We start from the raw sequence: 63,822 nt of genomic DNA on the forward strand, positions 1-63,822 counted from the left end.
TTATGCAGAACCTTGAGGCTGTGTCCATAAAATGTTTTGTGTAAAAAACAGCAAATCTCCCAAATCAATGCCTGGGGAAAGCCCCAAAGGTGGTTCATAATCTGACCCCACCTTTCCTTCTGACATGGCGCCGAGGTCGGGGGGGGCCTGGCCTCCCCACAGCAGCCACCGCAGGAGCCCCCAGCCCCTGCCCCTCCGCGGGCAGTGTCCTCTCCCCGGCAGGTTCTGCCCCACAGCTGGGGGCGCGGGTGGTGTCCAAGGCCCCCGCACAGCTCAGAGCCGGGCCCCGCGGCCTCGCGACCCACTGCCTCTGGAGCGTGTGTCTGTGGGGGCCCTGCGTGGGGCCCTTCCTAGAGGGGTGTGTGTGATGTGGGTTCCTATGGGTGTGTGTTCCTGTCACGTGTGGCGAGTACACCTGTGTGTCACATGAGGCACCACGGGAGCCTGTGGCTGCGTGTTCCCGAGGGTGTGTGTGCGGGACACTGATTACGTGCTTCAACTTGGCGGGCCTGGGCTGGGGGACCGGATCCACCCCTGGGGAGGGTAGTGGGCACGGGCGACAGCGCCCTCTACAGCCCCCCGGGCCTGGGAAAGTGAGGCTGGAGGCAGGCCCCATTTCCTCACCCAAAATACACCACTGTTAGGGGAGGCTTGCCGGAGGGAACCGCCTTTTCCCCACCCCCTTATCTTGCCCGGACACTCCCCGTTGCCAGTGCAACTCCCATCACCACCAGTGCGCATACATTGTTGCCAGACACCGTTACCGGAGCAACTCTCGCCCCTTTTCAATCAACCTCCGCGCCCTCTCAGAACCAATCCAAGCCTTTAACCTCTACAGCTACCCCGCCCTCTAAACGCCCGATATAAGCTTGTACTCTCCCCTAATAAACTCTCTCTTGGTTTCTTCACCCTAAAAGAACCGTGTCCCGCCTGTTCCTTTCTCGCCGCCCTCCATACTTTGCACGCCTCCCGCCGGGGACCTGGCCAAGTCCCCCGCCTCGCCCTCGCCTCCGGGAAAGAGCCCCCGCCGCCGGTACCCTCGGAGCAATCCTGAGAGCCTAGGATTTAGCAACCGGCCGCCACCCTCCCCCAGACAAGTCAACTGCGACCGCACGTGTGCATGTGCCGGGCCCGGCCTCAGCTTCCCCACGGAGGGCAGCACGGCCTCTCTCCTCTCCTCCCCCACCCTCGCGCCCCCAGGTCCGAGGGCCCGTCCTGGCTGGGCCCGTGGCAGCCCTGCTCCCCAGCACCTTCCTGCCCCCAGAGGGGCAGAGGACACGGTGGGCTTAGGTTCCCCGCCCACCCACTCAACCTGCTTGTCCTTGTTGGTTGTCCTGGCTTAGCCAGCACAGGACGAGGGTGTTTGGGAAGGCCCAAGACATGGCCCCCAACCCAGAAGCAGATGGGTGCTCCCCAGGCCGCCGGGAAGCAGAGGGGTGCTCCCGGGTGGCAGCACTGGGCACTGTGCTTTGCTTGGGGACCGGATGTGCTGAGACCCTGGGGACGGCTGTGCAGGAGCCCATCGTGCTCCGGCCTCCCCCTGATATTCCCAGCTGCCTGGGGTGTTCCCAGCCAACTCCTTTGCATCCTTCCAAACTCAGCTCAGGGCACACACCTGCTGGATGCCGTCCTGAGCACTTGGCACGGTGCATTTAAGGGGGCAGCATGGTTCGATGGTGGGGGTCAGTGTCCTTATCTGTAAAATGGGCTTTAACATTAGCCCCTCCCTCCTCGGGTGGAATCGATGATCACACAAGTCAGCCCCCGGCACACAACAGGTGGAACCCCACAGTAGGTCTCCTCTTTAAGTCAGCTTCCTTCACTTGCAATGAGTATTTGGGGTTCCCTGGGTGTCTTCATGGGGGTCTGCTCCCTTACCCGGCTGGCAGCAGCATCTGCCTTGCCCCCCACCCCAGAGCTCCTGAGGGCCCTGGAGGCCAAGGTTTCCAGGGGTGCAGGGGTGCAGGGTGTGGGTGTGGGTGTGCAGGTGTGTGGGTGTGTTAGAATGCATGTGTGCAGGGATGCAGGTGTGCAGGGTTGCAGGTGTGCAGGTGTGTGGGTATGCAGGGGTTCAGGTGTGCAGAGTTGCAGGTGTGTGGGTGTGGGTGTGCAGGGGTGCATGTGTGCAGGGGTGCAGGTGTGTGGGTGTGCAGGTGTGTGGGTGTGCAGGGGTGCATGTGTGCAGGGGTGCAGGTGTAGAGGGGTGCGGGTGTGCAGGGGTGCAGGTGTGCAGGGGTGCGGGTGTGTGGGTGTGCAGGGGTGCAGGTGTGCAGAGGTGCAGGGGTACAGGTGTGCAGGTGTGTGAGTGTGAGTGTGCAGGGATGCGGGTGTGCAGGTGTGCGGGTGTGCAGGTGTGCAGGTGTGTGGGTGGGCAGGGGTGCAGGGTTGTGTGCAGGGGTGCATGTGTTCAGGGGTGCAGGTGTGTGGGTGTGGGTGTGCAGGGATGCATGTGTGCAGGGGTGCAGGTGTGGGGGTGTGCAGGTGTGTGGGTGTGGGTGTGCAGGTTTGTGGGTGTGCAGGAGTGCATGTGTGCAGGGGTGCAGGTGTAGGGGGTGCGGGTGTGCAGGGGTGCGGGTGTGTGGGTGTGTAGGTGTGTGGGTGTGGGTGTGCAGGTTTGTGGGTGTGCAGGTGTGTGGGTGTGGGTGTGCAGGTGTGCAGGTGTGTGGGTGTGCAGGTGTGTGGGTGTGGGTGTGCAGGGGTGCAGGTGTAGGGGGGTGCAGGTGTGCAGGGGTGCAGGTGTGTGGGTGTGCAGGTTTGTGGGTGTGCAGGTTTGTGGGTGTGCAGGGGTGCATGTGTGCAGGGGTGCAGGTGTAGGGGGGTGCGGGTGTGCAGGGGTGCGGGTGTGTGGGTGTGTAGGTGTGTGGGTGTGGGTGTGCAGGTTTGTGGGTGTGCAGGTGTGTGGGTGTGGGTGTGCAGGTGTGCAGGTGTGTGGGTGTGCAGGTGTGTGGGTGTGCAGGGGTGCAGGTGTAGGGGGGTGCAGGTGTGCAGGGGTGCAGGTGTGTGGGTGTGCAGGTGTGTGGGTGTGCAGGTTTGTGGGTGTGCAGGGGTGCATGTGTGCAGAGGTGCAGGTGTAGGGGGTGCGGGTGTGCAGGGGTGCGGGTGTGTGGGTGTGTAGGTGTGTGGGTGTGGGTGTGCAGGTTTGTGGGTGTGCAGGTGTGTGGGTGTGGGTGTGCAGGTGTGCAGGTGTGTGGGTGTGCAGGTGTGTGGGTGTGGGTGTGCAGGGGTGCAGGTGTAGGGGGGTGCAGGTGTGCAGGGATGCATGTGTGCAGGGGTGCAGGTGTGTGGGTGTGCAGGTTTGTGGGTGTGCAGGGGTGCATGTGTGCAGGGGTGCAGGTGTGCAGCAGTTCAGGTGTACAGGGGTGTGGGTGTGCAGGGGTGGGATGTGCAGGCGTGCAGCAGAGCAGCAGAGTGAGTGCACAGGGGTGCAGGTGTGCATGGGTGCATGTTTGTGGGTGCACATCTTGACCAGGCAGGACACGGAGGCCGGGGCCTGTGGCCCTCTGGGCCCTCACTCTGTGAGGCCAGGTGAAGGGTGACCCCTGCCCCGTGTGCCCTCTGCTCTCTGCGGTGTGTGTGGGGGGCTCTCTCGGGGGAACTGAGCCGGGCTGGGACTGCAGTCAGGGCCCTGAGCGGGTTCCACGTGGCCCTGCCGGCTGGGGTGGATCCGGGGTCACCGGGCCCTCCCACCACACAGCCCCCCTCAGGTCTGACAGGCCTGGGGGCTGAGGCCCGGCCCACCCGTCCCAGCCCAGACCCTCCTATCCCGCCTCCACCCCACCCACCCCTACCTGTGTCTTTCTTGGTTTGTCTTCCAAACAAACTGCATTTCTTAAGAATCTAAGTTTCTCCCAGGTGAAGTCCAACTCGTGTGTCTGATGTGCCTGAAGTAAGGAGGGGCTGTGACATCTGCCCAGAGCTGAGGCCTGAGTGGCAGCTCTGTCTGTCCGTCTGTCTGTGCTGCCCTGGCAGGGTGACGATTATTTTTAAAAAGAGGCTTTACTTTTCAGAGAAGTTTTAGGTTTACAGAAAAGCCCAGTGGATAGAACAGATCCCCCACCCGCCCCCTGTACCCCGTTAGGGTCCCCGAGGAAGCCTGAGCCCGGCAGCTCGGCCGTCACAGTGGGGAGCCCACTCGATACATTGTCACGTGGGAAGCCCCAGCGTCCAGTAGGGTCACCCTGGGCAGCAGTTCTGTGGGGGCAGCCCCTGTTCCAGCCTCATCCGGGGGTCTCACTGCCCTGCAAGTCCCTGCGCCCACCTGCCGCCCTCCTCCCTCCCCGGCAGCCCCTGGCCTTTTTGCTGTCGCTGTAGTTTTGCCTTTTCCAGGATGTTCTAGAGATGGAACCCCACAGTAGTTCGCCTTTTCAGGCCGGCTTCCTGCACTTGCAAACGTGCGTTTGGGGTTCCTCTGGTGTCTTCAGGGGGCACCTGCCTCCCCTCCAGGATTCCAAGTCCCACCTTTCGGGAACACTGGACCCCAGGCTCGGCAGGACGCCGGGAGGAGGCCAGGCAGTAGCTGGGGACCCGGCTCGGGCTTCGCTTCACGGGGTGTTGATGTGGGTGGGGGGATCCCCAAATCCTGCCCAGTGCTGAAACCACTCGCCTCCAGAATGCAAACCCCACAGGGCCCCCAGCTGACCAGGCTCTGGGGGGCCACGGGGTGGGGAACTTTGGTTTCCGGACCTGGGAGGTCCAGGTGCCCAGCAGGTCGGGCCCCTCGGGGTGCCACTTGCCCCGCTGTGTCCAGTTGGGGGGCATCCCCTGAGCCGTGCTCGCGTGGCGGCTGGGCACTGTGCGGCGTGGGTGCTAAAGTGAGTTTCTAACTGATGCAGACCCCTTTCCTCCTTCTGCAGTTAGACCCAAGCACGGAGCGGAGGGGACGGGGGTCTCCGCAGGCCACCGGACGGAAGTGCCCGCCTGGGGGCCTCTCGCCATGGTTCTCTGCGCCCTCGTGGCCAGAGGGGACCGCGGGAGAGCAACCCCCAAGGAGGGGCTCCTCAGGGTGACGCCCCGGCCCCTCCCCACCCACTCGGCCAGTTTGGCCAGGAAGGACTGGACCAGGGGCTGGGGGACTCGGTGGGGGGCAGGGAGGGGCTACAGGTGGGAGGGGCGCGGCCGCAGGGGGCAGGGGCTGGGCGCAGGTGAGAGAGGGCGGAGTCACCTGTGTGAAGGGCTGGGCGCAGGTGAGAGGGGGCGGGGTCACGGTGGGCGGGGTGCGGCCCACGTGGGGGCGGGGCCTCCTGCGGGGGGGGGGGGCGCAGGTGGCGGCTGTTGGGCGGGGCGGCAGGTGAGGCCTCGCAGCTGCTACTTAAGGGGAGCGGCGGCGCTGCCCCGAGGCTCTGTCCCGCGGGCGGGTCCACTTGCAGCTGGGGGAGTGGGGTGCGCCGTGGGGAGCATGGGCGGCGTCTGGCCTTGGGTGCTGGGTCTGCTCTCGCTGCCAGGTAAGGGGCCGCCTCCCGCTCCTCGTTTTGGCTCCAGCCTCGGGAGGGCTCAGGAGGGGCCGGGAGGGCGCGGCTGGGGCCCTGGGGGCGCTGATTGATCTTAAAGGGTCAGAGAGAGGCTCCCAGGGGGTCAGCTCCCGGGGGCGCTGGGAGGGGGTGAATGGGGGCTCCGGAGGCCCGAGGTGTCAGGGGTGGTGCCCGGGACATCCTTGCTCTCTGTTGAGGGGAGCCCAGGGCCAGGGCTTGCCCAGGCTGAGCCCGTTTACCCAGAGCCCTTGAGCAGAGTCCGAGGCCGGCCCTGCACCCCGCGTCAGCATGGGGCCCGTCTCCCTGGGCCCCGCCTTCCTGCCCCCACTCGGGCACTCAGAGCCCCGGGCTGCCTTCCTGAGCCAGGGGTCGGTCCCGCCGGGGTGCCGGGTCTGCAGAGCGGGCGGCCTGGCAGCCTCCGGGACACGGCTGGGCCATGGCTGATGCCCCCTCCCCATCCTGGGCCCCATGTCCTGTGTCCTGTCTCCCCGGGGGATCCATGAGCGTGCACCTGCACCCCGGCCAGGTTGCATCCTGGGGGCACCTGCAGCCTCCAGCTGCCCAGGAGCCTGTGATACCAGCTTCCCGGAAAACCTCACCGCCGAGGGGACCCAGGAGACCTGGGGCCCGGACATCCCCGCCATCAACCAAGGTGAGGCCTGGAGGGTCGGGGAGGGCAGGCGCGAGTGCAGAGAAGTGGGGGAACGGGCCATGCCCGGGGCTCGCGGGGTGTTCTCTGGGCAGCTTCTGAAACCTCTGGCGGATGTTTCCTCTTTAGGAAGGGAGGAGACTCCAGGCTGATGAAAGTGTGGGTCTTTGGGGCTCTCTGAGCCTGGGTGTTGAGCTAAATCACTAGTGGACTTTGAGGAGTTAGCCCTCCCTGCAGGACAGTCTGTGTGTGTGTGTGCGTGCATACGCGTGTGCAAGGCAACATGCCGCCCGGGTGGGTCTGGGCTGCAGAACGAGCGTGTGTGAGCATCCCGGGACGAGGCGGGAGAAGTGGAGACCGGGCTCCCCGGGGCTGAGCGGTTTGGGGAACAGGGTGTGGGCCTGCCCCGGGGGGATCTCCCGGTGGGGTAACCACTGTGCCATCTGCCCGAGAAGCCTTCTCGGCCCCCTTCTCTCTGTGGGCCCCTCCTTTCCAAGCCCCAGCACCCAGCCAGGCAGCACCACCCTCTGGCCACTGCGAACGGTCTGGAGGTCGGCGGGACCAGGCTGGGTTTTCCCTGGGACCGATTTTCAGATCTGTAGAGGAAGCTTGGCTGGGGCGGCCATCTCTGGGCTTACTGCACCGCCTCCCAGCTGCTGACCATCGGCCACGAGGGCCTCCCAGCTGCACCTGCCCTTGACCAGCGGGAGCTGCGTCCTCCAGAGAGCCTGGGGGTTTCCCTCCCACAGCCCCTGCCTCAGGTGGGGCGGCTCTGCGGGGCTCTCTGCTCTGGAGCCCGGGGTGCAGGCCGAGCCGGTGCCCCCACTCTCCCCCACTCCCTCGCTGCCCAGCATCTGCTCCTTCCCTCTCGGGGGCTCCAGGGAACCAGCATGAGGCGCCTCCGGAAATCCCAGCTGAGGAGGAGCCTGGGGAGATGGAAAGCAGGGGTGTGGGGCACTGCTGAAGCCATCTGGGGCACCCCAGGGTGCTGGGGACGCCCAGGGAGAGAAGGAGAGGGAGAGCGAGCGAGGGCTGTGGGAGCCAGCACTTGCCTCCCTCCTGTGGTGGAGTGTGTTGGGATTTCTGTCACTTGCCCCCAGAGTGGCATATTAGGGTCCTAAATAAAACCCAGCTGGGTAGGAATTAGGTGGGGGGCGAGGTGGGCAGGAGAGCCCAGGAGAGCGGCGTGGCCTGGAGCAGAGGCTGAAGGAGGCGGGTGACAGAGAACCCCAGCCGTGGGAGGACGGGGTTGGGGCTCCATGGGGGGGCTCTGGGGGTCGCTGTGAGGGCGCAGGAGAAGGATATGATCTGCTGAGGAGCGTCCTACATGTGGATCAAGGCCCGGGGGGGCTGTGCCACCTGCCTGAGGCCACACAGCCTTGTGCCCAGGGAGGTGCCAGCTCCAGAGCTGGAGGGGCAGGTGCTGCGGGTCGTGGGGCTCCCCGGCCTGCCCTGAGTCCCTCTCCTCCTTCGCAGGGCTCACCCCAGAGGAGACCCCCGAGAGCAGCTTCCTCCTGGAGGGGGACATCATCCGGCCGGTGAGTGCCCGGGTGAGAGTATCCTTACCGGCTTCGAGGAACCCCTCTTTGGCGCTTGTGGCTTGATGGACACCCCCTTTCTAAAAACTCTGGATGTTCTGTTGCCTACAAGAGAAGGGTGGCAGCAGTCAGCCTGGAGGGCTTCCTGAAGGAGGGGGTTTGGACCCTCGAGGCCCGGCATGGTATCCTGCCCGGGTCGGGGAGACCCTCAGAACCACGAAGAGATGCGCACAGCCTGGCGGGGTGGCTGGAGGGGCCGTGGGTGGAGGCGGGTGCCCTGGAGGCCCTGGGAAGGCAGTGCAAGGGGGCTGCAGAGAGACCACCTTGGCTGGGGTGGAGGGGCTGAGTCGGCCAGGGAGAGGCCGGCTGGGAACTGGGGTGACGGGCCGGCAGAGAAGGGGGTATGGACTGTTGGGGGGCAGTGCCACCTTTAAGGCACAGGGGACAGCAGAAGGCTCCAAACAGAACCTCGTGGGAAGCGGGCTGTTCTGCTGGTGTGGACGGCGTGGTCTGGGGGCCAGGCTGGGGCCCTGGGGGGACAGGCAGGGAGCAGACAGGCAGGGGGAGGCCCCTGGTCCAGGTTACCCGGAGAGAGCTCAGGGGCGGCCACGCAACCATGGCAGAACAGAATGAACGAAAGCTCTGGCAGCCAGAGGGGCAGGCGCGGTGGCCGGTGAGGGCTGGAGGCCGAGGGCTCTGGCTGGTGGAAAGACGGAGAAAGGAGCTGTGGTGCGGTCGCAGTTGATTCGTCTGGGGGGGGGGGGGTGGCGGCTGGTTGCTAAATCCTAGGCTCTCAGGATTGCTTGGAGGGTACCGGCGGCGGGGGCTCTTTCCCGGAGGCGAGGGTGAGGCGGGGGACTTGGCTAGGTCCTCGGCGGGGTGGCGTGCAAAGTATGGAGGGCGGCGAGAAAGGAACAGGCGGGACACGTTTCTTTTTAGGGTGAAGAAACCAAGAGAGTTTATTAGGGGAGAGTACAAGCTTATATCGGGCGTTTAGAGGGCGGGGTGGCTGTAGAGGTTAAAGGCTTGGATTGGTTCTGAGAGGGCGCGGAGGTTGATTGAAAAGGGGCGAGAGTTGCTCCCGTAACGGTGTCTGGCAACAATGTATGCGCACTGGTGGTGATGGGAGTTGCACTGGCAACGGGGAGTGTCCGGGCAAGATAAGGGGGTGGGGAAAAGGCGGTTCCTTCCGGCAAGCCTCCCCTAACAGTGTTATTTTGGGTGAGGAAACGGGGCCTGCCTCCGGCCTCACTTTCCCAGGCCCGGGGGGCTGCGGAGGGCGCTGTCGCCCGTGCCCACCACCCTCCCCAGGGGCTGATTAGGTCCCCCAGCCCAGGCCCGCCAAGTTGAAGCACGTAATCAGTGTCCCGCACTGTGGGACCAGGGGTGCTGCATCACCCCAACAGGACCCAGTCACCCTCCTCTTTCCACCTCACGTTCACGAAGGCTCAGGAGCTGCTGGAGCTCAGGGGTGGGGGGCTGGGGCCCCTAGTCCGCCTCTTCAGGGACGGGAATTTCTCAGACTTCTTCTGCTTGATGGAATAAATTGCAAGTCCTGTGCCAAAGAATTGCCTTGTGCATCATACTCTGCACAGCTGGCACCGTCCAGGTCCCCGGCCCTGTCGCGTTTCTAATGCCCACCGCCCCCACCCAGTGCCCGCATCCCACCTCTCGCACCCTCAGAGTCCCTTCCGGCTGTTGTCAGCTGAGAGCAGCAGGTGGCCCAAGACTGGTGACGTTGTCGAGGTCCCCTTCCTGCTCTCCAGCAAGTACGGTGAGTTAGCAGAGTGGGGGGCTTCCTGTGCCCCCACACCTCACGCCCCAGGAGCTGGCAGCACCCCCCACAGCCTCAGCCAGGGGTGCCCCCTCTTCCTGACGCGGCCCTGGCTTCTCTCCAGGTTTCTCTTTTCTGTCCTGCTCTTCATCAACCCCCCATCACCCCCTCCCTGGGTCGGGAGCGTTCGGCCTGCAACCCTGGGGTTCCTTGGCTCACCATGACGTGCTGACGTCCCCTCCTTTCTCCTCCGGGCTCCCACTGGCTTCGGGCTTCAGGCACCCCCGTGGCTTTCTCTCCGCAAGGCCTCCAGGGATCTGGGCCATGGCCACCCCCGTTCACTCGGGCCACACGTGACCTAAAGTGGCATCGTCAAGAGGACCCTTTACAGGGGCTCACACCCCTCACGGCTAAGGACACGTCTCAACTGGGCGGCAGACCTCAGCCCCCAGCCCCAGCCTCCCTCCCCAGCACTCTTCACTGTCCTTTCGTGACCCTCCATTTGGGGGCGTGCGTCTGAAGCTCCGCTTGGCTGGGGGTCTCCTCCCCAGATGAGCACAGCCGGGGGGTCATCCTGGCGGCGTTTGCCGAGTTTGAACACTTCACGTGCGTCAGGTTTGTCCCCTACGGGGGCCAGAGGGACTTCATTTCCATCGTGCCCATGTCGGGGTAGGTGCTCTGTGTGTGCGTGTGCGTGTGCATATGTGTGTGTGTGTGTGTGTGTGTGTGTGAGTTCAGCCCAGGATTATGGGATTAAGCACTGTGTAAAGCCATTTTTGGGGTCCGAGGTCCCCCTGCCCACCCTGAGTGCTTTCCCCCTGTGGGTTGGGCCTGCAAACTCTGGGGGTGGGGGGTGGGGGAGGGGAGGGCGTTGGGCGCTTGTTCACAGACCCCCTTCCCCGGGGGGCTTCCTGGCCCCAAACCCCTGCTCCCAGGGTGCCTGAGCTACATCACTCTGGGCAGGTCCCCTGACTTCTGGGCCTGTTCCCCTTCTTTGTGAGATGGGCTGATGCACCCACTTTGTAGCCTTGACTGGGTGCCCACATGTGGGGGTGCTTGTGCAGGGAGCTGCCTCTTTTTCACGCTGGCCTTGCTTCCTACCTTCTCCCTGCAGCCCAGGCTGGTAACGGGGTTCCATGACACCCATTTCACAGGAGGCCAGGCAGCAAAGGAACCGGTGGGGGAGCTGCACCCGGGGACGGGGCTCCCCACCTGCTCTTCACCATCCCAGGCCCGGGGCTTGGGGCCGGGGCCTGGGGCTGCTCCTCCGCACTCGGGCCGGTGCCCACCCAGCTGTCCCTCCTGCCTGCAGGTGCTTCTCCAGCGTGGGGCGCGGCGGGGGGATGCAGCTGGTGTCCCTGGCGCCCGCCTGCCTCCGGAGGGGCCCGGGCATCGCGCTGCACGAGCTCATGCACGTGCTGGGCTTCTGGCACGAGCACGCCCGCGCCGACCGGGACCGCTACATCCGCATCGACTGGAGAGAGATCCTCCCAGGTCGGTCTGCAGCGGGGCCTGGGGGCCTGGGGGTGCCCCCCGTGGGGGAGGTGGGTTCTAGAAGAGGGCAAGGGCCAGCACTGCTGACGGGGTGCCACGTTTCTCCTCCTGGGCACCCCCAGCTGCCTGGCACTGCTGGGTGGGCTGGGGGGCTGCGCCCCAGCTGGGGGCACTGAGGCCAGCCAGGGCCCTGGAGTGACCAGGCTGCCTGTGCTGAGCCGGCTCGGGGGTGAGCGCTGTGCTGCAGGGCGTGGGGTGCCCGGCACGGGCGGAGGGAGCCCAGGAGAGTGAGGTGGCCACAGGCACCAGTGAGATCGTGGGGTGCCCCGGAGCTGAGCCCGGTAACCGTGCCCCCGGCCTCCTGGGCGCCACAGCCTGAGGGAGATGGAAGGAGGAGGCCGGAGAGGGGTCGCCGGGAGTTTGTTCTGGGGGTGCAGTTGGGGACCTCTTGCAAGCAGAGTCTGGCGGGGGGATGATGGGTGACTCCGAACCCTGAAAATAGAGAAGGCAAGCCGTCCAAGTGCTCAGGAGAGTCTACCTTTCGACTTTGCGGTTCTCCCTATCATATGGCAAGTTTTTGCACTTGCCGTTTGATGACCAGGGAAAACTTCAAAGTCCGAAAAGTAGAATTCATACAAACATTCTGACCAGGATGCAAGGAAAGGAGAAACTGATAACAAATCAAAACCAAAAACAACTTCTATATGCAAGTTAAAAAAAAAAAAAAAAAAAAACACAAACCACAAAAACTTTCTTTTGGCTTCTTGGTTAAAGAAGAAAGACAAATTGAAATTGCAGGAATTCTATAAAAAGAAAACAGCCCATGGAGACACTGTATCTGGTTCACAGCTAAAGCAGTTTTTAGGGAAAATGTGTAGATTAAATACTTCTGTTAATGCAAAGAGATAACAAATAAATTAAGCATTTCAATCCAAGTTAAGAAAAAATAAAAGGAAAGCAGAAGGAGGGAATTAAGGTAAAATCAGAAATAAAGGATTTAGAAAATAAACAGCACTGATAAATAAATTCAAGAGCTGTTTTTAAAATTAGTTTTTAACTAAAAAATAGGTTAGAACACTATTAACCTATTAATAGGGAGAAAAATGGAGGAAAAGGAGAATATGTTTGTGTTTCGTTTAATACGCTCCGAACAAACTGCCAGCCTGGGCTCACTAATGACAGTAATTAAGTGTCGTGGCGGTGGGGAGGCGGGAACCCGGAGGAGGGTGGGTGGGAAACTTGCACTATCTTCCTTTTAATATTTTTTTATTTTGATTTTTAAACCAGCTGAATAGCTGCCTATTCAAAATTATGTTTAATAATATAAGGGTTTTAAAAGGAAGAAATAAGGTCTCTAGGGGCAGAAATTTCAGGGGAGGGTGGAGCGTGGGCGAGTGGCTGGGCCTGGGGAGTCGGTTTGTGGGGATCAAAGGGGGGGGTGCACAGACCCTCAGGAGGTGGGGGTGAGGGTGGGGGTGGGCAGCGGGCGGTGGCCTGGACGCTGCAGGTTCTACAGGGGTGAGTCCCCACAGGGGGACTTGCGAGGAGCGAGAGGTGAGGGCGCCGAGAACTGTGAGGCGGCCCCCGGCTCCCCGCACCCCCAAGGCCACGAGTGGGTGAAGGAGGCGCAAGGAGGGCCCGTGGGTGCTGACCGCTCAGCACAGGTGGCCCTGCTGGAGGTCTCCAGATCAGACCCGCCCCTCACCTCACTTTCCACCTGCCCCCCCCGACTCCCACCTGCCCCCCACTCCCACCTGCCCTCCCCACCTGCCCTTCCCCCCAGCTCCAGGCCGTTTCCCCCCAGGCTTTGAAATCAACTTCATCAAATCTCGAAGCAGCAACATGCTGGTGCCTTACGACTACTCCTCAGTGATGCACTACGGGAGGTGAGGCCCTCCTCTTCCTCTCCCCTGCGCCCCCCACCCCCCGCTCACCCCTACACTCGCACCGTCCCCACCTCCACCCCACCCCCAGTCGCCTCGCCCCGCCCACTCGCCCCGCCCCGTTCTCACTCACCCCGCCCCATCCTCTCTCGCCCCGCCCCACTCGCCTCGCCCCGCCCACTCGCCCCGCCCCATGCTCACTCGCCCGCCCCGCCCACTCGCCTCGCCCCGCCCACTCGCCCCGCCCCCGACCACTCGCCCGCCCCGCCCACTTACCCCGCCCCACCCACTTGCCTCGCCCCCATTCCCCCCGCCCACTCGCCCCGCCCCCATCCTCACTCGCCCGCCCCGCCCACTCCCCGCCCCCCAGCCCACTCTCCCCGCCCCCATCCTCACTCGCCCGCCCCGCCCACTCCCCGCCCCCCGCCCACTCGCCCCGCCCCCCCTCCAGGTTCGCCTTCAGCCGCCGCGGGGCCCCCACCATCGTGCCGCTCTGGGCCCCCCACGTCCACCTCGGGCAGCGGAGGAACCTGAGCGCCTCGGACGTCACCCGCGTCCTCAGGCTCTACGCCTGCGGCCCCCGCGGGGCAGGTGAGCGGCCCGGGGCGGGACCCCCAGCCACAGCCCCCAGTGGGGCTTGCGTCTGATCCGGGGCAGGAGGCTGTCGGGGGCAGCCTTAGCCGGAAGAGGGACCCCAGCCCCTACAGGGACAGATGAGCGACCGCGGCCACACTCGAGGCGCCAGGAAGGTGGGGCCCGCAGCCCCCCGCCACGGAGGCCAGCTTCGGTGGGGGGCCGCCGAGGAAGCCGGAAACAAGAAGTGCCGGGCGTGCTTCAGGGACACGCACACCCGGGGGAAGACGACTCGGGAGTCGGGGGGCGGGAGGCAGGGAGAGCACAGGGCTCCCCGGGCCGGGGTCCGCCCTCCAGTCGTTAGGCTCTGCGGCCTGACAAATGTGCGGACTCTCCTGCACTTAGGCATCTGTGTCTATTTAAAACAGCCTCACTGAGGCCTAATCCACGTACAAGTGCACCTTCCAGCGCGTACAGTTTAATGGTTTTTCGTGTATTCCGAGTTGTGCAGCCATCACCATGCTCCGTTTTAGGACACCGGGCCTGGGGGGGCTCAGCCGGGGTGGGGCGGCTGGGCCCGTCGTGGCCGGTCACCCTCTCCTGCCGGCTGCACCCCAGGCCCCCGGGAACAAGGCTAAGCCTCTCCAAAATCTCCTTTCCTCTGGGGTTCGGGGATGTGACCCCCTCTTTTCCTGCTCCAGGGTCCCAGAGCCCCACCCCAGCCTCCAGGCCGTACCTGCAGAGGCTTCTGTCAGCGATGATGGCAGAATCCAGGACCCCCCACCCCGGTGGCCCCCAGGCTGGAGGCCAGCATGTCACTGCGGGGCCTGGAGAGAGCCCGGCGGGGTGGGGGCCTCCCGCTCCGGGGAAGTTCCATGAAGAGGCCTCGGCCAGGCCGCCCCAGGCCCCGAGATCTAGGCCTGGAGCACGGGCTCCTGGAACTGCTCTGGCCCAAGCCCCCACTGTGCCCCCAGCCCCATCCCTAGAATTAGGAAGCCAGCCAGCACCCGTCTAGGATGCTTTGGGGAGCCCGTGGCTTCTGTCCCCCGTGGGGAGGGTGCCCACCCCTTGGCCCCACTGGGACTCCCTGTCTTCCAGCCCCACTCTGGTCTCCCTCTCTTGGAGGGCAAGGCACCCCCCATCATATGCCCCCTCCCTCAGCTTGCGCCCCCCAAGGCTCCCATCTGTGGTGGGGGGAGGTGCCAGGGGAGGCCTGATGTGCCCAGCCCTGGAGTTTGCTGGAAATGAGGGGTGACATTCTCCAGGGCTCCAGGTTGGGGTCTGGGGAGGCAGAGGGAGCAGGCTCCAGCCCTGACGGCCCCGGAACCCACCTCTGGCTAAGGCTCAGCCCCCCACCCCGCAGTGTGGCCTTGGTGCCGTCCCCCCAACTTCCCCAGGCCTGGACCTCCGGGGAGCCCCGTGGCTGGCCCCTGGGTGCAGCCTCCCGTCCTGTCCCTGAGGTTCTCTGTGGCTCTGCAGTCCCGGCCGCCAGCCCTGCACCCCAGGACGGTCCCCGAGCCCACCCTGCTCCCTGCAGCCACCAGCCCGGTGCTCCTGCCCAGGACCCGCAGCCCCGCGCCCCTCTCCTCCAGCACCTGCCTCCCCCACCCAGTGATGCTCCAGGAGAAAGTCTCCGGGGCGGCCGTGAGCAGGAGCCTGACAGGCTGAGAGGGTCCTGCTTGGGGTGCCAGGGGAGCAGGAGCCTCAGGTGTTTGGGGAGAAGCAGAAATAAAAGGCACTCATGCGCCAAGTGCCTCCTCTCGCTGGGCTGGCCGTGTCACCGTGAGGTCACCTCAGCCCTCGCCGTGGCCCTGGGAGTGGGCAGTGAGGGGCTGCCCCATTTACCAGAGGAGGAAACAGAGTTAGGACTTGTAGGCGGCCGCGGGGCGAGGGCGAGGTCTCTGCCCGCACCCAGTCCCGGGTTTCAGCCTCGGGTTCGGAGCCTGCTCAGGGGCCCAGCCTGGGAAGCCCCGTCCCTCTCACCCGGAGACGTGGGGGCCTGAGCGTGGGCTCTGGGTGGGACGGGGGGGCTGCCTGTGCTCCTGGCAGTTCTCCCCATGGGAGCTTCCCAGGCAGAGACCCCTAAGACCGGGCAGCACACGGGCACCCCCACTCACCCGGCGCCCCTGCCTCTGGGCCGCGGTTCCTCTCTGGCCTTGCTGGGGCGGGGAAGCCTTGGGCTTTAGCTTTTCTCTCTGAATCTGGGTCCTCCAGAAGGCGTGGCAGGGCGGCTTGCGGCTCGGGGGGGTCTATCCTTGTCACGAGGGGCCCCCCAGGAGCCACTGCCGAGGGCCCAGTGGTCCAGTCCTGGTTCAGCCCCTCGAGTTCTGGCGGGGGGTGGGATAAGTGCGGGGTCCCAGGGCCCTGAGGACAGGGTGGCCCACTCCCCCTCTCCCCCACTGTCACGCATCACCTGCCCTTGGCTGAACCTCCGGGGGCACGGCAGGCTCTGCTGCAGGCTCAGGTATCGGGGTGGGTGGGCTGGGGTCCACCCCCGGGAGGTCATATTCAGGGATGGGGGGAGGGGGCACCATTGTGGGTGGGTAGGAGACCATCTGGATGGGGCAGTGACGGGAAGGGGGGATTTAGGCTGCGGTTGGGAAGGGTCCCCCCGAGGCTGGCTCTGCGGACCCCGGATGAGCGGGGGAGCCTGTGACCGTGGGGGAGGCGGTAGGCACAGGTGGGCCAGGCCTGGGGGCCGTGAGAGAGGGGAGACGGGGGGGATGGCAAGCAGCTCTGGGGGGCTCTCGGAGGTGAGCAGCAGGCTTGGCCTTATGAAAAGTCACTTGGGTTACACTGGAAAATGGATGGAAGGTGCCGGGGTGGTGGGGCAGAGGAGGGGGAGACGCTGGGGTGCGTTTCGGAGGCAGAGGCAGCTCCACTGGGGTGGGATGAAGGAGGGGAGGGCATGCAGGGCACGGCACCCTGGTCACCACCCTGGGGATGGTGGGGACGGCAGGTTCCCGGGGAGCTGGCTGTGCTCCAGGGGGCCAGCTGGCTCACGCTGGTGGCTCAGGGGCACATGGGCTGGTGAGCCCGAGTGGGAGAGTTGGGCAGGAGCCCCCAACACCCAGACGGAAGCAGGGGCCAGGTGAGCTCCCGAGACCCTCTCAGATGCAGGGGAGGAGGGTCCCAGGACGGGCCGGGGCCGTCACCACTCAGGCCAGCCTCCTCAGCCTCGGCACTGCTAGCACTTTGTGCTGGAGAATTCCTTGTCCTGTACATGTAGGATGTCTAGCAGCGTCTCTGGTCTCTACCCACTAGAGACCAGGGGCATCCCCCCACCCCAGCCAGGATGACCCCAAAATCTCCAGTCAGTGCCAAATGCCTGTTGGGGGACAAAATTGCCCCCCATGAGAACGACCACTTTAGCAGCTGGAAGGAGGAGGAGCCGGGAAAGGGGGCTGAGGGGAGAAGGACCTGTGGAGCGTTGTGGGGACGCTGGAGTGAGCCGGGCACCTGGGGCCAGGTGGGAAAAGGAGCCGGTGCCCCGGGAAAGGGCCGCCAGGACCCTAGGAGGGCCGAGGAGAGGCGGGAGGGTCCGACATGCCTGGGGCACGGCGTTCAGGAGGGGCCACTGGGGGCCGGCCGCTGCAGGGGACACAGGACGTCCCAGGAGTGGGGACCCCCCCCGAAGAGTGGGAGGCAGCAGGGAGTCAGGTCCAGTCCTTGGCGGGACGAGAGAGGCCGGGATGAGGGCAGTAGCAGGGGCCGTGCCTCTGAGCCGAGCGGAGCTCAGGCCCAGGTGCAAGTGGGCACGGAGGGTGCGGGAGCCCCTGCCTGAAGCCCCCAGTTTCTATCAACAGTGAAGCACAGTCAAAGCCTGGGCTGGGGGGTGGGGGGTGGGGCGGCTGGACAGTTCGAGAATGAGGGGGACCAATTTTGACGAGTGGGAAAGTGAGCGTGCCAGGGGAGTGTGGAGATTGGGGTCAAGCGTTTGAGAGAGGCCAGTGGACGCGGTGTGTGTTTCAGTCCAGAAAAAGCGGCTGCCGGCGCGGGGGCAGGGGCTGGATGCTGATGGAGGCTGGTCCAGCCTCGGGCGAGTCATCACAGAGGGAAGAGGACACCGGCGCATGTTCTAGAAGGGGCCAGGAGGAGGGAGGTTGAGTCACACAGGGTAGTCTGGGGACAAGGGTCTCGGGGGCCTCTGGGGAAAGCTGGGGCGGGAAGCCTGTGGGGTGTCAGTCCCGGCGAGCCCTTGGGCCTGGAGAGGCAGTGGCTGCAGGGCTTCACCAAAGGCCACAGCCAGGGATGGGACAACTGTCACCCCGTTGGGAAGTGATGGCACCATTTCCCTCCCAGGTCACCTTTCCCCTGGCCCGTCTCTCCCGGGACCTCCCTGAGAAGGGCCTCCACCCAGCCCTGCTGCCCCTGCCCCTCGCCGCCTGCCAGCGTGGGCCCGGGGTTGGTGGCTGGGGGGCATGTCCATTGGGGGTGATGCATCAAACCGCCGAGCCCGCCCCATTCAGGGCCCTGGGCGTTCGGTGCCCCTCTGGTCCGGTGCCCGGGAACCTGGAGTGTGGGGGCCTCCTCTGCCCCAAGGGTGGTGACTGGGGAGTGGGCCTCACGGTGCATGTGGGGCACACCTAGCGCAGAAGGAGGGTGAGGAGGGTTTGTGGCACAGTGAACAGCTCCTGCGTTGGGAGGTGGGACCCAGGGTGGCCGCTTCCCACGGGGGTCCTCCAGGCGGCCCTGCCTGAGGCTGGCTGTGGGGCTGGGGGAGGCACTCTTGGATGAGAGGGGACGGGTGACAGTGGAGGTCAGCTCCAGCTTGGGAAGAGCTGGAGGCGCCGGGATTCCTGCCCCTGGCTGATGCCCGGCCAGGTGGAGCAGGCAGTGCCCGGAGGTGCTTGTGGGGGGAAATGGAAAGCCATGGAGGGAGATGGGCATCGAGCCAGCGGCACTCATGCTGCACTCGGCTGGGGTGGGGCAGGAGGGGGCGGTGGCCCTGGGAGGTGACACCAGAGCCCGGGTGGAGGCTGAGCCCAGGGCAGCTCCTGGGTCCCCTGCCCAGAGGACTCTGTCCTAGGGGCCCCACCTGCACCTGAGCTCTAGGGGTGCTGGGCAGGGCCTGGCGCTGGGCAGACCCGGAGTTGCCCCTTTGGGCAGGTGTGTACCCTAGTGGTGACTTGCTGGGTGATGGCCTGTGGCCCCTCTGGCCTCCGTTCCTGACAAGCCTTGGGAGCTGGCCCTTTAAGGAAAAACGGGTCAGAAGACAAAAGGCCTGTGCTGCTTGCGGTGGAGAGCCCAGGGCCGCCCCCCAGTCGAGTGCAGTTAGAGGTGGTGAAAGTGCCTTCCCTTCCAACAGGCAGAAACGAGCCTAAGGGGCTGCTGTTCAGGCTCAAGGCCCCTCTTTTGTCCTTCCGCAGGGAGGGGGCTCCTGGGGCCTCTCCGTCCTTGGCAACATGGGCCCAGGTCCCGTCCAACGAGCAGGAAGGTGGCACCTGTAAGACCTGCCCCTGGAGCAGTCAGCTGCGGCCTGGAGGGGGCAAGGGAGGCTGGCTGCCCGCTCCAACTCGGCCTGAGCAGCACCTAGCCAGGGTCAAGAGGAACCACGAGGCTGGGTGACGCGGGTGGGCAGGGGTGACACAGCCCAAGGGCTCCTGTGAGGGCTGGGTGGGCAGCAGTGAGGGTCCAGGGGGCACGCTGGCATGAGTCCGGGCCCTTGGGGGAGAAAGAGCCCTTGTCTTAGAGGCAAATCGATGCTTATTTCCGTGGGCAGGGCCGGCCACGCAGCGCTCTGGGCTGCAAACCCGAGGCCCAGCGTTAGGGGCTCCGGAGACTGAGGCTGACAGGCTGGCACCAGTGGCCGTGGCCTGGGGTGGGCACAGGGGGAGGGGGCGAGAGACTTGAGGGGCCTAGAAGCTCCTTGAATGTGAAATGGAAGGGGTAGGTTTAGTCTGAAATGTCTTTTTTACCCAACTCCTCTGTCCACTGCCACCCGAGAGAGCTGTGCCGTGCGCCTGTGCGCGCACACGGGCCTGCAGCCGGGAGGGCCTGGAGCAGGGGCTGGGTCAGCCCTGGCCCCAGGGGACGGCAGGGAGGCGCAGGCCTCCGGGAGCTCCTCCCTTTCCTGGCTGCCCTTTAGATTTTTTTTTTCTGAGCTCTGTCCAAAAGAGCCCATCCTTGACCCCTTGATCCCTGCTGGGTCTCCCTGCTCTGTGCCAGGGAGGGGACACCTCTTCCTCCTGGTTAAGAGGCTGGAGTTTGCCACCCCCCCACCCCTCCCACGCACTGTTTCCTCTTACCTCCTGTGTCCTTCCTGGGGGAAACTGAGGCAGCTGCGGAGAAACATGGCAGCGGATCGCAGGCTGCGAGCGCCGCTTCCCCCACCGGGCTGGGAGCCTTTTCAGCTCCCCCAGGACGCGGAGGGGACGCGGAGGGGACGCGGAGCTTGTCGCCCGCCGTGGATGGGCTCGGCGCGGGCGGTGGCCTCAGGGGACACTCCTGCCGGGCTCCGCGCGTCCCCTCGGGCTCCGGGGCCCGATGGGGTCCGGTCGGGGCTGGGAAGGGCTTGGGAAGGGCTTCGCCACAGACCCTCCGCTCCTCACCTGGCTTCTCCACTGCGGAGGCGCCGGGTAGAAGGCGTGAGGTTCCCGGGCTCCCGCGCCCCAACGCACTCACCCACCCTCTCCTGGGAGCTCTTCGCGGCGGGAGGGGAGAGCGGCTGGAGCCAACGGCCCCGGACCCGGGCGCTCGCCCCGGCCAGCAGTCCGCAGGCGAGGGGACTCACCTCAGCGCCCGCGGGAGCCCCGGTCCCGCAGCCCCAGCCCCTCGCGCACCGACGCTTCCACGTCTGCTCGCGCCCGCCGCACAGTCCCGAAGCCCCCAGACGCCGGGGGGCCCCCAGACCTCCGACGGCGCAGCGGCGGCCACCAGGAAGGGTAGGGGCGCCGGGGCGGCGGCCGGGGCCCCCGCCGCCCTCCCTCCGCCCGCCCGCCCGCACCGCCTCCCTCGCTCCCCCCCCCCGCCCCGGCTCCTCCCCGGCGCCGCCTCCGCGCGCTCTGCTCCCCACTCCCCTGCCGCGGCGGGCGCGGCTCCGGGCGCTGGCAAGCGAGCGGAGCAGGCGGCGCTGCCCCTGCCCGGTGCGCCCGGCCCCGCGCCCCACGGTGCGTCCAGCAGCCGCGCGGCCCAGGGCGCTGCGGTCCCCCGGCCCGGCCGGGGCAGGCGCAGCAGTGGGACAACTTGGCAAACTTCGGGGCGGACGGCAGGGACGCCGGGCGCCGCTGCAAGAGGATGTAGGAGGGCGGTGGCCGGAGCCGGGCGTCCCCCGACCTCCGCGGCCCTCAGCCATGGGGCTCCGGCGCCTTCCAGGCCGCCGTGGGGGCCACCCCCCGGTCTAGCCGAAGCCGGGCAGCGCGCTCGCCCCGCCATGGACCACCAGGAGCCCTACTCGGTGCAGGCCACGGCGGCCATTGCGGCGGTCACCACCTTCCTCATCATCTTCACCATCTTCGGCAACGCCCTGGTCATCCTGGCCGTGCTGACCAGCCGCTCTCTGCGCGCGCCGCAGAACCTCTTCCTGGTGTCGCTGGCGGCCGCCGACATCCTGGTGGCCACGCTCATCATCCCCTTCTCGCTGGCCAACGAGCTGCTGGGCTACTGGTACTTCCGGCGCACGTGGTGCGAGGTGTACCTGGCGCTGGACGTGCTCTTCTGCACGTCGTCCATCGTGCACCTCTGCGCCATCAGCCTGGACCGCTACTGGGCCGTGAGCCGCGCGCTCGAGTACAACTCCAAGCGCACGCCGCGCCGCATCAAGCGCACCATCCTGGTCGTGTGGCTCATCGCGGCCGCCATCTCGCTTCCGCCCCTCGTCTACAAGGGGGACCCGGGCCCCCAGCCCCGCGGGCGCCCCCAGTGCAAGCTCAACCAGGAGGCCTGGTACATCCTGGCCTCCAGCGTCGGCTCCTTCTTCGCGCCCTGCCTCATCATGGTCCTCGTCTACCTGCGCATCTACCTGATCGCCAAGCGCAGCCACCGCCGCGGCCCCAGGGCCAAGGGTGCGCCCGGGGAGGCCAGGCAGCCCCGCCCCCTTCCGGAGGGGGCTGCGGCTGCAGCCAAGGGGCCCACCCTGGCCTCTCCTGGGACCACTGGTGTAGAAGCCACTGGCCACTCCCAGGCTACGGAGGAGGACGAGGAGGGGGGCGCCCCGGAAGATCCTGGGGCCCAGGCCTTGCCACCCGGCTGGCCTGCCCTTCCCAGCCCAGGCCAGGGCCCGACGGAGGGCGCCGGCGGGGCCTCTCCGGAACAGGAGGCCGGGGGAGACGGTGAGCCCGAGGTCCCCCCGGCCTCCCCTGCCCCTGCTGGCAGCCCCCCGCTGCCACCACCTCAGGGCTCCCGGGTGCTGGCCACCCTCCGCGGCCAGGTGCTCCTGGGCAGGGGTGCAGGTGCGGTGAGTGGGCAGTGGTGGCGTCGGCGGGCGCAGCTGACGCGGGAGAAGCGCTTCACCTTCGTGCTGGCCGTGGTCATCGGGGTCTTCGTCCTCTGCTGGTTCCCCTTCTTCTTCAGCTACAGCCTGGGCGCCATCTGCCCACAGCACTGCAAGGTGCCCCCCGGCCTCTTCCAGTTCTTCTTCTGGATCGGCTACTGCAACAGCTCGCTCAACCCCGTCATCTACACCATCTTCAACCAGGACTTCCGCCGCGCCTTCCGAAGGATCCTTTGCCGCCGGTGGACCCAGACGGCCTCGTGAGCCCGCCGGCCTGCTGCCTGCCCGGGGTCAGTGCCAGGTGTGCCAGGGCCACCTGTGTCCTGGCCTCCTCGATGTGCCGGCCTCCCTGGGGCTTTCTGGTGCCCACCTTGGTCCTGCGGGCCTCGCCTTGGAGCCCTCCGGGATGGGGGTGCTGGAGTGCCCCTTGCAGCGTCCATCTGAAGCCTCCCCTTGCTGACCGGCCGGGGGCTGGGGGGCTCTTCTCCCAAGTCCACCTGAGCACAGGTGGGTACATGAGGCTCAGACCTCCCTGAATGCAGGTGAGGCCAGGCGAGAAGCGAGGCCTTCCCTTCCAGAACCCCGGCCCCTACAAGCCAACAGACGGACACCCCTTCCTCAAGGACCCCGGTTTCCCTGGCTGGACTCTTGCTTGTGATGCTTTTGCTTGTTTCTCCTCTTCCCCCCAAAGAGCAGGACACCAACCTTCCACTGCCCCTAGGCGAGCCTGTTGCTGAGGAGGGGGCAGAAACAGAGACCCTTCAACCCTCCGGGCACCCGTGGGCCCCTTCAGGCTGGGTGGGGGGTTGGGGGCTGGCATTGTGTCTGGGCCCTTCTCTCCTGCCCCCCTGCTTTTGAACTTTTAGCTCCTTTAAAGCCCAGAACCGTGGACTAGTTTCTGCGCCCGGCATACCTCTGGGAGTCGGGGGCTCGCGGTCATCACGGTGGGGTCTAGAGGCCTGGCCTCTGCCTCGGCGGCAGACCCCCGATCGCTGGCATCTAGCCCCTGCCCACACTAGCGACAGTCACTGGCCGCCTACTTGCCAGGAGATGAAAGGTTTTGCAGAAAGCTTTGAGCTCTGTGGGGGGGATGCTAAAGAACCAGAAAATGTGATTATCCGGTGATATAAAAAAGTCCCCTTTCTGTGTGTTTGCCACCACCCGTCTCCCTATAGACTTTTGTTCTGTGCCTGGGGTGTGTGAATTCCTACCCTGAGCTGGAAGCCGGGAGTGGCAGACAGAATCCCTGCTTAGTTAAAGGATCTCTGAGAATGTGTGCGTGTTCTGCAAACGTTTGCAACATTAGGCCTCATGATGGCTTCTCGACATTTCACCTGCAACACCAAGAGGGGTTTCAGTGGCTTTGGGCCCCAGTGGGAGGCAAACTGTCTCCCCAAGAGAGCTAAAAATACCCATACATGGGACAGTCTGGGATGAGCGGCTGTGGTGGGGGGACGGATCCCACAGGCGGGGTGCTGGGGCCGGAGCAGGTGAGCAGGGTCCCTGTCGACAAGGGCTCCTACCCCGGGTGGGTGTCAGCTGACCAGCTCGCACCTGACTGCATGGCCCCACCCAGCTGGGGGCTCCGGGGACCTCTCCCTGCTGGCTCTCCCCGTCCTCAGACCCTGGCACCTGGAAAGGGGGAGCCCGGCACCTGGACTCAGCAGCTTTGGCTCGTGGGGCTTATGGGGCAGAGCGGGCAGCTGCTGTTGTCACTGCAGGGGCTGGCCGGGACGGGAGGGGAGGCGGTGTCCGGCTGGTTCCCGGGCCCCGGTTGTGGGGCCTTGGCCCGGGGCGGGGCTGGCTGGGCACATCTGCTGGCTGGTCTTGTGTGTGCCCCGTGCGGGACCCCGTGGGACCCCTGGCACTGCTGCCTGTGGCCTGCTTGTCGTAACCTGCAGGTGTTTTTACAAAGTCTGACCTATTTTATCAATAAAGGATATTTTGTAATAAGCAAACTGTGTCCTTGTTGCCCAGGCCACTGGGAGGTGGTGACCCCCTGCTCGTTGCACAGTGGACGCGGCGTGGCCCATGAGCTGGGGCACCGTCCCAGGGCCAGCGCCCCGGCCTCCATCCACCAGCCATCCTGCGTCTCCTGTCCCCATCAGTGGGGGTGACGGTGGAGGCTCCCCGGGGGAGGGGGCCCTGGGGCTGGGGCTGGAGGGATCAGCAGGAGGACACCGAGACCTGGGAGGTGAGCGGCAAGGGGACGGCACCCGTGAAGGCTGTGGCTGGTCAGCTTGTGACACAGAGAGGCAGCCCCCAACTAGCCCTGCGGGGTGGGAGGCAGAGGCCCTGGGGCCAGCGCAGGTGGGGGAGGCACCCGCGGGGGTGGGCAGTGGCAGGGGCGCAGGCGGTGGGGGGTGGCCCCTGCCGAGGGCTTTAAGCTGCTGCCTCCCATGAGGGGTGGGGGAGCGCGCATGGAGCTGGTGTGCCTCGGGCCATCCCCGCTGTGCGAGTCAGTGACAGAAGGATGGAAGGATGTTGGAGTGGGAGCCCCAGTGGGCATCATGCTCCTCAATCTTCTCTGCATCCCCGGGGAGTGGCTGCCAGAGCCACCCCGGGAGCTGATTTAAGACCTGAGTCCCCCCGGCTTCCAGGCCCCCCAGCTGCCTCTCCACGCAGCCTGGTGGGCCCGAGGGCAGGGGAGGCCCGATGGCAGCCTGGTCGCTGGGGACACACAGCAGCGGGCCGTGGGTGGGCTGGCAACAGACCCCAGGGCAGGGGAGGCCGGGGAGGGAGGGCTGGGGTCTGATGGCGGGAGCCCCTGCCCCTGCTGTGACCAGGATCCAGGAGGCCACGGGCCACCTGTGTGCTTTCTGGGGGTCACAGCCTCTTCCAGGAGCAACCAGCAGGGACCCCACAGGACAGAGCCTCACGGAGGCCCCCAGCTCCTCCTGCCAGACAGAGTGCCCACCCCTAATGGTGGGTCGGGGCTGCCCGCTGCTCTGGTTTCCCGGGCGGCGCTCTCCTGGGGCACTGTCAAGGCCTCAGGGTATTACATCGTTTCATCCTTCTCTCTGCCCCAGAAGATTTAGTGTCAGTCCAATGTATTGAAACCGAGGCTCAGAGACGGTGCATGACTTCCCGAGGGCCATCCGGGTCCCGGCTCTCCGTGCTGGACCACGCTGCCTCCCGTGGCCGAGGGGTCTGCGGGGGGCTGGCCCCGGGGTGGGGGGAGAGCGGCAGGAGCTGCCCTGCGGAGCTGGGCCGTTCATGACCCGTTCTCCCCTGTGATCTTCCACCTCGCTGGGTGCGGTCATTTCACAGAAGAGGAAACTGAGGCCCAGGGTGACCCCACTGGGTCTGCAAACCACAACGCCGTGAAATTTGGGTGCAGGGGCAGCTGGCTCCATCTCTGGCACCAGCTCTCATTCAGTGGTGCCGGCCGGGTGGAGATTCTGGGGCTGTGTCTGGCTGGATACAGCAGCGGCAGTGCCGTGGTCGATTGTTGATGTCTGTCCCGGGCACCAGATGGGTGAGTAGAGGTCTGTGTGCCGAATGCTTCCCAGTCCTGACCCCGAATTTCATTACAGGGGAGACCGAGGCCCAGAGGGGGAGGGGGCTTGCCCCAGACCCCACCAGCTCCAGGGTGGCCGAGCCAGGCCTCAAACCCGGGTTTCCCAATCGTGTGCCCACCATGCCACACCTTCCTACCGAAGGAATTGTAACCGAACTCCAGGGATGGCAGGCCCACATCCAGGAAGCCCTTGCCGGCAGCCCACCCTGGGCCAGGGCCTGTGCTCCCTTGTTCAGGTCTCAGATGAGGAAACTGAGGCACGGGGTCACCCAGCTAACAGGTGGTGCAGCTGCGACTGGACCCCAGGGCCCCGGCTCCCAGTCGGGTCCTCTCACCCCCACCCCTCAACCTCCCCGAGCGCACCCGAGGGCTGGAGAGCTGCCGAGGCGGCTGGGAGCAGTGGAGCCAGGGGCTCATCTCCCCCCAGCCCCCCTGGAGTAAACAGCAAACGCAGCGGCACGAGGGGTGGGAAGTGGGCAGGGGGCTCGGCAGCCCACCAGGTGGACCGGGCTTCCCTGGTTGGGTGCAGCTGTCCCCTGGAGACCCCTTTCTTAGGACGCCCCTGAGTGAAGGGCACGGGAGGCTGGCAGGGAGACAGTTAAAGAAGAGGCGAAGGGGTGCGGGGGGCTCAGGACGACCCTGCAGCCCCCTGAGCAGAGGCTGGTCCTGGGCCACGGGGGACGCCCTTGGGAGTGCAGAGACCCAGCCGCCCCCCGGGCCCCGGCCGGGAAGTCCAGGGGAGCGGGAACGTCCTTGGTGCATCCTCGGCTCCCACGTGCACGGAGGGTCCCCGTGGAGGGGTGGGTGGGCTCCTGGTTCTCGGGCCCGGCCCACAGCCCCTGTCCCCAACACGATTCTCCATTCGGGGTGGGTGCTGGGAGGCCTTGCCGAGGGACCCCCAGCCTGCGGGGTTGTGTGGCTGGGGAGGAGGCACCTGCCCCCGGTGCTGGCTCTGCTTCCGCTTCGGTTGTGGGTCCCGGGCAGCAGGGGTGGCGCGGGTGGGGGGCCCGGGCTCCCGTCCTGCTTCTGCCTCCCTCTAGCTGCTCCTGGGCAGGCCCTAGGCTCTCGGTGTCCTGGCTGCCCCCGAGGGGACTGGGCTGTGGTCCCCGAGGCACCTGGCAGGGCCTGGTGCTGGGGGCTCTGGGGGGCTCCTGGGTTGATCGGCTGTGCAGGGCCGGGCCCGGGGTCCGAGCTGGGCAGGGGCAAGAGGAGTGAAAATGGTAGCTCTGATTTCTCAGGGTCTGCACCGGGCTCCGTGCTCAACACGTGTCATCGGAGACAGGGGTGTTTATTACCCCATTTCACAGGCAAGGAAACCGAGGCCGTGGAGGCCACCCAGGGCTGGGGCACAGACCACAGTGGGCTCTCATCTCCCCCTAGCTGGTCGTGATCTGCCTCCCGGTCCCAGGGAGCCTCCCTGTGTGAGCGCAGGGGTCTCCCCTGCGGACCCCCAGGCAGGGCTCCCTGCTGCTAGCACCCGTGGGAGCAGGCCCCAGGCGGGGAGCCCCCACCCCACGGCTCCGTGCTGGGAGGGGAGGCAGGGAGTGCTCGCCTAAAATCAGAGGCTGGGATGCCGTGTGCGCCCTGCTTCCGTCCTTCGTTCTGTCCGGCCAGTGGGGGGAGGCCATGATCAGAGGCCAGAGCTGGAGGGAGGTTGATGGCCGCTCGTGCCCCCCCGGGCTCCTGGCTCCGGTCCCCTCACACCCTACCTGGTCCCCAGCCAAAGCCTCTGCCCTTGAACCGACCTTCGGGTCAGAGGTCGGCTGTGGAATAGGAGGGGCTCCAAGGGGAGGCGCCCCCCCTTTAAACAGCTGCCTCCAGTCCTGGGACCCTGCCGCCCCCTCCCTCCTCTTCCCTTCCCCCCTCCCCTCCCTCCCCCCTTTCTCTCCTCTTCCTTCTTCCCTTCCATCCCCTCCCTCCTCTTCCTCCCCCTCCTCCCTCCCTCCCCTCCCCCTCCTCCCTCCCCCCTCCCCTCCCCTCTCTCCCCCCCCTTCCTGCCCCCCCCCCCGGCCCTTGCCACTTCGCGGGCCTCGGGAGCCCGCTCCCCTCTCACTGAGCACCCCCCCCCGGCCCCCAGGGATGGGCCTCGGGCTCCGTGGCCCGTGGTGGCTGCCAGGGGACCGGAACTGCCTGGAGACCAGCAGGCGCCCCCTCCCTGGACAGTCAGGGCTATTTCGGGCGCTGCCGGCCTCTGGGTCCCTGCTCCGGGGCCGGCGGGGCGGTGCTGGGCATGGCCGAGGGTGCAGGGCCCTGACCTCCGCTTTCCCCAGGGGGGTTAGGGGTGGGCCCCCCTCTTCCTCCCTCGGAGGAACCCCCTGCCTGCCCTGGGGACCCGGGGCTGTTCCAGGAGGCCGGGGCCAGCCGCGGGGGACCCAGGAGTCCCTGCGCCCCGGTTCCCAGCCCGGCCCAGCTGCAGCTGGAGGAGGGAGCGTGGGAGGCGGCCCGAGCCGGCAGCCGCAGTCCCTGGACGCCGGGGGAGGGGGTGGCCGGAAGGGGGTGTCTGCGCTCTCCACAGGCCCCGTGTGCTCCTTGTCGGGGGCCACTTGGACGCAGCTGTCCCAGCTGCAAGTCGGGGTGCACTGTGGACCCCCACCACTGCTGGGGGCCAGGCGGTGGCCTGTGGCTGGAGTTGGGGGGGGCGCACGCTGAAGGGTGTTCCAGGAGCACTGGGGGGCCAAAGGCCGCGGTCCCTTCAGGGCCCCAGATTGTGGGCGAGGTTGGGCAAGTCCCTTCACCTCTCTGGGCCTCAAGTTCCTCCCTGTCAGATGGAGGAGCTGGACGGGGCCGCTGGGCGGGCTGAGGGAGGGGAAACCGAGGCGGCATCTCCGCCCCCACCCACCGCCTTCTCCCGCCTTCTCCCGCCTTTTCCTGCCTTTTCCCGCTTGTCTGTCCTGGCTGGAGCCTCAGGATTAGCCTGCGGCCACCGTGCCACACCCTCCACCCCAAACCCTCTCCACAGGCCCCACCAGGCCGCAGCACGGGGGACACAGCTCCCCTTCACCGGCCCACAGACATGGCCTCCGTCCCCCCCAGCCCAGGTCACACCCCCAGCCACCTCCCCGCTGCAGGGAGGTCCAGCAGGGCCGTCCTGAAAGTCACCCCCAAGGCGGGCTGGGGGGCCCGGGAGACGGGGTGGGGGTCGTGGCCGGGAGAGCTCCGTCCTGAGAGGCGCCTGGTGAGGGGCCTAAAGGGGTGGCAGAGGGGAGGGGCGCTTGGGGATGGGGCCACAGACAGAGAACTGGGGGGTCCTCCCTGAGGGGCAAGCCGGAGCTGTGGGTTGGGAACAAAGCTCCCAGGGGCTCAGGGGAGGAGGCAGCTCCTAAACACAAACCAGACTTGTCCCCTGCGGCCCCCAGTTCAGCCCGGCTGGGAGGGGCCCCCTCCGGTGCCGCCCTGTGCCGCTGGCCTGGAGCAGAGCCTGGTGCCGAGCATTTGCCGAGTGAGCCAGTTTCCCCCCAAGTGGGGGCAGCCTTGGCGGGAGCCACCCACGGTGGGGGGCCCTGGGCTCTGGGAATGCGCCTCTGATTTGGTGTTTTCTTGTTTTGTTTTTCCATGTTTCCTAGGGAGGTTCTGTTGGAAGATTCTATCTTGGCTCCAGCTGAGTGAGAGGCAGGAGCGCTGACCCCGCAGAGCTGGACATACACCAGGGTACCCCGGGAGGGGGTGGCAGGGACGGGCTCGGAGCGCAGAAGGGTAGACGGGCCGGATGGTGAGGGGCCAGGCAGGGAGAGCATGGCTGGTGTCTCCGGAGGTAGGGGCCTCTGGGACAGCATGCCCGGCCCTGGGCCAGAGATGGGGAAGGCTGCAGAAGGGGTGCAGGGCACTTGTGGGGCTTCCCAGGAGTGTGTAAGGCAAGACAAGGATGGTTAAGGGCCCTTCGTGCTGCCAATCCCATGGGCTCTGCTCTGAGGGTGGACACTGGTATTTTCTGGGCTGCAGGAGTGGACGCCCCGACAGTGATCGCAAGCAGCCACCCAGTTCTGGTTTGCTAAAGCTGCCAGAATGCAAAACACCAGAATTGGACTGGCTTTTATAAAAGGGGTTTATTAGGTTACAATTTACAGTTCTAAGGCCACAAAAGTGTCCGAACTAAGGCATCAATGAGAGGACACCTTCACTGAAGAAAGGCTGATGGCATCCGGAACGCCTCTGTCAGCTGGGAAGGCACTTGGCTGGCGTCTGCTGGTCCTTTGCTCGTGGGTTCTGGTTTCAAAATGGCTTTCTCCAAAATGTCTCTGGGCTTCTGTCTCTCTTAGCTTCTCTCTCTCAGCCTCTGTGCATCCTTGTTCTCCTGGGGCGTTTCTCTCTAAGCGTCTGGGGGTCCTCTCTTAGCTTCTCTGGGGCAAACTCTGGCCTTCATCTCTTAGCTTAGCATCTGCAAACATCCTTCCGTCTGCATCTGCAAGCACCTCTGAGCATCTCTGTCGTCTCCCTCTCTCCGGGAGCTCTCTGAAAGGACGCCATGATCTTCGTAAATGAAGACCCACCCTGAATGGGCGGGGTCACATCTCCACGGAAACACTCAATCAAAAGGTTCCACCCAATAAGACGATTAAAAGATCCTGGCTCTTCTGACGTCCATAACAGCTTCAAACCGGCAAACGGCCCCCACCGACGACACTGAGGTCACCGTCCGCACGCCACCACGGCCTTCCCAGGCCTCCTTCCAAGCCCTCCTTCCCTCCTTCCCTCCTTGCCTGCTTTCCTTTCTCTCCTAGCTCCAGTCACCGCGGGCATGCCACGGTTTCCACTCGTGTATCCGGCCCTGTCCCTACCAGAGCGTAGCTCCACCAGGCCTGGGGTCCTCGCTGCCCAGCCTCTCTGCGTCCTGGGGCTGGCGGGGCCTGGGAGACAGGGAAATGGAAGGGCTGGCACCTGACTCCCCGGGTGCTGAACTATCCCTGGAAACACAGTGACGTTCAGACACCGTGTTTATGAGGACTCTGGGACGGAGCTGAGCACGGTTGGGGGGGTATCTGAAAGGGGTGTGGGGGTTCAGGCAATGACAGATGCAGGGTGTTTGCTGCGCCGCCCCTGGGGGCGGGAATCTGGGCTCCAGCCCCGACAGCAGGGCTCCTGTTTCCTGCCCCCAGCCATGTGCCCTCACCATGCCCACGTGGTGCACCTCGGGCTGGACACTGGCCCAGGACATGCAGGGTGAAGGGCTCGTGTGGAAACCTGCCTGCACCCGGGTCTCTTCCCGGTGCCGAGCTCCTTGCCCGGCCAGAAGGCCACCGAGAGACGCCCAGGGATGGGGGGCTCCAGCTGGCGAGAGAGCCCATGGAGGTCACCAGGAGCTCAGAGCACAGAGACGAGAGTGGGGCTCCCTGAGTAGGGGTTCCCCAAGAAGTGGGCTCCCCCAGGCCCCAGAGGAGGGAGTGCCTGTGGGGGCAGTGCCTGCGGGGTCTGGCAGGTGGGGGCAGGATGACCTCAGGCGGGAGAGGCCCCGGTGGGCACGTGGGGGCCACTGGCCCAGCCATGCATGTGGCGGGGGGCGGGGGGGCTCACTCACGTTCCAGGGGCCCTCTGGCCCCAGGCCGCCCCTCAGGGGGCAGGGGCAGGGTGGGTTGAGGCCTGCAGCCAGCGGCCTCAGCTTCTCACCCGCTGCAGCAGCAGTTGACTAAAAATAAGTTGGGCTGTCAGGGTCTCCTGCCTCCAGGAAGTGGGGAAGAGTGATGAGTGTCAGGAGCTGGCCTTAAGTGCGGGGCGTGGGGGTGGGTGGTGGGAAGGAGGGCAGGGGGGGGGAGGCGCCCGCAGTCTCGGCCCAAGGTGCCTGCAAACTTGTTTATTTTCTTCCCTGGCTTGGAGTCCTGGCCATGCTCCCAGACCCCAGTGAGGGGTCCTTGTCTCCTGGGACCTGCAGATCCCCCCCACCCCTGTCCCCTGTGCAGGCTCTGAATCCCTGTCAGTGTTGGGGGGAACAGCGGGAGAAGGTGAGGGGGCCCGTTTCGAAGGTGCTGTTTGGAGGAAGGGAAAAGTGGTGCCCCCCACTCCATTTCCGGCTCCCCAATGTGCAGAGGCATATGGCTCTCTGTGGGGGCTGCAGCACAAACCTGGCATAGCCCCCCACCAGCGGGGAGGGCCTCAAGGGGGGCTCACCCTACGTCCCCCTTGGCTGTCTTAGGCTTCCAGACATGTGGCACCTGGCTTGGGGTGCCCCACCCTCTGCCCCGCACCCCCATGGGTGGGGTGACTGGCTGGGCAGGTGCCCCTGGCTCTGGGGCAAGTGCAGTGAGGAGCCCACCCCTTCTGGTGGAGGAGCCCCCTGGGGTGGTAAGGACAGAGCCCTCCCGCCCTGACCCGCCTCCTCTAGGGTCCTTCTGCAGGCCAGCTCCCCAGGGCCCGGCCGGGGTCTAGCCCAGGCCAGGGTACCCTCCTTCCCCACCTGCTTCCCACCCCCTCTCCTGGTCATCCCTCAGAGAGACCTCATGGGGGACGCCCTGACTGCTCCAGAGCCCGCAGCCCACTCAGCTGCCCTCTAGCCTCTGCACAGGGCAGGGGGCTCCTCGCGACCCCCGAACGCCCATCATCCTTGGTCTATGGCCCTCTCCTCGCCACTGGCCTGGGCAGCGAGAGGGCTCAGGGAGCTTCAGGAAGGAGCAGATGGGTCAGCCCTTGTGCCCCCCAAAGGCCATGGAGGGCACGTGGAGGGGTGAAGGTGGGGTCAAGGGCAGCTAGCAGCTTGTCTGCGAGGCCGCCCTGCAGGGCCGGCAGCCCCTTTGTTCTCTTGTCTTTATTCCACCTCCTCCTCTCTTCCTTTGTTCCATCAAATCCTCTGCGGATGAATTCTCCAGAAAGGCTCAAAGTCCTCAGCCTGCCTCATCTGCTACGGTTCCACCCCCCTAGCAGATTCTCTCCACACACACCCATGTGCACACACTTTCACACCCGCATGCTCACCCACACTCACACATGTGCACACCATGCCTGCACACAAATACATGCACACTCACACCTACATGTGCACACATGAACACCCATGTGCACACACAGCAACACACACACACACACCTGTGCACACATGCCCACGAGTACTCATGCACATATATGCACACACACTTACATGCCCACCCACATACACAGTGCACATTCATGCACCTGTTTGCACACTTATACATGCACACTCACAAACCTATTTGCAGCATGCATGCCCACACACACTCACCCACACGCACCCATGTCCATGCACACTCATACCCCCATGCTCAACCGTACTCACATATGTGCACACACATACACCCATGTAACAACCCACACATGCATGCACATGCAGGCACACAAATACATGCACACATGCCCTTACACACACCTACATGTGCTTGCTTGCACACACTCGTGCACACATAGCCACTCATACCCATACATATGTGCACACATGTACACACATGTGCATACACAGACACCATGCACACACATCCACATGCCCTCCCACACTCACACATGGGCACACATGCATGCACACAAATACATGTGCACATGTACATGTGCATGCACACTCACCCATGCATACACACTCACATATGTCACACAAATCCTGTACACACATGCACACACATGCACACACTCATATCCAATACACCCATGTGGCCATCCATACACACTTGCACGCAATGCATGTACACAAATACACATGCACATATGCACACTCACACACGTCACCCATGCACTCATGCACACTCCTTCTCCCTCCAACAGCCCCGTTCCCCAACGGCAGGCAGCTCAGAGCCCCTGGAAGCCCCCAGCCCTTAACTCTCTCTTCCCCTGCTGGTTCATGCTCAGCTCCCCGTCCTCCACCTCTCCACACTCCTGCGGCTGCCTCAGGGCGGGGCTGGGGGCCTGGGGCTGGTCCTTGAAGAAGTTCCCTCTGAGCCAGCCCCCCTCTGTCTCCTGAGCCAGCCAGGCTGAGAGGGCTCCCCCTGGCCTGGGGCCTGAAGGCATGCAAGAGGCCAGGGTCTCGTCCTCCCAGAGCCGTGGGCTGGGCTAGCAGGCTCACCCTCCCACCCAGGCCCCACCCCACTGCCCAGGCCAGGCCACGCCCTCTCCCTGCTCTGGGGTGTCCACCGCCCCATCGGCTCTGCCGCTCAGAGTGGATGTCCGGGAGGCCCTCGTCCCTGAGGACGGAAGCAGAAGGGGCAGCTGTGGACAGGACAGGCTTCCTGCCTGAGCCCATCCCGGGCTGCAGGGAGCTGGGGGCAGCCTCAGCCTCTGAGGACTCCAGTCCCCAGGCTTGAGGGCTGGAGCCGAGCAGTACCCAGCGGACAAGCTCCCCAATCCCCCAATCCCGGGGCATCCAGAAGTTGCATGGCCTCCCTGCCGCCAGCTCAGCCATGCCCCATACCCTGGAGCAGTCGGCTGCTTGCCAACAGGGTGTTTGGGGTGGCCTCTGCCCCTGGCCACCTGGGGCCCTTGGGCACGTCGCTCGCTCTCTCTTTGAGGCTGTTTTCTATTTATAAAATAGAAATACTTATCCGAAGTGCAAAATGGGATAAAGTCTGCTTTTTGTCCCACCTTTCTCCTGGCCCTCAGCTGCCCCCTCTAAACCTTTCCGGCAGCTGCTGGGGGTGGGGGGCGGGGGTGTCCTCAGGTTTTCTGGAAGAGCCCGTCTCTCACCGGCCCAGGCTGCTTCTCTGCTGTGTGACCTCAGAGAAGTCACTCAACATCTCTGACTCTCGTGTCCTCCTCTGTGGAATGGGGTCCCTGCTGCCCTCGCTTGGAGGGTTATTGTGGGAAGCGTGAGGCTGAGCCGCTTGCTGCAGGGACAGTGTCTGCACTGCCATCGGGGCCAGGTGGGGAGGGGAGGGGAGCCCGGGCCGCGACACGTCTACAAACCGCCGTCCTGGGGACCCTGAGGTGTGGCCGGGGGCTCTGCCCAGGGGCAGAGTCTCGCACTGGAAAGGCCCCGGGCTGCCTCTCCCCTCCCGGCTGCAGCACCAGCGGCGCTGCCCCCTCTCTGGTGTCCATCAGCAATTACCCGAAAGGCTCCATCCGTCGTCATGACAACGTGGAACCCATCCCAGGTAAAAGCTTGCCGCGGGGAGGGGGCTCCCAGCCACCCCCTCCCTCCCTTTCACCTTCCATTTGGGTCTTTTACAGCTGTCACTCCTGTTTCCCAAATTTCCAGAAGTTTCCTATGATTTTGCTTTGCTTTTCTCTGCCTCGTTTGTGCCTGTGTGTCTCCCTCCGGCCTCCCCCCCCCCCCTTTCCCTCTGCTTCTTCCTGGGTCCCGCCCCTGCTCTCTTGGTCTCCCTGCCTCCTTCCATCTGTCTGTCTGTCTGTCTCTCCCTCCTTGCCCCACCCTGGCCCAGTGGGTGGCATGGAGGTAGGAGGGGCGGTCGGGCACGGTCTGTCCCACAGGCTCTCAGGAAGCGAGGGGCGAGGGGACCCAGGGTGGGCTGCTCCTCTCCGGGGCCCCTGGCCTCTCTGCCGCCTCGGCCCCCCTGCCCGGCCCGTGCCCCTGTGGGCGCCGCACGTCCATCCCGTGCTCCCTGCGCAGCTCCAGGGCCGGGAACTGCGGGCGAGAGGCCCGGCGACGGCCCAGACGTGCGGCGGCAACCACGGCATTTCAGGCTGTGCCAGGCGCCCACACTGGGCATTGTTGGCGCCTCCTCTGCCCCCGCAGCCCCTGCCAGGTGGGCTGACCCTGCACTGCCGACGAGGGAGCCAGAGCCCCGAGCAGCTGAGCCACGTTGCCAGGGCCACGTTGGGCACGTGCGCCCCCCTCTCCCTCCCGGACCCCCGTGTCGCCCCCTCCGGGGAACCAGCCGATTCCCCCGGGGGTGCTGGGCCCCACAGACCCCATGTGGCCGGATCTGGGCCGGGAGGGCCGGCCTGTGGCCCAGAAGCCTGAACCCCGAGGCTGGTCTGTGGGGCCCCAGCACTGGGCTCGCCCCCTGGGGCCCTGGGTCGGCCAGGGACACCCCCGGGCCTTCTCGCCCCCTCACTCAGTCCCCAGAGAGCCGCTCGGCCTGGAACACGCTGTCCGGGAGCGCGGCTGTCGGGATGATGGAGAGGTGGCTATTTTTATCGGCTGGGACTCATCGACAGCGGCCTCTTCCAGGCCAGGGGAGGCTTGCGGGAGGGCGGACGCCACCCTCCGGCTCCTCCTGGCTCCTCCGTGGCCTCGCAGCCCAGCTCAGCCCAGCCCTGGGGTGGACGGGGTCCTCAGGCCTGGCGTGGCTGCCCCCTTGCTGTCAACCCCACAGGGGCAACCCAGAAGCAGCAGGTCTAGGAGCCCAGACCCCGTCTGCTCTGTCTAGCCTGCCCTGCACCCCTTCCTGTCTGCCCTGCTGCTCCCTCTGAGGGAAGCAGCTCATCCTGCAGCCCCCAGGCCTTTTCAGCTTGAGCTGGAACCCCCGCCTCCTGGGTGACTGCCATGGCCCCCGCGCTGCCCAGGTTCTTCGGGCCCCTCCGAGCTTGCCCCCGCGGCCCTGACACCTTGTTATCCGCCCCTGCGTGAGCCAGCCACCCACCCAGAGCTCACTCAGTCCTGGGGGACCCTTGCTCAGCCGAGGATGGGCAAATGCCCTTCCCACCCCCCAATCCTGGATTCTTTGGTTCTTGGTATGGCCCCTCCGCCTTCCTGTGTCTCCATGTGGTGTGTTAGAGGACACCCTGTCACCGCTCGTCACCGTCCCAGCGAGGGCAGCTCACTGCGAGATGGGGCCCATGGCTGGAGGCCTGGGCCGGGTTTCTGAAGATGGGTGCCTCCTCCTCTGGGGGCCCGGCCCTCACCGTCAAGACCGGAGGGCACCAGAGGAAATGCTCCCTGGGACGCTGCTGGCCTCAGTCTAGGCTGGAGCCACTCCTGGGGTTCAGGCCTGACCAGCCAGGTCCAGGGGCCTGGGGGTGCTTGCTGGACGAATGGGCTGGTTCCAATAGGCCCCCCACTTCTGCCATGCCCCTCAAAGCCTTCTCTACCCTCAACCCAGAGGTGCCCTCGGAAAAGGTGCCCGAGCCCAGACAGTGATCTCCCCATGGTGTGTGCAGCACGGGGGCCATTCACATCTGTGCCCACCCTCTCAGGGTGCACAGCTTTCCTTTACCCCAGAAGGCCCCACACCCCCTTCCCCATCAGTACCCCCCAGGACGGAGCCTCATTCTGATTCTGTCCATAAATTAGTTGTGCCTGTTTTGGAACTTTCCAAGCAATGTAATCAAAACAAACATCAGTTCACGTCTGGCTCCTCTTGGTTAATGTAATGTCCAGGAGAACCCTGCGTGTGGCTTCAGGGGCAGTTTGTTCCTTTCCACTGCTGCACAGTGTCCGCTGCATGGCCGTCCACTGTGTGTCCATCTGTGCCCCGCTGGGGGCATCTGGGTTGCTTCCAGGTTTGGCTGCTGCAGCTGAAGCCAATGTGGATGTTCACGGATGTGTTTTGGGTAGACACACACCCCCATTCCTTCTAGGTAAATACTCAGGGTGGGATCACGGGGACACGGGCAGATACTTAGCTTTGGTGGATGCTGCCAAGCAGTTTTCCAAGACGACCCCACCACGGCACCCTTCCCCGGCAGCGTTGGCGAGTGGATCCCAGCCGGCCTGGTGGGCAAGGGAGCCTCTCCCTGTGGTTTAATCTGCCCGTCTCTGATCACGGGTGGCGTCCAGCCCCTTTCACGCACTCACTAACCACTCAGATCCCCTCTGTGAGGCGCCTGCTCGGTCTCTTGCCCATTTTAACTGTTGGGCTGCTTTTCATCACCCCACAAGGAATCTGTACCTGGTAAACAGTCACCCCATTTCCCTCCCCCCCCCCGGTGCTAATCTGCTTTCTGTTTCTCATGGATTTACTTTCCTGTCTGCATCTTTCCACAGCACAGTGGTTCAAGATTCACCCACCTGGTAGCAGTCCCTTTTATGGCTGCTTAATGGTCCACTGTGCAGATAGACTGTGTTTTGTTCATCCTTTCGGCCGCTGTCGGGCACTGGGTGGCTTTCACCTTTGGGCGGCTGAATAGCTGTGAGCACCGTTTCCAAGCAAACAGGTGAACACCTTTCAGTCCCTCCGGGTCTGTACCGAGCAGTGGAAATTCTGTTTAGCTTGGGGAATCGCCAGATGTTTCCGACGGCAGCTGCATCATTTTACCCATCATTCTCCCCAGCAATGGACAAGGGCTCCAATTTTCCCTCCTCCTTCCCAGTACCTGGTATTTTCCGTTAAAAAAAAAATGTTAGTCTTCTAGTGAGCATCAGGTGATGTCTCACTGTGGTTTTGCTTGCCTTGCCCTAATGACTAATGATGTTGCGCATCTTTTTGTGTTGGCCATTTGTGTAGCTTCTTTGGAGAAATATCTGTTCAAGTCCTTTGTCCAATTTACGAATTGGGTTGACTTTTTGTCATTGGGTTGTGAAAGTTCTTTACGTATTTTGTATTCTAGACCCTTACCAGATACTGAGTTGAAAATATCTCCTCCCTTTCTGTAGGCTCTTTTCACTTTCCTGAGAGTGTCCTTTGATGTACACAACTTTAAAATTTAAACAAAGTCCAATTTATCTATTTTTTATTTTATTGCTTGTGCTTTTGGTGTCACATCTAAGAAATCACCAAATTCAAAGTCATGAAGATTTATGTCTGTTTTCTTCTAGAAGTTTTATAGTTTTAGCTCTTATATTTTGGTCTTTGATCCACTTTGAGTTCATTTTTGTGTCTGGTGGGAGGCAGGGGTCCCATGTCATTCTTTTGCATGTGGATTTCCAACTTTCCCAGCACCGTTTGTGGAAGAGACTTCTTTCCCACTGAGAGGTTTTGGTGCCCTTGTTGAAAACCAGCTGACCATAGATGTATGGGTTCACTTCTAACTCTCAGTTCTGTCCCCTTGGTCTGTGTTTCTGTAAATAGAAATTGTTTTTTGTTCCCTGAAGGAGCCAGCCTTGGCTGCCCCAGGGCCTTGGCTCCTGCCGCCTGCCCCTGCTTGGACAGCCCTTCTCTGCTGCATCATGTGGCTCCTTCCTCTCGTCCACACCTTCTGGAGTTGTCCCCTTGCGGGGGCCTTCCTCTGCCACTCTCCACCACGTTACCCGATTCCCTTTTCTTCCTGGCACCTAAAGCTTGGATTTGTGAACTTCAGAAGAGTCTTCTGTCCCCACTGCTGGGCGTGGAATGTCCACTATAATAAGAGGAATTTAAAATATGATTGAGTGGAAGTCACTGTCCCCCAGCGCCTGACATAAACGCCCCCCGCCTGTCAAGGTCCCACCAGAACACAGCCTCCGCCCCGCAGCCCTCCCCCTCCGCCGCTGGCTCCTGTCCTCCATGGCAGGGCCCAGCAAGCCCGCCTCCTGCATTGCCTGGTGGCCTGGAGGGCAGGGACCCCACCACTGCCCCCAGCCCCTGCTGGCACCCCTGGCTCCCACGGGTTGGGCCCTGGTCCCTGTGTCGAGGACCGAGGGAAGGCAAGTCTGAGTGTCACCCAGCAGCCATTGAGAGAGAATTTAAGCCAAGAGGCAAAGCCAGAGCTAATTCATGGCTTTCAGTGCTGGCATCTGGGCTTGACCATCACTCTTGGGCCAGAAATGTGGTGGTCAGCTGGGGCCCTGGTGGAGGCCAAGCCGGGAATTCCGTTTTCCGCAGGCGGACTCGGGCCGCGGTGAAGGGCACAGGGAGCAGTGGGATCCTGTGCACTCGGAGTGGATGACAGGCCGGCGGGGGCGGCCCGGACTGCAGGCCTCCGGGTCCTCACGACAGCCCTGCTGTGGGAGTTCAGAGAGGCAAAGCTACTTGCCCAAGCACACACAGCTCCTGCGTTAGCACAGAAGCACACGCCCAGGCCGCAGGCTCCAGGCTGCCCGCCCCCTCCCTCGCACTGCCAGGGTGGCACCAGGTGGAGGCAGACAGACAGGACGGGGCGAGGCCAGAGGCGGAGGAAGTGGCTCTCTGCGGTGGTGAGGGCACGCCTTTGGGACCCACTGAGACGGCTCGAATGGCAGGAGCTTTCATGTCTGCTGCAGACGCTGCATCAGAGCAGGTGGCTGAAGGGGGCCGGGTTCCAAGTGGAGGGGAAACAGCAGTGTCTCCTTTGGACCCCCCAGCCCAGTGGTGGTGGCCCCTGGGGGTGCCCAGGAGCCCGTGCTGGGGTGATGTCAGGGCTGGGGTGAATCCCACAGGGGCCCTCCCCATCCTCCATCCCCCATCGGGAGGAGGGGAGCTGCCGAGGATGAGGAGGAGAGGGGTGGTCGGGGCAGCGAGGGGTGCCCGCAGCAGACTATCCACCTGTCCCACAGAAGTGACCCCCAGGAGGTGCACCCCCTCCTGCTTCCGATGCCCCCGGGACTGGTGAGGTGGGGGGAGCCGGGCCTCGGGGCTCCTGGATGTGGTTCTCAGGGGCTCAGCCCTCCCACCCCCAAGCGGTCCTGTCGGGGCCAGCCCACCCCACCTCCACCCTAACGAGGCTGCCAGGAGCCGCTGTCCCTGCAGGGTGACGTCCCCGGCGCCGGGAATGAAGGAAATGTGGTTATCGGTCCCTGCACCCGGCCTGCTGCCAGACGCTGGCGGGAGAATCAGCCTTATGTCCGGCCACCCCCGCACCCACAGCCCAGGCCTCCCCCACTGCCCTCTGGGGTGGGGCCGGGCTGTCCAGCCTGGGACCCCTGCAGAGGAGGTGTGGCGGGGGCTTGGGATGGCTGCCGTGATGGGCTGGGACAGAGGGGGCTGAGCACTGGAGTGGGAGTCCAAGGCTCAGCTCCCAGCCAGTCCACCCTGAGTCGCTGGGGCCCTGGGCCGCTCTCATCACCTCCTGGCCTGGTTTCCTTGCCCCCGGCCCCCCACCCCGCATTCTCCTGCCTGTCGGCCTTATCGCTCTGGAACCCAGACTTGCCCTCAACACTTCCCTGCCTAAAACCTGTCAGTGGCTCACCGCCCCCAGGACAATGTCCAGACGCCTGGGGCTGGTGCTGGGGACTGTCACATTCTGCCCCCAGGTGCTGGGCTCGTGCCTGTTGTCTCCTCCCCAGGCCTCCTGGTGCCAGCTGCCTCGGAGCATGCGGGTAAGGACATGGCTCAGGGCCACTCGGCTGGGGCCCACTGGCACCCTCGGTCTCCTCTTTTCCTGAGCTCCCTGTTGGACCATGTTTCCCAGCTCCCTTGACCTAGGGATGAGTGGGGCCAGTGGAAAAGGGACCACTTCCACCTGTCCATAGAGTCTCTCAGGTGCAACGCTCCACCCAGCTTCCCCTTCGGCGGCCATGGAGGAAAGTGGTGGGCCCCAGGCTGGCTGGCGCCTGGGCCCCCGAGTCGGCCCTTTGGGGAGAGCTGCCCGATACCCCGGACCGTGACCTGAGCAGGATGTCCACTTGAGCTAAACCCTGGAGATTGGGGTCTTGTGAGAGCAGCTGCCCCCGTCTACTACAGGCCTGAGGAGCTGAGGAGCTGTGGGTGATGTAAGGCTCAGCGTCCCCACCTGGGAAAAGAGACGATGAGGCCCCCTCACGGCAGCGTCAGGCCCCGGGCACCCGGCGGACCCCAAGGTCTGGAGCCAGGTGGCACCACCCATGGGCCATGGCCTGTGTGTTTCCGGCCGCCTCCTGGACGCCCCAGCCTTGTCCAGCCTGCCTTCCCGCTGGGGTCGTGTCCAGGGTGCCTCTCTGGAGCCACCAGTCATTGGGGTGCGTTCCGCACGCACCCTTCTCCCCGTCTGCGTGTCTGTCGTCCCGTCGGGGCAGTGCCAGCACTGGGCCTGGCCCAAAGCGGCTTCTACCGGTGGCTGGTGCTGCCTGCTCTCAGGCCAGGGCTGGCGTTGTGGAGGGCACCGAGGCACTGAGAGTGAGACAGCTTTGGGTGTGGGAGGGCAACCCCCCGCAGTCCTCGCCTCGGCCCTCCCAGGAGCCCTGTCCGCCGAGGCCTCCCCACCTGCCTGTCTCGGGGCCCAGGGACAGCGGACACCAGGCAGGTTCAGGTGAGGCCTGGCAGGTTAGCAGGGTGGGGCCCCCTCTGCTCGGGGGAGGGTGTGCGAGGCAGCTTCCTCGGTCCCTGTGAGGTCGGGGGGTGCAGGGAGGGTCCCAAAGCCTTTAGGGGCCTCTGTGGGGGGTAAGGAGGCGGGGAAGGGGTTGGGGAGGAGAGCTGTGCAGAGAGCACCGGCCAGGCCTGGCCCACCGGACGGAGGACCCCGCCTGCCCCTGGCGGCCCCCGGCCCAGCTGCTGGGTCCCGGGCGGCTGTGGAGGCCCCAAGGCTGGGGTCCCCTCCCACCCTCTCCTCCACAAGGCTTCTTGCCCCCAGGTCTGCCTGCCCCAAGGGTCCTGCAGACAGACACCATTTTGGCAACAGCAAGTGACTTCTAGGTGAAAGAGGGGACCCTCACCTTCTCCCACGCACCCGGAGGGTCCAGGAGGAGGGAGAGCAGAGCTGCAGAGCCTGTGCGCCCGGCCTGGCCGCCCTTCTTCCCCAGGTGCCCCCCACTTCCTCCTGGAGGCCCCTCTTGTCTCCAGCGGGCCTGGGCCCCTCTGCCAGACAAGCAAAAAGGCAGGCCCTTCCCTTGGCTCGGCTTCTCACCCTCCTCTAGGAGAGGGTCTGCAGCCACCGATGCGCCCTCCCCACCCTCAGCAGCCCCCTCCCACTCCCCAGGGGCCTGCAGCCTCCAAAGCCCTTGGCCATTCCTCAGCGTACCCCTCGCGGCAACTCTGCAGGGGTCTGCCCCTTCTGCTGTTGGGGACCCCCCCAATTTCAGGGCACCCCTGCTCTCTTCTTGTTTGGCTCCTCCCAGCCTTTTCTCTGTTTCTTTCGCCAGTGGCCCCTACACCCCGGCCCTGGGCTCGCCCCTTGGCTGCCTCCTCAGCTGCACCCTGCTCTCTCCGGGCAGTTGGTGCCCCTCTGTGGCCTCGGTGCTGCCCCACACCCCACCCTGATGCCCCCCGAGGCCCAGGCTTGAATTGTCTGCAGTCTGTGCCGCGCTCCCGCCCAGCACCCACAAGGCAAGGGAAGCCCCTGCCTGGCGCCTCGTGCCAAGGAGAGTCCGGGCTGCCCACCCCCTCAGGCTAGACCCCTGGCGTCCCCCAGGGGCATGTGCTCTCCTCGCTGGGCCTTGAGCTCAGCTGCCTTTCCTGGAGCAGCCCCCCACTCCAGAGCCCACACTGGAAATGCCTCGGTGCCTCCTGCTGCCCCCTGGAAGCCCTTGCTGATGGCGCCTGCAGAGGGGTCTTGCCCACCTCAACCCTCTGCAGCTCTTGGCAAACGCCGGGCCCCACCTGGTCAGCAAGGACTGAGCAGGCAGCTACAGGGACAGGGCCTTGCCTTGTCACCGCTGATCTCTGGGCCTCGCCCGGCTTGGCCTGACCCGCGTGGAGGCCATGGCTGCTGGGGACAGGTTGGTCAGGCCCTGGGGGAGGCGCCTGCAGTCCGAGGGTGTCGGGGGGCCCTGGTTCGGGTGGGAGGCTGCTCTGCACCCTTGAGGCCACAACCACAGTTCACTCATCCATTTGTTGTCACCCCTCAAACACGGAGGGAGGCTGCTGGGGGCTCGCCGAGGCTGGCAGGAAGGAGGTGACACTTGGAAAATCACGAGGCATGAACGTGCCGAGGGTATTCACTGGCTCCAAAAAGCACCTACCGCGGCCCATGAGAAACACGACAGGATAAAAGGGTGAGCAAAGAAAGTGAGGTCGTCTCCACCAGGGAGAAATCGGGGAAGCAGCCCCCGGCAGTGTCCTGCCCGCTCTCAGAGGCGGCCTCGGGGTGGCCAGGGTACAGCCGGTGGCGTGATTCCGATGCATTGGCTCCAACACAGCTGGGCCCAGAAGCAGCCGGGCAGCCCCGGGGCCGGGCCGATCCTCCGACACCCACCCCTGGCGCCCGGCATCCCTCGGGAGTCGGGGCACTTCCCACCCTCAGGACCTGGATAAGACACCACGAGCCCACAAGCCCCAGAGCCCGTGGCCTGAGGGGCCCGGGGCCCTCCCGGCGGTCTCTGGACAACCGGGGCTGAGCTGGTCGCACCACAGCTGCCCTCCAAGGGTCCCCAGGCCCTCTCCCAGAGCATCATGGGAACAGTGGAGTCCGTGAGCTGCTGGGGCCCCAAGGGGGTTCTCGCCAGGCCCTGCAGGACAAGTCATTTAAAAGTGACCTTTCAGATGATGCCAACTCTTCCCGGGGGGCTCCCCCTGCAGCAACCCACTCGTACCCCGTCTCCTTCCCTCTTCCTTCCCCCTCTCTTTTCTAACCCTCCTCTCGGTCCTTCTCTCAGAGACACCACCTCGGCCTCCCACGCCTCCCGCAGGCTGCCTGACCCCTGCTCCCAGCCACGGCAGGCGACACAGCTTTGCAAACAGCTGCCCCCCACAGCCCCCTCACGCCAGCAGCAGAGGCCCCTGAGTTGTCTGCCCCAGGGCCCTGCGGCCGAGGCTGCTCTGGACCCACACGGTGCTGGGCCGGCACCGGCTTCTTGGGGTGCAGTGGGTGCAGCTCAGAGACGCCACAGCTTTGGGCTTGGAGAAAAGGGGCCGGGGCAGGGGTGAACTTGGGCAGGGACCTCGTGGACCAGGGACCCCCGGTGAGGTGGGGACCCCTGGTCAGGGGGCAGTCTTGGAGTGCCGATTTACTTGCTCGGCCTGGCTCTGCACGTCTGGACGGGGCTGGGGGCAGGGAGGACGGGGGCCATGGTTTCCGGGTGCCTCCCTGCTGAGAGGGCCACGAGACCAAGCCAGCTGGAGCTCCCGGGCCCCCTCTGGCCAGCGCGGAGGCAGCCTGACCCAGCGGAGGGCGGGGGCCGCGGCCTTGGAAGCAGGCCCAGGGATGTGGACGCCCAGAGACGTGCGGACGTGAGGGCCCTGCGGCCCCCCGTGTCTGGCTGGTCGGCCCCGGCGCCAGGCCCGACCACCCCCTCGGCCCTCACTGCCCCCCGCCCCCCTGCAGGCCAATGGCAGCGAGACTCTATGCGGGGTGGGGCTGGAGCAGGGGGCCCTGTGGCCGGAGGCAGTGGGGTCACTGTGACGGGGGCTTTGACCTCCTCAGCCGCCTCCTAATTAAAGCCTCATTGCCTGGTGCGAGCTGAGCTCCCCGGGCGTTGACCCCAGGACGTGACGGCCTGGACAGGGCTGGGGATGAGGTGGGACAGCTTCCCACCCGGCCACAGGCAGCCCAAGGGCAGGAGGGAGGGCAGCTTCCTGGGCGGGTCCCTGCCTGGCCTGGCCAGCGGTGTGGCCTTGGGCAAGTCCCTTCCCCCTTCCCTCAGTTGGGAGGTCAGCCGTGCTCCTGCCTGGGGGTGCAAAACCTCTGTAAGCTGTGACGTGCAGTCCAAAAAGGATGCAGAGTGGCTGGGTGGCACTGGGTGGGCATGTGGCCGCTGTCCTGTTTGCCCTGGCTGATCCCTCCACGTGCACTGGGCCCATGGTGGGATGTGGCCCAGCTGGGCGGTCAGTCCAGCATTCAGGCCCCGAGTGGGTCGTGGGGGCTGTGCTGGGCAGCTGGCCCAGGATCCCATCCTGCGGCCTCGGCAGATGTGCTCTGGGGCCTGGAGACTCTAGCTGGGTGTGGCCGGGGCTCAACGCCCCCCACCCCTGAAGCAAGGCCCCTTGCCCAGGGCCACAGGGATGGGTGGTAACAGCCCTGGCCAGAATCCAAGGTCCCGGGGCCCTGGCTGCTGCCCGAGGCTGGGGGTTGCAGCCTCACGCTCCCTCCCGAGGAATGTGCTTGGCGGCACCCCAGGAACACAGCGGTGAGGGGGTACACAGCTTCCCTCCCAGACATCCCCTCAGTGCACAGGGGCCACCATCCTCCAGAGAAGAGGTGGGCTGGGGTGCGTCTTTCCTGGCCCCCTTGACTCTGACCCCATGTCCCCAAGACAGGGGTTTCGTCCCCAGCACCGCCCCCTGGCCAGCTGGGCTCTGCTTATGTCCTCCAGGGACAGGGAACCACGGCTCGGTGGGCAGCTTGGCCTGGCAAGTCCAGGTGGGCCTGGAGGAGATGGAGTTGCAGGGCAGCAAGATGGCCAAGCACTGGGCTCGGGGCTGGCCCGTGGGGGCTCCCCACGATGCATACCCTCTTTGCTTTGTTAGAAAGTGCTTCCTCTGAGCGGAGGCCGATGGCCCCCACTGCCCTCTGGAGTTGCACAGAGCGAGTCTCACTCCACAACCTCTAAAACACTTGAAGGAAACTGTCAGGCTGCCCTTCAGCCTCCTCTCCCCCAGTTCCTTCCCATTCCCAGAACTGGCACTGTCCTGGAGGGCTCCACAAGGCAGGTGGGGTCCAGTGAACCTCTCCCCATGGGACGGTGGCCCATCCACGCCCAGTTGAGATGAGCCGTGTTGCTAGCTTTGACCAATGCCTCCATTCAGGCAGGAGCTGTAAGAGCCAGCTTTTCTGCCTGCCACCAGATAGAGAGAATGTTCCAGATCAAGGCAGACAGGGTAGGTCCTCTTGGGTCCCAGGACAAAGAAGCAGTGGCTCAGAGCTACAGCTGACCCACAGTGGGAGCGGAGCATGAGAGAGAAAGAAACCTCTGCGGATGCAAGCCACCGGGACATGGGGCTCTTTCGTTACTTAGTGAAACTCAGCGTATCCTGACTGATACATGCCAATGTCTCCTCTAAAGTGGGACCCCCCAGTGTCACGAGGAAGTGGGCGTGTGGGGCAGGATGGGCTGCCCAGTTTCACAGCCAGTGTTCTAGTTTGCTAATGCGGCTGGAATGCAAACACCAGAGACGGATTGGCTTTTATCAAAGGGGGTTTATTTGGTTACACAGTTATAGTCTTAAGGCCATAAAGTGTCCAAGGTAAGGCATCAACATAGGGTACATTCACTGGAGGATGGCCAATGGTGTCTGGAATACCTCTGTTAGCTGGAAAGGTACATGGCTGGGGTCTGCTCCAAAGTTCTGGGTTCAGAATGGCTTTCTCCCAGGATGATCCTCAAAATGTCACTCTCAGTTGCTCTTGGGGTGTTTGACCTCTCTTAGCTTCTCCGGAGCAAAAGTCTGCTTTCAACAGCCATCTTCAAACTGTCTCTCATCTGCAGCTCCTCTCTCAGCTCCTGGGTGTTCTTCAGAGTGTCCCTCTTGGCTGTAGCAGCTCACTCCTTCTGTCTGAGCTTATTTAGTGCCCCAGTAATTTAACTCAGACCCACCCTGAATGGGCGGGCCAACACCTCCATGGGAATTATCAGACTCATCACCCACAGCTGGGTGGGGTGCAAAGAATTCCGATCTAATTAACACTGAAGGGTCTGCCCAGACAAGATTACTTCAAAGATAATAGTGTTTGGGGGACATAACACATTCAAACTGGCACAGCCAGCAAGTTCAGAAGCATCGCCGGGTTCAGCGTCTCTCGTGGCGGCAGCTCACACGCTCAGTCGCCTTGGGTACAAGCCGGGCCTCGTGAACGTGACCGTCCCGTTCCAGCTTCGGTGCAGCAGCAGCTAAGCCGCGAGGCCTGCCCGCCCTTCACTGGTGCTCGATCCCTCCCTATCGATTCTGACCCACTTCCCGGCCTGCCAAGGGAGGGTTTCCGATATGGTGTTAGGAAATTTCCAGACGTACAAAGGAGTTGAAATAATTGTACAGTAGATGCTATACGCCAACCACCTAAATCCCACACTTTACATCTGTGACCCTTATTTGATCACGTGTCTACCCAGTCATCCATCCACCATGTCAAAGTAAGTTGCAGAGGTCAGCACATTTCACCCCAAAACTTTCAAATTTGTATGTTTTTATAGATAAAATTTATATACAGTGAAAGGCAGAAATCATCATTTTTGACAAATGCCAGCGCCCGTGCGGTGTTGACAGGGGCATCGTCACCCACCGGGGAAGCACCTCCTGCCCCTCTCCGGCCGTCCCCCTCCCAGCGCTCCAGGGCGACCCTGTTTTGATGGGTTTTGCCTGTTCTAGAAATGCACGGATGTGGCCTTCACAGATGAGACCCTTTTAGTAGCCTGATGCTTGGTGCTCCGGCCGTCGCCTGCACGTGGGCGACCCTCCTTTGTGCTGCTGAGCAGGGCCCTGGCATGGCTGCCCCGCGGCGTTTTCCCTTCCCCTGTCGAGGACGCCTGGGCTGCGGGCAGCACTCGGCTCTTAGGAGCGAAGCTACGAAGGACACTAGTGCGGGAGGCTGTGCTCGCACCTTCATCCTCGTGGGTAAATCCCTAGGGTTGCAATCGCTGGCCTGTAGGGTAGGTGTCCGTTTAATATTACAGGAAGCTGTCGGGTCTTTTCCGAGACGGCTGTCCCCTCTTAGCCACCACCAGGCGCGTGGGAAAGTGCCCCCGGCCCTCCTCACCGTGGGTCAATTTTGAAGCTGGGGCCCAGCACCCTCTGAACCCTGATGGTCCTCTCTGGCCGCGTGCTCACCAGGGTTGGCTAACACACATTTGGGAGTTACCCCTCCGCTCTGCCATCCTGAAAATGCCAGCATGTACCTCCCACTTCACCTCCAGGTGTCGGGAGATGGCCTGCCCAGCCGAGAGGGGCTGTGTTTCCAGCGTCTGCCCAACTTCCAGTCGACTACCACTGCTTCCCTCTGGAAGTTTCCCAGCGCTGGCAAATAAAGCTGGTTGACAATTAAGAACCATGCTAGAAAAGAAAGTCAAGCTTATCTGTGTGCAGGTCCCCAGATCCCTTCTTTGAAAATACCTGTAAAATTTCCCTGTTGCCTACATTTGGCACCTTTCTTTCCTCCTGGTGTTTGCACAGCTACTGCTGCATGCTCAACTGTGCTCGCGGGTTTTGGTGGTTCCTCGGGCCTGGGGCAGAGGAGAGAAAGGAGGGAGGCCGATGCCAGGGGACACCTGCTGCGTGCCGTGTGCGCATTCTACACACCCCGTGTCGTCTCAGGGCGTCACCCCCCTTTTCAGATGACAGCACCAAGCCTCCCGGGGGCCAGTGTGTTATCCGAGGTTACAGAGCTGGGATTTGCATAAGGTCACGTGTCCCCAAAGCTCCACACGCCTTTATGGACGAGCCCTCTGGTGGCCTGCCCTGAGCACCCACTGCAAGTCTCAGCCTTGTGCTTCTGGGGTGGGGGTGACGTTTCACTCGTGCAGCAGGAAAGCTTTACCAGCCACCAAAGAGGAGTGTAGGGGCCAGTGCAGGCTGTCCTCACTCCTGGCACATCTGCTGCCAAACCCTGGCTTGTCCTCACTGGGGACCCAGGAAAGTGGAAAGCAAGTGCCCACGCTCGCCAGGCAGGAGGGGCAGCTGGGTCCAGATGCAGCCCCCCGCATGCCACAGCCCCACAGAAGCCACTCTGGCCGTGTGTCCTGCCCTTGATGGGAGTTCTGCGGGGACACGGCAGGCCCAGGTGTCCTGATATTGGGCAGGGTGGGGTTGGAGGGTTGGGGGTGGGGTGAGGGTGGGGGGCAGGCCTGAGCCATGAAAAGGGTTAATTTGGGGAAAGGACGGGTCCCCAGGTGCCCAGAGGACAGATGGCCCCTGAAGGGGGCCTGGCCCCAGTCTGGGACAGAGGAAGAGATCAGGATGTCTGCTGAGTCTGGGAGCCTGTGCTGTAAGACGAAGGATTGTGGTGTTGCAGCTGCTTCTGGGGCCGTTGGCTGTGGGGTTGTGCCTCCTGGGAGGAGAGGGACAGTGGGCTAGTCCCTGCCACCACAGTGGGTCCCCTGGCCTAGCTGGTTGCCTGTGGAATTAGCTTCCTGCTCCGTGATGCCCGTGAAATCAGGTTAGGACGTCAGCGTTGAGCTCCTGTGGCTGGATGAAAGCCCAGGGCCGCTTGGAGCCGTAAGGAAACCAGGCAGCGAGGTGAGTCGGGGCAGGGTCAAGCTGCCCCCTGGCCCCCGGGGGGTCCCAAGGCTCTTCGGTTCAGGCCCCCTGGGCTTGCTGGGGCTGCTGAGCCTTCTCTCCGGGCTGAGGGGAGGGTGGGCCCAGGCACTGAACGGGGCTGGAGACCCATCTTCTGGCTGGCCCCAGGACTGGCCCCTCGGCTGGTGTTTGTTGTCCCAGGCATCTTCCCGGCTCAGCGGGGCGGCCGAGAACCCCCCAGAGCTGGGGAGGACGGGCCCGGCCACAGGAGCCGGCTCAGGAGGCCTGGAGCAGGGGCTGGTGCCGGGCCTGGCCCCACGTGTCTTCTGAGCATGGCCCTAGTACCCCTGCGGTGAAACGGGGACGGTGAAGCCAGTCCCCGACCTGCCATCAACAGAGCCGAGGCCCTGCTCTGACCACAAGGCGGGAGTTTCCCCGAGGCCAGCTCCTGCGGGGCCCAGCGCTGTGGGGAGCCGCCAGGGGACTCGGCCTGGGCCCTGGCCGTCCCGCCCTGCCAGCCTGTCTGCCCTCTTCCTGGGGCCCCTCCAGAAGTGGGGAGCCTGGAAAGAACCCCTGATTCAGCTGGTTCACGGAGCTGGGGGGGGGTTGGGGGGTTGGGGCTCACAATGAATGGACACTGTTGCGGTTTGCTAATGCTGCCAGAACGCAAAACACCAGAGATGGATTGGCTTTTATAAAGGGGGTTATTTGGTTACACAGTTAGTCTGAAGACCATAACGTGTCCAAGGTAACACATCAGCAATCAGGTACCTTCACTGGAGGATGGCCAATGGTGTTCAGAAAACCTCTGTTAGCTGGGAAGGCATCTGTTGATCCTGGATTGTGTTCCAGCTTCTCTCTCAGCTCCTGTGTTTTCTTCAAAATGTTGCTCTTGGGGCATTTTGTCCACTCTCAGCTTCTTGGGAGCAAAAGTCTGCTTTCAATGGCTGTCTTCAAAATGTCTCTCTAAGCTGCTCTGAGTTCCTTCTGCTTGTCAGCTCTGTTACATGGCTCCAGCGATTTAATTAAGACCAACCCTGAATGGGTGAGGTAACATCTCCATGGAAATTATCCAACCAAAGGTCATGCCCACATTTGATTGAGTCACATCTCCATGGAAACCCTCAATCAATAGGTTCCAACACAAATACATCTGCCCCCACAAGATTGCATTAAAGAATTTGGTGTTTTGGGAGACATAATATATCCAAACTATCAGACAGAATAGACCTGAAACCAGGCCTCCTCCTTCCACTATAGCAGCTGCCTTGGGCAAATTTATGCTTTCCTCCATGAAAAAGGCTACAGGATCCACAATTATCCCCCTCTCTGCCCCTTTCTAAAAAATTCTCACCTCTCTGTTAGCTCTGAGAAGCAGCTGATAAAGCCAATTCATACTAAAGTGTGAGTGACCAATACCCATTTAAAGCCTGCCTAGAAGTGCTTACATATTGACCACTTCCAAGAAACCCTCCTCCAGTGGGCTGGCACTCAGCAGGGCAGGCTGATCCGGGCAGGCGAAGAAGGTGATAAAGGATTTGTGCTGGCCTGGAGGCAGCAGGGTGCTGGAGAGGAGGCTGCTGGGCCTTGGCCCTAACCTGCTGGCGCTGCTTGGCCAGTTATCTCCACCTCCCTACCCCTGTTCCCTCCTCTGTGACGGGAGGGCTGGACGCCAGGGGACCTCAGAGGCCCTTTGGCTCTGCCATCTCAGTGCTTTTCCCTGGCACTCCCCTGGGGCTTTTGCTTTACTGGGAGCAGAAGTGTTAATTCTGCAGCTCCCACCTGAGCTACTGTTTTCCCACCGTGAAGGGGAATAACGGCACCGCCCACGGGGTAGAGGTGGTTCCCCGCGGAGGGCGGCTGGGATCACGGGAGGAGCAGGGAGGCCCCGGGACCCCCAGCAGGAGGCTGCCCCAGCCCCATGGCTGCTGCCGCTGTAATGGAAACAGGCTCCGCCCCCAAGGCCTGCGGGGTGGGGTGGGGGCGCCTGAGCCGCACCCGCCTTGTATTAGACGGGGTCCTGGGCCCCGCTGGGTCCTCCTGAGACCACCCCCAGCCCGAAGGCAGCCCTGGGTTCTCCCTGAACACATCCCAGGGCTGTTTTGATAACGTGAGTGGAGCTGCCCCTCTGTGTAGAGCTGAAGGGGGCAGGAGTTGGGGACCCCCAGGGACTGACCCAGGTGACGCATGGGGTGACGCCGTGGTGGGTGGCTGCAGCTGTGAGCTGGAGGATTAGGCTGAGCCGACCCGGGCTGGGTCTGCTTTTGGGCCGTTAGCCCAGAGCTCATTAGGGGAGGCGGCTGCAAGCCCCCCAGCAGGAAGGAGGAAAGGGGGTGCACGAGCCTTCCGTCTCGAGCCGCATGACTGAGCCTGGGTTGCGGGGCTGGCCAGGAGGCGGGACAGGGGGAGCCGGGTGGGGGCCTGGGTGGCAGCTCGGTCCACAGTGGGGACACGAGGGGTGAGGGGTGCTGGCCGCTCAGTGGGTTCGGGGAGGCCTCTGGGGTCTGCCCCTTTCAGCGGAGAGGAGGCTGCGGGAGGGGCCGCGTGCCAACACAGCGCCCAGCCTGTGAACCGGAATCTCCTCCCTCTTCCTCCGGGCCCCTCAGCTGGGCCGCCCTGGGGTGTCCCCTGTTCACTGCCCCAGAGTCTCCTGACATGGAGAAAAGATAGGAACAGTGGGCTGGGTGCCACCACGGGGGCCTTGTTATAATTCCTTGTTTTGAGAAACACCTCCTCCAAAAGTTTCCTGCGAAAAGGTGAGAGACAGGTAGAACGGACTGGAAGTGCCTTCTTCTCCCCGCTCCTGGTGTCCCTGTGTGGCCACCGCCTCCGTCAGGGCCCTGGCAGTGCTGCCTGCGGCAGGGTCTCCACCGCCCTGGCTCGTCTCCAGCTGCCGGGGCAGCTCCCCCGACCTCATGGCCACGTCCCTCCCGACTCTATCGTCACATCCTGCCACACAGAAACCCCCGGCGACTGGTGACCATGACACAACACAAGCGAAAAACAAAAACAGGCAAGGGGAGTGCGCACGACGGGCAGGCGGCTCACCGGCCCAGCACACGGAGGTCGCGTTCCAGGAGCGGCCCTGAGCTGGAGGCGCCTCCCGCAAAACAAAAATAAGATTGCTGATGAGAAAACAGCCCCCCCGCTCCTTGGCTGAACCCGCTCCAGCAGCAGAGCCTCCTGCTCGGGAAAACCTACACCCCAGCGATGCTGCACTGTTTCTTGCTCTGCTCGTGGACTGTGTGCATTTGTGTGTGTGTGTGCATGTGTGTGTGTGCATGTGTGTGCGTTTCCGGCGCTGAGCAAAGCCGGCCCTCCCCACCTTGCAGAGTCCAGGCCATCTGGACAGTCTAGAAAAGGCACAGTGATAGGGGGGTGGCACCCTCTTTGGGGGCAGGAAGGGACCCGGAGATCCACTGCCCCAGTGGAGGAAGCCGGGCCGGCCTGTGGGCAGCTGGCAGTGAGGCGATGGCCTGGGCCCGGGGCCCTGCAAGTAAAGGGGAAACGAGGGGGATCTTATGCCTGTGTGTGAATTTTACAAGATCCAAAAGGCATCCAAGAAAACATTAATAACGGTTATTTAGGGGAGGACTACTCGTCATTGTGGATACTTGCAACCGCTTGAATTGTTTACATAAACGTATAGCTTTTTACATGTATTTTATTTTAAAAATCACCAGCTGAAGAGGTGACCTCTGGTTTGGGGGAGGGGGGATAGTATGACACATTAGCCTTGTCTGTCAAATTGAACTTTTTTACAAACAGACATTCTTGGGCAATTGAAAAAATACCTTACAGATGTAAAAAATGCCGGTCTTTAGAGTAAATGAATATATAACTAGCTCTTGGAGGCAGCTTCTCGGGGCCCCCGCTGCCCACCAGCTTGCCTACCGCCCTGCCCGGGGGTCAGGCCTGGGGAGGGGCACCTGCGCCTCCAGCTCTCCGAGGGCTGCAGGGAGGTGCTTCCTCCTCCAGGCAGCTCCCGGGGGGCTCAGAAGTGGCGGCTCTCGCCTGTCCTGCCCAGGCTGCCACCAAGGAGCCGGGCTGGAGCCCAGGAGCCCCGGGAATGGATGGTGCTCTTTACAGGGTCCCTGCCCACACCCACCCTCACCCCATCCCCACAGCCATCCAGGCCCCGTCCCAACTTGGGTTCCCCAAAGGGCCCTGGATAGGCCCTGCCTGAGCCTGCCTGCGGGATACTGATTACGTGCTTCGACTTGGCGGGCCTGGGCCAGGGGACCGGATCCGCCCCTGGGGAGGGTGGTGGGCACGGGCGACAGCGCCCTCCACAGCCCCCCAGGCCTGAGAAAGTGAGGCCGGAGGCAGGCCCCATTTCCTCACCCAAAATACCACCGTTAGGGGAGGCTTGCCGGAGGGAACCGCCTTTTCCCCACCCCCTTATCTTGCCCGCACACCCCCCGTTGCCAGAGCAACTCCCGCCACCACCAGTGCGCATACACTGTTGCCAGACACCGTTGCCAGAGCAACTCCCGCCCCTTTTCAAACAACCTCCGCGCCCTCTTAGAACCAATCCTAACCTCCGCACCCTCTCAGAACCAATCCTAGCCTTTATCCCCTCAGCATTGGCTTGTAACAACCCCCGCCCTCTATGCCAGCCTATATAACCTGTGCTCACCCCTAATAAACGCTCTTGGCTTTACCCTCCTGAAAAAAGCGTCCCGCCTGTTCCTTCTCGCCGCCCTCCACACCTTGCACGCCACCGCCGGGGACCTGGCCAAGTCCCCCGCCTCGCCCTCGCCTCCGGGAAAGAGCCCCCGCCGCCGGTACCCTCCGAGCAACGCCGAGAGCCGAGGGTTCAGCAACCGGCCGCCCCCCCCCCCCCAGACGATTTAACTGCGACCGCACCTGCCAGCCTGACGCCCCCCACCCCCACCCAGGGTGAGGCTCTGCTGGCCCTGTGCCCCGGCCCCTCCTGTTCCCAGAGGCCCAGGCCGTGGGCTGATGTGTGGGTGCTGCGGGGAGGGGCGCCGGCCCCGTTCCCAGCCCCCCCACCCCACCCCGCTCCCCAGGGGCTGGCGGGCGGCCTTGTTCGGCAGCTGACAGCTCCCTCCGCTCCCGGCGCTCCAGCCTCCAGCACCGTCCTGTCACTTTGGACAGCCAGCATGTCAGCTCTGCAGCAGTTTCCCCTGCTCGCTTCTGGCGAGTTCTGCGTGGGAGCCGAGAGGCCAGGCCTGGGGTCCCCACTGCCCCAACCAGCCTGATGACCTCCAGGAGTCCTTCCCGACCTGGGCCTCTGTGCCCACGTGGGTCAAAGGGGGTGGGAGCCACGGGGTGTGGCCGCGAGCCCCTCCCCACACCTTGTGGCTCCCTGAAGAGCTGGTTTCTTCCCCAGCTGGGCAGGGGGCTGACTCGCCTGCACCAGGAGAAACCACAGTCTGAGCTGCGGCTGCTGCCCTGGGCCCACCACTGCGGGTCCTGGGTGTTAGCAATGGGGGGCTGGGGGGCTGGGGGGTGACTGACGTGGCCCCAGCCCTGTGCCACCCCCCCCACCACTGACAATGCTGGCAAGCCGGGGTCTCCACCCCATTTTTCCCGATGCAGAAACCAGGCCCAGAAAAGCCAGGTGTGGAAGTCCACAGGTAAGGCCGGAATCCATTCACCTGCAGACCTCACTGTGGGCCAGGAGCTGCTGCGAGCCGAGGGCCACGGCCGACCCCGGAGGAGACCCCTCCTGGGTGGCAAGGGTGGGCACTGGCAGGAGCAACCCAGGAGACAGGGCTAGGCACCAGCGGTGGCTCCGAGGGCTGGGCCCCTCCACGGGGTCCCTGAGTCACCAACCCCTCCCTTCCACATTGCCAGGGAGGCTGGAGAGCTGCTTCCAGGCCCTGCTGTCAGTGAGTCACCCCTGCCCGCGGCTGGCCTCCCACGCGGAGCCCGTCAGGGACCCGGCCCACTCCCCACGAGCACAGGTGCTTCCCCAGACCCCCACGCAGGCGCAGTGGGTGCTGACGGGCAGGTGGGTGGTCGGCAGCAAGACCTCGGGCAGCCAGGGCATGGGGTCCTGGGGTTTCTGAGGTGGCTGGAAGCCCCCGTTTCCATCACCTGAGGTGCCTCCCTTCAGGCCACTGCAGGGCCCGGGCCCCTCCTGGCACGTGTATGGGGGCGGGTGGCAGCGCTGCCAGCTTGCGGGTGCTCAGTCCTTCTCCGTCACCACTAAGGGCGGGTTCACTCCCGGCTCCTGTTTGCCTGGAGCCTCCCGCGGGCCTGGGGCTGCTCGCTGCTGCTCACGTGGGGAAGCTGAGGCAGAGGGGGCCTCCTGCCCCCTGGCTCCAGGCATCTCCAGCGCCCAGAGCCATGGGTGGCACCGTCGAGAGGCTCCTAATTGTCTGCCAACAGAAACAAAAATGGACAACTTTTACTCTTGACATTATTTCATGAAGAATTTTCCATACTTACCATTTTTCTTGGCTGTGTAATAAATATTCTGCCTCATTGACATCACCACCCCCACCCCGACCCCAACTTGCACAGCATTTTGGCTGATTCCAGATTTTTTTATACTATTATAAATAATGTTGCTATAAACAGCTCTGCACGTATACTTCTTTTTCCCTTTGCAATTATGTCTTTGGGAAAAATTCCAAACAGTGGGATTCCTGGGTCAAAGAGCATGGTATATTTATGGCTCTGTCGATGCTGAGACCTGCTAATTCTCAGCCCCTTTCTGAAGTGTGGGAGGCTGGAGACCAGGCGGAACTGGGGAGGGAGGCGCTGGCTGAGGGTGGAGACCCCTGAATCCATCCCGGATATGGCCGGAACTGCACAAGCTCTGCAGCCTTGGACAACTGACAGAGCCACTGCGTGCCTCGGTCTCCCCGTCTGGAGCATGCCCTGCCCGCCTCACAGTCCCTTCCTGCCAGACCTCTGCTCCGCAGGGAGCCCAGCCCCAGCCCCCTTCCGCTGCCACCCCCTCGCTCCTTCTGCTGCCCCGTTGGCGGGGCCAGGGCTGAGTGGCAATCTCTCTCTCTCCCTCCTTCCTTGGCCCTTCCAGCTTCCCAGCCTCAGGTGGCAGGAAGCTTGGGGAGGCGGCACAGAAAGTGGGTGTCCTCCTCCTGCCTCTGCTGCCAGCTCTCCAGTAACGGGGGGCCCCTTTCCCTCATGGCCTGGCAGTGACACCAGCTCCCAGTCCCCCTTTGTTGCCCCGTGTGGCTTCCGCAGAGAATGGCCAGGGGCTCAGCCTGGAAAAACACAGACCCAGGACCCAGGCCAATGGGGTTGGATGGCTGGGGGGAGATCTGGGAGCCCCTCACAGGATTGGGGGTGTCAGCCCCTCTTCCTTTAGCTCCCCTTCCTCCTGCCGTGCCTCCCTCTGCTTCCCGGAGACAGGGAGCTTTTTGCTGTCTGACGGGGAAACAATGGCTGTGGGAGATTGTGGGTTCACGTGGTGGGGGGTGTGGGGGAGTGTGATTTTCCTGGACAGGCATGAGAGGGAGAGGAAATTATCCTGTCTAAAATCGCAGAGATGAGTTCTTTAGAGCTGGCAGAGTGACTGCTTCGTGCCTGCGTGGGGAGGCAGGAGATGGGGGGCAGAGTCCGGCAGAACTGGGAAGGCTGTGACAACGGAAACATAACCATGAGGTTAGCCAGGGTGTCACCTTTTATAGAGTCAGCACCTCTTCCCCCATCCCCGTCACAGCCAATCCTCATGAGAGCCCGGAGGGGATGTCCGGTGGGCAGATGCTGTACTTGGCCCAGCTTATAGAAGAGGAAACTGAGGGTCCAGGAGGTTCACCGACAGTCGCGTCACAGAGCTGGTTGGTGGCAGAGCCGGGCTCGAGCCCACCCAGGCCCCAAAGTCCACCTCTCCCTCTGCACATCTGCTTGGTAACCCCTGCTAAATGTCCGCAGATGGTGCTGCACTGAAGGTGAGGCCAGGGAGGGGGCCCCAAGGCCGACCAAAGCAGCCAGCAGCCTCAGCTGAAGTTCCGCAACCCAGGCCTCCCCAGCCCTCTCACTCCCGCCCAGCCTCCAGCTGCACAGTGCGTTTTCTTCCTGGAGGAGGAAAAAGTATTGGGGAAGAGGCTGTCCTCCTGGGACCCTGCGTCCCACGAGTGGGGAGCCTCAGGGAACACCCTGAACCCCCACCTCTTGGCTATCACGTTTTGCTCTTGACCACAGGAAAGGAGCCAGTGAGCAATGGCTAGAGATGGAGTCTTCCCCAGGAAGAACCTCTGGAAGAACCTGGGAAGAGCCTCTGCATCCAGAGTAGACAGCAGAATCTCATGCCCTACAGCCTCTGGAAGGCCCTGGACTTCCTCCAGCCAGTCCTGGTTTTTCCCAGCTGGAGATTAGATAAGAATGGGCATGGGATGCCATTCTGGGCAGTCAGACATGATGAAAAGCTGCCAGGGAGGCTGCTCCAGGAGGAGGGGTCTCCGCGGCTGGGTGGGGCCACAGCTGATGTGATGCCTGGAACCTGGCAGCCACTTTGCAATCACACAGGGAGCTTGCTGAGGACAGAGCTGGTCCACGAAGAGGGCAGCGGAAGGGGGAAAGAGCCACTTCCCACAGGGGCTGCATCTCTACCGGTGAAGCCCCGCTGCGAGCTGAAAGCACGCTGACAGACGTGCGTCTCCCTCTGCTCAGCTCCTGCACCTCGCAGGACCCTGCAAACTGCCCTCGGTAGAACCCGGCCCCGCTGGCCTCCACGGAGCTCCCGGGCTCTGCGAGAGGACCACGTGCTCTCTCCCGCGCCCCACGCGCCGCCCACGCCACCGGAAGGCGCCTCCCCGCCGCCCCCAGCGCAGGGCCCACGTGGGCGGAGGCAGGGGCGGGGCTTCGGGCCTGCGCGCGCCCGGGTTGGCTCTCCCGGCTGCCTGTCCCGCCGCCTTCCGGCGCGCAACTTCGCACCTTCCGGTCGGGCGGCCGCGGCCTTGGCGGGAGTTGGCGGTGGGCGCGAGGTGAGGGGCGCGGAGCCCCAGCGGGGCCTCGGAGGGAGGGCGCCCGGGCCGGGGGCTGCAGTCCGGTGGCCGCGCGGCGAGCGGAGGAGCGGCCCCGAGGTGCGGGTGGCGGCCGCGCTCTGGTTGAAGCGGTGCCGCTTCCTGACGGCTCAGGACATGGTGCGGCCCGAGGGGGAGACGCGCCCGGCCCGGGAGACACCCCCGTGAGGAGCCGGCCTCGGGCTGCGGGAACCCTCGTGGGCCCCTCGGGGCGGGTGTGAGGAGCCTCTGGGCTGCGCTGGGAGCGCCTTTTCCGCGGCAGAGGGGGCGGGACCCCCAGACGGCAGCCCCGGGGGGTGGGGCGGTAAGAGGGATCCAATGGGGGGGTGCTTTTGGGGGGAGTCCCCCAGCGCCCGGCCCTGTGGGAACCCGGGGTCCCCCTGCTGCTGGGCCAAGTAGGGGAACGGGGTGTGGGGTGACCCCAGGAATGCCGGGATGGGGGTCACAGCTACCCGCGGAACGATTCCTGTCCCCCCGTGCAGGGCACACAGACAAGTGTCCCTTGCAGCTCTTGCCCCCTGAGATGTTTGGGGTCCAGAGGCCTCCACCCTGGAGGAGGAGTAGGCTCGGGTGGGGGTACCCGGGGAGGGGAGGGGGCCTAAAGGGTGACCCGTAGAATTGGGTGGGATGCCAAGAGACAGTACTGCTGGGTGGGTGGGGTGGGGGAGTGCGATAATTGGACCCGCCCTCCCAAGGGGACATGGCGGGAGATTGGGGTGGAGGGAGATTGAGGGCCTGAGTTTTGGGCCAAGAGCAGTTCGGTGCTGTTTGGTGGAAGATGGATGTTCTCGGTTGAGGGGTGGGGGAGAGAGGGCTGAGGAGACACTGAGGGGCCCTCCTGTGCAGAGCTGCGGGGAGAGGGAGGCGGGTGGGACGGGGCCCCGACCCGGGCAGCCGAGCACTCCGTGCGTGGTTTGTTTCTGCATCCTGGTTCCCTTGCTGACCCCCTGGTGATGACCCCACCCCCCGATGCTGGGCCCACAACCCCACAGCGATGCCTTCTCTAGGGAAGGGAGATCCCGGGGCTGGGTGGCCTCATGGCGTGTTCCTGTGCCGCCCTGTTCTTTTGCACGGAGGGGTCTTAGCTGCTGGGGCAGCTCCCACCTGGGTGGGTGTGGATAGGGAGACAGCCCCTTCCCTCCCCAGTGTTGGCCTGAGGAGCCCTGACCAGCTCCTGGGGCCCTTGGGGACAGCTGATTCCGTGATGGGGCTTTGATCTGTGCGCGGCCCTCAGCTTCCTGCCAGCTTCTCCTCATCTGTCTGTCCTGGGGTTGGGGGTTTGGGGGCCACCCCGGGGACCCTCTCTGTCCCTCCAGATCTCCCTGTCGGATCTCCTAGACCCTCATGGCCACCATGTTGGGAGCCGGGCCCCAGACCCGGCAGGCTCAGAGGAGTGGCCTCGGTCGCTGGGAGGTAGGTTGCACCCCCATCTCGAGTCCCCTGTCTCCTCCCCCACCCTCATCTGGGACCCTCCGTCCTGGAGCCTCTCGCAACCCTCGTCCCCTCAGCTCTCCCCGTGTTCCTGTTCCAGAGCAGCCTGTGGTCCTCAGGCTTCAGGATGAATCTGGAGGCTGTCACCCCATTCCTGGGAAAGTATCGCCCCTTCGTGGGCCGCTGCTGCCAGACCTGCACCCCCAAGAGCTGGGTGAGCAGTGGCGGGGCTGGGGGAGCGGCGTGGGGCTGGTGGGCAGTGGGGCTGGGGGAGTGGCAGCAGGTGGTGGGGGGCAGTGGGGCTTTGGGGGGCAGCAGCAGGGCTAGAGGGCTGGGGTGGGGCTGGGGGAGTGGTGGTGGGGCTGGTGGGCGGAGGTTGGATGGATGAGTGACAGTGGGTCTTGGTGAGTGGTGGCAGGTTCGGGGGGGCAGTGGGGCTTTGGGGGGCAGTGGCAGGGCTAGAGGGCCAGGGTGGGGCGGGACTGGGGACGGGCCCCTCCCTTGCCGGGAAGCGTCTCCCTTCCTGTCCTCCCGGTCCCGGCCCTCCCTGCCCGGGGCCTTGTCCTGTTGGTTGTTCTCCGAGGCTGGCTGCCAGGCCCAGGGGAGTCAATGGGGGAGTGTAGAGGGGCCTGAGAGGGGGTAGTCCCCGGCCAGAGAGTTGGGGCCGCTTTGGGGGACCCTGGCCCACTTGGGTCTCCATGCACTCAGGCTGCATGCAGGCGTGGTTGGGGCTGAGGGTCCGGTAGGGGCTGGGTGGGTGTCTGCTGTGCAGGGGCTCAGAGCCTGGAGCAGAGGTGTGGAGCTGGGGGGCGGGTGGAGGTGGGGAGTGGGGCCATCTAGGGGAGGGCAAGGCCTTCACTAGGGAGGGCCGGCAGGGGGGATGTGCTCCTCTGGCAGGGAACAGGGGATAGTAACCCTTGTCACAACATGGGGCAGGAGACGTGGCTTCTGTTTCCAACAAATCTCACTAGTTCCGTGGGATGTTAATAAATGTTATCTGAATCCGGGGTCTGTAGAGTATATCGGTTTGGCAAAGCTGAGCTGAGAAAACTGTAAGGTCTTTCCGTTCTGTGGATTTTCTGGAGACCTGACTATGCTCCTCCCCAGGAGGAGGGAGATCTCTACAGAGTGCCCCCCAGCTCCCACTCCCCATGCGGCCCTGGGGTGCTTTCTCCAGAGCCAGCCTCCTGGATCTGAGCTGGGAGGTGCTGGCACGTGGCCGGGTCCCAGTAGACTGGGGCCTCAGGCACGGGTTGGAGGGCGGGCAGGGCTCTCCCTTGCCGGTGGTGACAGCCCCCCTTCCCGGGCAGGAGTCCCACTTCCACAGAAGCGTAATGGACCTGGGCTTCTGCAATGCGATCCTAGTGAAGGAGGAGGACACCAGGTAGCCAGCCCTGGGGTGGGGCCACAGGGCCCCTGCTTGGTGGTGCCCTTTGCTTCCTGCGACAGACAAGGAAGGGCCCTGCCCTCTGCCCCCCGCCCCAGGGTCCTTCCCTGAGCCCTGATGCCCACTGTGTGTCAGGCCCTGACCTGCACCTGCCAGGAGAGGGTGGGGACGGCCACAGCTGCGGGTTCCTCCTTCTGTTTGGTGCTAAGCCACTTCAGTGGCCCTGGGCCTGGGGACAGCCGTCTGAGGACCGAGTGGGGGGTGGCGAGTCCTGTCTGAAGGGTGGCCTCTCCCTGCCCTGTCTTGGGGCTGTGCCCAGGTTTCGGGGCTGGTTGGTTCGGAGGCTCTGCTATTTCCTGTGGTCCCTGGAGCAGCACATACCCCCCTGCCAGGACCCCTCACAGAAGGTCATGGAAAGCACAGGGTGAGTGCCTGGGGGCGGCAAGCTCCAGGGAGGGTGGAGGGGGGAGCCTGTGGCTGTGTCCTGGGGAGGAAGGGGCTGGGGTGACCGAGACCCTTGCCTGCCTCAGCCTGCCGCCTCCACCCCCCTGCAGGGTGCAGAAGGCCGTCTCAGGGAGGGCCCCGGGAGCGGCTGGGGAGGGCCAGGGGCCCAGCCTGCTGAAGAAGGAGGCGCAGCGCATCCTGAGCCACATCCAGGCCCCGCCCCGCCCCTTCCTGCTCAGGTAACTGCTGAGGGCACATCCTTGGCTGCGGCCCTTGCCCTTCTGCAAGGCGGGCTAGGCTGGGTGCCACCCTCACGGCAGTGGGATGGTGCTGGGGAGGGTCACCGCCGTGTGTTCCCCCGCACAGCTCTGAGCACGTTAGGTGCAGGGCCCTGACCCAGGTACACAGAAGACCCTGGGGGTTGGGGGTATGGCTACCTGCAGGGTACTGAGAGGCCCGAAGGAGGGGAGGGAGCCAGCTGTGGGGTGCAAGCCACAGGGAGCTTTCCTGCTTGGGGGAGAGCAGGAGCTGAGGCCCTGGGGCAGGAAAGGGCTCAGTCTGTTCCAGAAGCCGAAGGCAGGTCGAGGTGTGGGGACCTGGCCGTAAGGCGGAGGTGTTCCACGGGAACTTGGGAAGTGGAAGGGACTGTCCTTGCTGGAGGACGAGAAGCCCCCCAGTGAGGACCTGCAGCTGGTCCCGAGCTCTTCCTTCCTGCAGTTGGCGCTGAGTCCCCCCCCCACCGGGGACTTGGCCTCTTCATTATCTTCTCTTTCTGGCATCACCAGCTCTTCCCATTTTGTCCCGCCTTTCCCAGCAGCTCATGTGGATGGGGTCTGGGTGACACCCTGGCTCTCCGGCCTCTTGAGTGGTGAATGGAGTAGGGAGATCTCTGGGGCTGACATGGGGCAGCTGCTCTGCCTTCTTGGGCAACAGCCCGGGGCCCAGCAGCGTGGGGTCTGCCCTCGGCCCAGCTCCTGTGGCTCTCCCTGCCTGGAGCAGCTTCCTCGAGGCCACCGCGCCTGGGAGCCCTCCGCTGACACTGGGCCGTGGTGGTGCTGGCCCCGGAGCTGGCTGGCAGCATCGATGCCCGGGGCTCAGGCTGCCCTCGCTCCACAGGCTGCTGGGCTGGGTGCTGCTGCGGCTCCTGAACCGCCTCTTCCTGGGCGTGCAGCTGCACAGGGGCCAGATGAAGGTGGTGCGCCAGGCCGCCCAGGCGGTAAGGCCCTCAGCTCCCCTGAGCTCCTAGGGACTCACAGGCCTGCTCCCCGGGGTTCCTCCAATGTCTTTCCCTTGTGCTGTCAATGCCTGTTACTCATGTCAGGGCGTTACCTTAAAAGCTGGAAAAACTCTCATTTTGGGAAATGCTCAGAAAACAGGGCCATCAGCCCAGCGCTCCCCTGGGGCTGTCCCGGTCTGCAGGCGCCGGCCCTGCGCTCCCCTGGGCTGTCCCGGTCTGCAGGCGCCGGCCCTGCACTCCCCGGGCTTCGGGGCAGGACAGCTGGGGGTTTCTTCCCGTCTCTCCTTGGAGCAGGGCTCGCCGCTCGTCCTCCTGTCCACCCACAAGTCCCTCTTGGACGGGATCCTGCTGCCCTTCGTGCTGCTCTCCCAGGGCCTGGGCGTGCTCCGCGTGGCCTGGGACCCCCATGCCTGCTCCCCCACCCTCAGGTAAGAGTCTGGTGCCCTGAATGCCCGAGGGAAAACTCCCCAGCTGGGGCAGCAGGGCGTGGCCATGAGCATGGGGGGCCGTCTGAGGCACTCCTTCCCTCATCAGCTTTGTCTTCTGCCCCACAGAGCCCTGCTGAGGCGCCTTGGGGGGCTCTTCCTGCCCCCAGAGGCCAGCCTCTCCCTGGACAGCCCCGAGGGGGTCCTCGCGAGGGCCGTGACCCACGCAGTGAGTGCCCCCGTGGTTGCATACAGGGCCGGGCAGGGGATGTGGGTCTGTTCCTGTGTTGGCCCTGATGCCTCCCCCACCCCCCATGCCAGGCCGTGGAGCAGCTGCTGGTCAGCGGGCAGCCCCTGCTCATCTTCCTGGAGGAGCCCCCAGGGGCCCAGGGCTGGAGGCTGTCAGCCCAGGGCCAGGCCTGGCTAGGCCTGGTGGTGCATGCTGTCCTGGCTGGCGTTGTCCCAGATGCCATGCTGGTGCCTGCAGCCGTCACCTACGACCTCGTTCCAGATGCACCGCAGGACGGTCACCACGTGAGACCCTCCTGCCCCTGGGGACACCCAGGTGGGACCACCATTGCCCTGTCCCATGACCGAGAACCCTCAGGGCTGGAGTCAAAGGACAGGGTGCCAAAGGGTTCCACTTCCTCCAGTCGTCCTGCTGCAGCACTTGCCAAGGCCACTGAGTTCTCTAAAGACCCTGCTAGGGAGGGATCTGTCCCGTTTCATGGGTGAGCAAACAGAACTTGGAGGGGTCAAGGTCATACATCACGATGGGCCTAGATGAGGCGGAGCAGGCCCTGGGGAGAGGAGGGGTTGGCAGCCCTGACGCCATGGGGTGCTGCCCCGGGTGGACCCCTCAGCAGCCTCCCTCCCTGCAGGCCTCCGTCCCCCTGGGGCTGTGGACGGGAGCTCTGGCTGTCCTGC

General features: G+C 64.2%; 7 protein-coding genes and 1 long non-coding RNA gene across 9 annotated transcripts in view; 4 read left to right on the top strand and 4 right to left on the bottom strand.

Annotated features, from left to right (window-relative positions):
* Positions 1 to 396: 396 nt before the first annotated feature.
* On the bottom strand, positions 397 to 5,926 carry LOC119512154 (vegetative cell wall protein gp1-like). The gene is made up of 8 exons (XM_037806643.1): positions 5,708 to 5,926; positions 5,030 to 5,540; positions 4,684 to 4,790; positions 4,459 to 4,539; positions 4,259 to 4,332; positions 1,879 to 1,930; positions 1,187 to 1,254; positions 397 to 415 (listed from the first exon to the last, which is right to left on the bottom strand). The coding sequence occupies exons 1-8, from the start codon at positions 5,924 to 5,926 to the stop codon at positions 397 to 399; spliced, it is 1,131 nt and encodes a 376-aa protein (XP_037662571.1).
* On the top strand, positions 5,842 to 14,513 carry ASTL (astacin like metalloendopeptidase). The gene is made up of 8 exons (XM_037807138.1): positions 5,842 to 6,120; positions 7,594 to 7,655; positions 9,339 to 9,429; positions 9,981 to 10,098; positions 10,742 to 10,923; positions 12,728 to 12,809; positions 13,258 to 13,441; positions 14,089 to 14,513. The coding sequence occupies exons 1-8, from the start codon at positions 5,937 to 5,939 to the stop codon at positions 14,392 to 14,394; spliced, it is 1,209 nt and encodes a 402-aa protein (XP_037663066.1). The 5' UTR covers positions 5,842 to 5,936; the 3' UTR covers positions 14,395 to 14,513.
* On the bottom strand, positions 8,911 to 10,785 carry LOC119512465. The gene is made up of 4 exons (XR_005212386.1): positions 10,531 to 10,785; positions 9,649 to 10,053; positions 9,324 to 9,410; positions 8,911 to 9,210 (listed from the first exon to the last, which is right to left on the bottom strand). It is a non-coding gene; the product is annotated as an uncharacterized LOC119512465 (long non-coding RNA).
* A 2,179-nt stretch (positions 14,514 to 16,692) lies between the features above and the next one.
* Positions 16,693 to 20,256, bottom strand: LOC119512463 (nascent polypeptide-associated complex subunit alpha, muscle-specific form-like). The gene is made up of 3 exons (XM_037807137.1): positions 19,628 to 20,256; positions 17,966 to 19,043; positions 16,693 to 17,457 (listed from the first exon to the last, which is right to left on the bottom strand). Exons 2-3 carry the CDS (start codon positions 18,285 to 18,287, stop codon positions 17,348 to 17,350), a joined length of 432 nt encoding a protein of 143 aa, XP_037663065.1. The 5' UTR covers positions 18,288 to 19,043; positions 19,628 to 20,256; the 3' UTR covers positions 16,693 to 17,347.
* A 219-nt stretch (positions 20,257 to 20,475) lies between these two features.
* ADRA2B (adrenoceptor alpha 2B) lies at positions 20,476 to 23,763 on the top strand. Its single transcript, XM_037806925.1, has one exon. The coding sequence runs from the start codon at positions 20,752 to 20,754 to the stop codon at positions 22,072 to 22,074; it is 1,323 nt and encodes a 440-aa protein (XP_037662853.1). The 5' UTR covers positions 20,476 to 20,751; the 3' UTR covers positions 22,075 to 23,763.
* A 1,840-nt stretch (positions 23,764 to 25,603) lies between these two features.
* On the bottom strand, positions 25,604 to 32,224 carry LOC119512156 (collagen alpha-1(III) chain-like). The gene is made up of 11 exons (XM_037806644.1): positions 32,219 to 32,224; positions 30,843 to 30,950; positions 30,519 to 30,595; positions 30,293 to 30,468; positions 30,106 to 30,174; positions 28,954 to 29,111; positions 28,170 to 28,514; positions 27,391 to 27,996; positions 27,040 to 27,093; positions 26,808 to 26,932; positions 25,604 to 26,522 (listed from the first exon to the last, which is right to left on the bottom strand). Exons 1-11 carry the CDS (start codon positions 32,222 to 32,224, stop codon positions 25,604 to 25,606), a joined length of 2,643 nt encoding a protein of 880 aa, XP_037662572.1.
* Positions 32,225 to 54,044: 21,820 nt separating this feature from the next.
* LOC119512899 lies at positions 54,045 to 55,515 on the top strand. Of its 2 annotated transcripts, XM_037807730.1 has the most exons (3): positions 54,045 to 54,611; positions 54,832 to 54,941; positions 55,191 to 55,515. In XM_037807730.1, the coding sequence occupies exons 1-3, from the start codon at positions 54,568 to 54,570 to the stop codon at positions 55,271 to 55,273; spliced, it is 237 nt and encodes a 78-aa protein (XP_037663658.1). In that variant the 5' UTR covers positions 54,045 to 54,567; the 3' UTR covers positions 55,274 to 55,515. The 2 variants fall into 2 exon arrangements, with proteins under 2 accessions (XP_037663658.1, XP_037663657.1); XM_037807729.1 differs by having other exon boundaries at positions 54,045 to 54,941.
* Positions 55,516 to 59,315: 3,800 nt separating this feature from the next.
* The window catches only part of GPAT2 (glycerol-3-phosphate acyltransferase 2, mitochondrial), an 8,608-nt gene continuing 4,101 nt past the window's right edge, over positions 59,316 to 63,822 (top strand). Inside the window, exons 1-10 of the mRNA XM_037807655.1 lie at positions 59,316 to 59,384; positions 59,503 to 59,616; positions 60,713 to 60,786; positions 61,109 to 61,213; positions 61,344 to 61,472; positions 62,350 to 62,449; positions 62,765 to 62,898; positions 63,025 to 63,124; positions 63,217 to 63,429; positions 63,777 to 63,822. The exon at positions 63,777 to 63,822 is cut by the window's right edge and continues 77 nt beyond it. Of these exons, the coding sequence (XP_037663583.1) occupies positions 59,316 to 59,384; positions 59,503 to 59,616; positions 60,713 to 60,786; positions 61,109 to 61,213; positions 61,344 to 61,472; positions 62,350 to 62,449; positions 62,765 to 62,898; positions 63,025 to 63,124; positions 63,217 to 63,429; positions 63,777 to 63,822 (1,084 nt within the window). The remainder of the gene's footprint in view (positions 59,385 to 59,502; positions 59,617 to 60,712; positions 60,787 to 61,108; positions 61,214 to 61,343; positions 61,473 to 62,349; positions 62,450 to 62,764; positions 62,899 to 63,024; positions 63,125 to 63,216; positions 63,430 to 63,776) is intronic.

The sequence above is a fragment of the Choloepus didactylus genome, chromosome 17 (genome assembly GCF_015220235.1).
Source record: "Choloepus didactylus isolate mChoDid1 chromosome 17, mChoDid1.pri, whole genome shotgun sequence".
Taxonomy (NCBI): domain Eukaryota; kingdom Metazoa; phylum Chordata; class Mammalia; order Pilosa; family Megalonychidae; genus Choloepus; species Choloepus didactylus.

What these genes read in the sequence shown, in the direction of transcription:
- LOC119512154 (XM_037806643.1), bottom strand. Translation starts at nt 5,926, where the DNA reads ATGGGGAGGGGGCATCAGCCATGGCCCAGCCGTGTCCCGGAGGCTGCC. An exon ending in TTCCTGGCCAAACTGGCCGA is followed by an intron (nt 4,791 to 5,029) that starts GTGGGTGGGGAG and finishes CACGCCGCACAG; the next exon opens with TGCCCAGCCGCCACGCGAGC. An exon ending in GGGTCCAGTGTTCCCGAAAG is followed by an intron (nt 4,333 to 4,458) that starts GTGGGACTTGGA and finishes TTCCATCTCTAG; the next exon opens with AACATCCTGGAAAAGGCAAA.
- ASTL (XM_037807138.1), top strand. Translation starts at nt 5,937, where the DNA reads ATGTCCTGTGTCCTGTCTCCCCGGGGGATCCATGAGCGTGCACCTGCA. An exon ending in TCCATCGTGCCCATGTCGGG is followed by an intron (nt 10,099 to 10,741) that starts GTAGGTGCTCTG and finishes TCCTGCCTGCAG; the next exon opens with GTGCTTCTCCAGCGTGGGGC. An exon ending in CAGCCACAGCCCCCAGTGGG is followed by an intron (nt 13,442 to 14,088) that starts GCTTGCGTCTGA and finishes CCAGGGTCCCAG; the next exon opens with AGCCCCACCCCAGCCTCCAG.
- LOC119512463 (XM_037807137.1), bottom strand. Translation starts at nt 18,287, where the DNA reads ATGAGTGCCGCTGGCTCGATGCCCATCTCCCTCCATGGCTTTCCATTT. An exon ending in TCACCCTCCTTCTGCGCTAG is followed by an intron (nt 17,458 to 17,965) that starts GTGTGCCCCACA and finishes GGCCCCTTCTAG; the next exon opens with AACATGCGCCGGTGTCCTCT.
- ADRA2B (XM_037806925.1), top strand. Translation starts at nt 20,752, where the DNA reads ATGGACCACCAGGAGCCCTACTCGGTGCAGGCCACGGCGGCCATTGCG.
- LOC119512156 (XM_037806644.1), bottom strand. An exon ending in CCTGGTGGAGCTACGCTCTG is followed by an intron (nt 29,112 to 30,105) that starts GTAGGGACAGGG and finishes TCTCTGGCCCAG; the next exon opens with GGCCGGGCATGCTGTCCCAG. An exon ending in TGTATGTCCAGCTCTGCGGG is followed by an intron (nt 28,515 to 28,953) that starts GTCAGCGCTCCT and finishes CCACCCCTTTAG; the next exon opens with GCCCCTCACCAGGCGCCTCT.
- LOC119512899 (XM_037807729.1), top strand. Translation starts at nt 54,531, where the DNA reads ATGCTGGCAAGCCGGGGTCTCCACCCCATTTTTCCCGATGCAGAAACC. An exon ending in CCCACTCCCCACGAGCACAG is followed by an intron (nt 54,942 to 55,190) that starts GTGCTTCCCCAG and finishes GTCACCACTAAG; the next exon opens with GGCGGGTTCACTCCCGGCTC.